General features: G+C 45.9%; 1 protein-coding gene and 1 long non-coding RNA gene across 2 annotated transcripts in view; one reads left to right on the top strand and one right to left on the bottom strand.

The window, feature by feature from the left end:
- Positions 1–2115: 2115 nt before the first annotated feature.
- DIPK1B (divergent protein kinase domain 1B) lies at positions 2116–59241 on the top strand. Its single transcript, XM_075578909.1, has 5 exons — positions 2116–2274; positions 23136–23270; positions 56706–56813; positions 57247–57423; positions 58077–59241. The coding sequence occupies exons 1-5, from the start codon at positions 2212–2214 to the stop codon at positions 58887–58889; spliced, it is 1296 nt and encodes a 431-aa protein (XP_075435024.1). The 5' UTR covers positions 2116–2211; the 3' UTR covers positions 58890–59241.
- An 11835-nt stretch (positions 59242–71076) lies between these two features.
- The window catches only part of LOC142472119 (uncharacterized), a 5019-nt gene continuing 4006 nt past the window's right edge, over positions 71077–72089 (bottom strand). The window contains exon 7 of the long non-coding RNA XR_012789608.1: positions 71077–71803. This is a non-coding gene — a long non-coding RNA (uncharacterized LOC142472119). The remainder of the gene's footprint in view (positions 71804–72089) is intronic.

The raw sequence follows: 72089 nt of genomic DNA on the forward strand, positions 1-72089 counted from the left end.
AAGAGACAGATATTAATATCTCTCTTAATTTTAATATTACACGGTAATATTTAGTCTCATTGGGAGCGTCATGCGTGCTGGAATGTATTAATATGGCTCGCGTGCCCGTAAGTATTACTGAACTGAAGTTATGAAGTTATTTAGATAGGAAAAGCAGTTTTTAAACGTCATTGGGTGGGAGGAGTTTTTCTCTGGGGAAGACTGTCAACCTCCCCACTGATTTATGAGAGGGGCTGGGTTTAGGTTGTCTTCAATGGGAAATAATTGCATATAAACGAGGCTCAGCCTATACTCTGGGTCTTTGTGATTTTCAAGATTGCTGTATGAACTGCCAGTCCAGATTTGACTGTTTCATCATTCCATCTTAAGTAAGTGTCTATATTTTGTCTGTTATTTGTATATCTTGTGTGTTCACCTTTTTCAAGGAATAAACTATATTTTATCATATCTAAGTCTCGTCCCAGTTCAACCCAGGTATTTTTGGTGTAAATTATATCTTGTCATAAGTTACCGTGACAGCGACCCAGGCAAAAAACGCCATCACAAAAAAATCGTAACCTCAGCAAGTGACATACAATGTACATGGTACTTTCCTTTAACCCTTTCAGTGGCCACTGACCCTCCGGCCCTATCCCGCAACACGTGACCACGTGATCGTTTCGCTGTTAATATGGGTTAATATGCTAATTTGCTACATTCTCTAAGATCGCCACGCGCGTAATGCTGAGCCTATTAGCAGGGCTCTGGCACTGGTGTTTTATATATCTCTGAACGGTTGCAAACTTGTAAAACCTAAGACCCCTTTTTGTGACATTATTAGGCCTCTGAGGCTTAGCGGAGCACTTCGCAAGCGAGTGGAAATGAGGGAAAGCACTAGAAATTTTCGGGGCCACAATTTAAATAGTTTTTGCACATCTTCAGTTCCAGAACCAGAACCAGCCCAAGTGGTTACCAATAAATATCCAATTTAGATATAAATGTAGGTACCACGCTTCTGCATATGCAATCACCCCTCACTCCAATATACATGTAGCACTCCTAACCCCCCCCACCCCCCCATCTTCTGGGAGCAGAAAGACCGTCTGGACCAGCCATAGCTATATACACAATGCCTCTAACCCATATCATTTTTTTATAGAGTTTTACAGCTGGAAGATGATTAATAATAATAATAATAAAAACCCTTCCCCCTGCATTTTAAATTCCACTTTAAACCCCATGGCATTGCAGACACCGCTAGCAGCAAAGGGGTTAAGTGCCATTTTTATTGGGCTGCTCTCCAAAATCTCCCTCATCTGGATCACTAAAGAAAAGAAAAAACATAAGGAAGCCCTTGTTATTTTCCACCTTCCCTGAAGGGGTTGCATTTGGTTTAGTCCCAACTCTATCCATCCAGCAGGGAGAATCCTCCCCATTCCTCAGCCTATGTTCTGTGTCCCCCACCCCATGTGTGTGTGTGTGCTGAGAAGGAGGCTGGCAGCAGCAGCAGCTGCTGTATCCGTGAGAATGCGAGGTGCAGAGCATGCTACTCCGGGCTCCCCGGCAGGGGACACAGGGACCCGGGGCTGCTGTTAGCTGTTAGAGGGACAGGGACCCACCGTGCTGCTGCTGCTGGGGGGTGCAGGGCGCCTGGGAATTGACGTTAGTTGCATAATTATCAGCCTGTGCCATCCGAGGAGGAGAGAGGAAGGGGGGTGGGGAGGGGGGAGAGAGAAATGATGGACTCGCTGCCCAGTGCTGTGCAGAGCTGAGCCGGGGCAGAGAGAGGGGGACACAGGCAGCCTGGGGGTGCAGAGAGAGGGGTACACAGGCAGCTTGGGGGTGCAGAGAGAGGGGGACACAGGCAGCCTGGGGGTACAGAGAGGGGTGGGAGTAGGCAGCCTGGGGGTGCAGAGAGGGGTAGGAGTAGGCAGCCTAGGGGTGCAGAGAGGGGTGGGACACAGGCAGCCTGGGGGTGCAGAGAGGGGTGGGAGTAGGCAGCCTGGGGGTGCAGAGAGGGGTGGGACACAGGCAGCCTGGGGGTGCAGAGAGGGGTAGGAGTAGGCAGCCTAGGGGTGCAGAGAGGGGTGGGACACAGGCAGCCTGGGGGTGCAGAGAGGGGTGGGAGTAGGCAGCCTGGGGGTGCAGAGAGGGGTGGGAGTAGGCAGCATCCTGTCTCAATGAGCTGACTTTCTTATCACTGGAGCATCCTGCTGCTGCTGATCCAGGAGGATGAGAAAGCTGCGAAGATTGGTGCACCTTGTGCTCTTCTGTCCTCTTACTAAAGGACTGCAGGTACCCTATCTATCTATCTATCTATCTATCTATCTATCTATCTATCTATCTATCTATCTATCTATCTATCTATCACATTACATCACTATCTCTCTTATCTACAGTATCTATCTATCTATCTATCTATCTATCTATCTATCTATCTATCTATCTATCTATCTATCTACAGTATCTACTTAAAGTATCAATATCTATCTATCACATTACATCACTATCTCTCTTGTCTACAGTATCTATCTATCTATCTATCTATCTATCTATCTATCTATCTATCTATCTATCTATCTATCTATCTATCTATCTACAGTATCTACTTAAAGTATCAATATCTATCTATCTATCACATTACATCACTATCTTTATTGTCTACAGTATCTATCTATCTATCTATCTATCTATCTATCTATCTATCTATCTATCTATCTATCTATCGTATCAATATACATCTATCACAGTGCATCTATCTATCATCACACTACTTTTATCTATCTATATTAGCTATCTCTATATCTATCGATCTCTATATCTATTTCACATATCTATTTATTTACTGTATCTATCTACAGTATCTATAGCTATCTATCACACTACATATATCTTTGTATTTATATCTAAAACTATCTAATCTCTACTGTATGTATGTAATTTAATGTAACCATGTATTTGTCACCATAACTGTGCCCAGGACATACTTGAAAACGAGAGGTTACTCTCAATGTATTACTTCCTGGTAACACATTTGATAAATAAAATAATAAATATGTATATCCATCACACTACATTTATCTACCTCTCTGTATATCTATATCTACCTATCACACTACCTCTATCATATATCTATCTCACACTATATGTATTTATCTACCTTCTATCTATCATCTATGTATCTCACACTATCTATTTATCTGTCATAATAACTGTTTCGTCCATGAGGGACATTTTTTACAAATTATATTCACATGGGCTTTTCTGACACATTCTCATTGACACCTACTGAAAAGACGGGTGTGAATGGCAGTAATGGGAAATACAGAGCTAAATGACCATTCCCCCACTTTCCTGGAAACAACATTAGAATAAGTGGTACCTTGTCCGATTTTAGGAGAGAGAAAGCTGCGGGCAATGCTCCGTGTTCTCCATTTTTCTAAAATGATTTGAATCTGTTAATGCTGTAAGAAATTAATTTGAACCGTGCAGTCATTTGCTTGTACAAAAACAAGGTGCACACGCTCTTGTTTTGCAGTAAATGTGACACCGGGACATTTGTCCCCTAAAGGCTGGGTGCCACTGTGTTTGGGATAATGGTCCCATTTGTGGATTGTCACTGTGTTGAATACTGTAGCTTCTGTGATCTGAAACAATTGCTGAACATTGACGGTGTTCATCAAAATGCGGTTCTCTATATGTTATTAAATGGACATTATTTCAAGACCTGATGTGTTCTTCCTAAAAACCACTTTGATAAAGCACCTTTTTTTTTTTTAACATACAGGAATAGAAGGGAGGGGGTTCCCTCTCTATATAAAACAATTTCATCTTTATTTGAAATATGTGCAGTTCCTGAAATCCTTTCCCTATTTCATAGAACCAGGTCTCTGCAGCACCCAAGGGGTTAAGATAAGTATATGTAGTTACAGCCAACATCAACTCCATTAATAAAAAAGCAAAATGGAGTAAATCCCTGCCAATTATTAATGCACTTTCACTTGATATTCTCCTGAGAACAATTGAGGAGCTTTGTTAGTGAGTAAAGTGCATTGGCTAAGATGATTTAGGATTCTTTCTGTCTCTAGTGCCTCAACTCTATTCTAAATTCTTGCTGTCTTTAGTTTTGAAGTTTCGCGGTAACCTTTTCTCCTGTTTAGAAAGTAGGAGACGGGAGTTCTGTGATCTCCTTTTATTTTGTGCATCAGATAACCACGATTGCAGGGGTGATAAGAAGCTAGTCAACATGCACCCAACAATTTTCTCTTTGCTTCCTCTAGTATATGTATATAGTATATGTTATACTAGTATATACATAGTATATGTTCCGGGCGTTGGTGCACACCCGTATCCGGGCAGAGTACACTCATGCCGAGTCCACTGGGACGGTGTTAGAATTTGCCTCCCAGTGGGCATTAGATGGAGTGCTCTGCTCTGTGTCCCCTAATCTGGATTCATTTAAATTCCCCTCCCTTATTTATTGCACTTTATTTATTTTACAGTGCACAATGATATGGTTTATTTTGTATTTTAGTTTCTCCGGTTTTCTTTTTACTCATTGGATCACCAACGAGTAGTTTTGTTCCTCTGATTGGTTGGCTTGGCCGACCAATCAGTTAAAACCGGTAGAAAATAGGCTGTTCATATCTACTTTTGTTCTCCTGTCTGGTGGCTCAGGCTCTAGAAAGCGGTGTTTTTTTTTGGTTAAGGAACCCTATAATTACATTGTGAATCTCTATGGAACCCTGCATTGAAAGGAACCCCAACCCTCTCTAATAGCGCGTCTGAGATCAGATGCATTGAAAGGAACCCCAACCCTCTCTAATAGTCTCAATAGAAAATTGGTGTCTACGGCGCAAAGTGATGTAAGTGAATCGTGTAAATACTATATCAATAAGTGATAAGGTAATGGATGATACCAGCACTGTTAACAAATGCCACAAAGCACTCCGAACAGGAACGTCTTGGGTTCAACCTCCATGGATAGTAACGTGGGGAAGAAACACAGAAGCAAAAGAATGGTGCTGCATTAACGTTTTACTCCAACACATACCACACATAGGGGAATTCGCAAACTCAAAATATCTCCAGGGAGTGACTTGGGGCGCACTCCAACCCTACTCAGGCCCTCATTCTCTCCCGTCTTGATTACTGAAACCTCCTGCTGTCCGGCCTTCCTGCCTCTCACCTGTCTCCCCTACAATCTATCCTAATCGCTGCTGCCAGAATCACTCTACTCTTTCCTAGATCTGTCTCAGCATCTCCCCTCCTGAAATCCCTCTCCTGGCTTCCGATCAAATCCCGCATCTCACACTCCATTCTTCTCCTCACTTTTAAAGCTTTACACCCTTCTGCCCCTCCTTACATCTCAGCCCTAATTTCTCGTTATGCACCATCCAGACTCTTGCGTTCTTCTCAAGGATGTCTTCTTTCTACCCCCTTTGTATCTAAAGCCCTCTCCCGCCTTAAACCTTTTTCACTGACTGCCCCACACCTCTGGAATGCCCTTCCCCTCAGTACCCGACTTGCACCCTCTCTATCCACCTTTAAGACCCACCTTAAGACACACTTGCTTAAAGAAGCATATGAATAGCACTGTGAACATTCTGAACACATGGCACATAAAGCTTGGCCCCCTGCAGACGCACTTACCAGAATTCCCTCCTACTGTCTCTGTACGTTCTCCCTACCTACCAATTAGACTGTAAGCTCCTCAGGGCAGGGACTCCTCCTCCTTAATGTTACTTTTATGTCTAAAGCACTTATTCCCATGACCTGTTATTTATATTATCTGTTATTTATTTGATTACCACATGTATTACTACTGTGAAGCGCTATGTACATTAATGGCGCTATATAAATAAAGACATACAATACAATACTCCGGTCTTATCAGCTGCCCGTCCTGCGCGTTCACTCGCGTGCAGTTTCCTCCATCTGCTTCTCTCACTAGCAGCCCGCCCGGGACCTCTGACGTCAGCGCGCTGAACTGCCGATGGGTTGATACTGCGGCCTCCAGCATCCAAAAAGTGGGCTTTTTGGATGTTGGAGGCCACTGTATCAACCCATGGGCAGTTCAGAGGTCCCGGCCGGTCTGCTAGTGAGAGGAGCAGGCGGAGGAAACTGCACGCGAGTGAACGCGCAGGACGGGCAGCTGATAAGACCGCAAATTCCCCTATGTGTTTTATGTGTTGGAGTAAAACGTTAATGCAGCATCATTCTTTTGCTTCTGTGTTTCTTCCCCACGTTACTATCCATGGAGGTTGAACCCAAGACGTTCCTGTTCGGAGTGCTTTGTGGCATTTGTTAACAGTGCTGGTATCATCCATTACCTAATCACTTATTGATATAGTATTTACACGATTCACTTACATCAGTTTGCGCCGTAGACACCAGTTTTTTTATTGCTACTTTGGTGCAGTTGGGAAACTGCAGGTGTTTGGCTGCACCTGGTGTGTGCACTTTTCTATATTCACTATTATCACCAGTATAAGTTTGCGCCTTATCTATTATCTATATTTCCTCTCTAATTGTCTGAGGTCAGATGCATTGTAATTGCGTCTATTTGATACAATCAGGTACAAATTACCAGAAAATCACAGGGAACCCCTGTTATTAATATTGATCTAGAGAATGTCCATTAACACGTTACAATCATGGAGCACGGTGCTGGGAAGCTGGATACATTGTGGCCCATGTTTACTAAGCTATTGTATAAAATACCTGACAACCCCGAAAAACACCTTATGGCCCATTCAAGTGAATAAGGTATTATTATTATTATTATTATTCCAGCAGGGAACCTTTTTTGAAAAACGCTGAACGCAGGGGCAGGACGGCCAGGGAGGAGCACGCCCCAGCAGTCTGACCCGGAAGTCTTTCTTACTTCCGGTGTCTCTGCTACTACAGCGTGCTCCTCCCCGGCGTCCTGCTCTGCCTCCGTGCAACTCCTAACTCCTCTGCCGGATGCTCCTCTGCTTAAGGCTGCGGCCTCGCTGGCGCTGACCGTGCTCATGCTTGAGAGCGGTGATGTCACCAGCTCTCCAAGCATGAGCGCCGGGTGTCCTGGCAATTTTGCAAGCGCGCGCGTGGGGGCATTGGGGGCTTTTGAGCGTGCTTCAAACTCACTTTTGTTTTGTCTCCCCTAGCCTGCATGTGCATGAAATCGCACAGGCTTCAGCAGGCGAGCCAGCGGGCGCGATCGGGAGACGGGGGGAGGCTGAGGGAGGCGGGGCAGTGACGTCGCTGGGCCAATCGCCCGCGACGCACTGACGTGAACGTCACAGCGCCGACGTCACGGCGCCGTGACGTTGACGCTGCTTCGCGCTGATTGGATGTTTTCAGCCGACAGTGCGCTGAAAAACAGCTTGGCTGTCGGCTGAAAAATCCAACTCCTCAGCACGCCTGCGGACGCTCGCGTGAGCCCCCTCTAAAGACATCCTCATTGAGGATGCCGGGGCTCAGCGCAGAGCGTCCGCACGGCTCAGCGCGGGTTCCCCTGCTATGGACGTGGCCTAAGAAACACCTGCAGGAGCAAACAGATTCAAAATCAGCTATAGAAAGCATCTCAAACGGGAGATTTACTATGGAATTGACACAGAACAAATGGAATGTCCCTTCTCTTAGCATCAAAGTGTAAGGTGTTGTGCTTTGGCTAATGGCGCTTAAGTAGATGAGAGAAATGAGGAGAATTGCCTGACTCAACATTAGAAGGGGATGTATCATAGTCTGTGTCTCTACTTGGCCATCTTTCTCTGTATCGGTTTAATCACGGGCGGCAACCTCCAGTCCTCAAAGACCACCAACAGGTCAGGTTTTAAGGATTGAGCCGCCTGTGCTGAAACAGGGATATCCTTAAAACCTGACCTGTTGGTGACCCTTGAGGACTGGGGGTGGCCGCCCCTGGGTTAAATCATCCAGGTCCTAGGATGGTGTTAACCTCCGGTACCAGGTGTTTGTTGTCAACAACAAGAGAGTGATGGTGAGCACATCTCGCCCTTGTGCAAACGGACTTCTTGCTTTTTCATCAATCTCATATATTGCCTCCAAATCTCATGGTGGAGGTTTGTATTTCCACACAAGCCGTTAATAGCTGGGGTTTTTTTTGGGTGGATTTGCTCAAAATAGAATGGTTTCACTTTGGATTTGGTTGTGATTCCATTTGAACACGTTACAATCATGGAGCACGGTGCTGGGACACTGGATATATTGTGACCCATATTTACTATGCTATTGTACAGGCGTACCCCGCATTAATGTACTCAATGGGACCGGAGCATGTATGTAAAGCGAAAATGTACTTAAAGTGAAGCACTGCCTTTTCCACTTATCGATGCATGTTTTGTACTGCAATCATCCTATACGTACATAACTGATGTAAATAACGCATTTGTAACAGGCTCTATAGTCTCCCCGCTTGCGCACAGCTTCGGTACAGGTAGGGAGCCGGTATTGCTGTTCAGGACGTGCTGACAGGCGCATGCGTGAGCTGCCGTTTGCCTATTGGGCGATATGTCCTTACTCGCGAGTGTACTTAAAGTGAGTGTCCTTAAACCGGGGTATGATGATTGGGCGGATCGGATTCTACAAATCCGGCCACAGGTTGTATCCACGGGCGGATTTTTATTAATCCGCGCGGATTTAAACCGCCCAAATCCGTGTGCGGATTTTACACCGCAAAATAGATTTTGCGGGCAACATCAGCGAAAATCCGGGATACAGGTTTTGACGGATTCGCCCCTCTCTACTCCCAGCCCCGGAAAACACCTTATGGCCCAATCAAGTGTAGAAGGAATATTCCATCGCCGGAGGAGATCTTGCGAAATAGCAGCACTTGGTAAACATGGTCCTGTATTGTTTTACTATTAGTATTTGCCCTCGGTTTTGATTATTTTTAGTAATCGTTTTGCGTGGGTATGTTCTGTACCACCCCCGCCCCAAAGCATCTGACTAGAATCTGACGATTGTCACAGACTGCAAAGGACAAATGTCACCTCCAACAGTCTGCGTCATGCTTTTTATTCACCTCTGTAGATGAGCTGATGCAGAGGAAGGACTTTTGTGCTCAAATCACATTTTCGAGCGCTTCGTTAACACCCCCTCCTGAATACTTAGCATTCCCATCTTTGCGGTTAACACGAGCTACTTTTTCATTTGGCATCTTCCCCCTTTTGTGGCCAGAGGCGACTGCACTGCAGTGACGGCGGTGAAAGAGTTAATGGTACATTGCGGTTGTGCCGCTGGGTTGAGTCCCTCCGGGTTGTGCTACCTGCAGCTTCTTATGTTGCCGTACATGGCAGGCCTGCAGAGCTGGTTCTGTCTGTGCAGAGCTGCGATGAACAGCACAGTCTCATTATACAGGTAAAGTTCCCGCTGTACTGCTCAGTACTTTTCCTTTGTCTTCTGTTTCAAGAGAAGCAGAGTGGTTTGTTCTGCAGTGCCAGTTCTGTGTAGACCTACAAGATATCCAGTTTCCTATCTCCGTGTCATCTACAGTAAGGGGATCCACCGACATCCAGGTGATAGGTCGTTCTCAGAACAAATCATTCAGCAGTTCTTTAAGCTCCGTGGTCAGAAACGCACTATCGTTAACCACGATTCCCTTTCATTGCCATTGTCTGGATGAATGTGATCATGGTTTAAATGGGGCATGTCCGATTGGTAAAGTCTGAATAAACTGCTACTGATGGTGAGTGGATAGGATTAGCTTACAGTTCGTCAATCAAAGCATTACTGTTATAACTAAAGAGAGAGATCTCCCGTCACTTGGCTGCTGAAAGGGCTTTTAGAGAGAATATACAGTACTTATAGGACAGACTAATAGGGGATGTGTTGTCACGATATTCGGCAAAGGTTCTCTGGCTCTTGTGACATCACTAAACACGGGTTTATTTTTGTTGTTGTAAGAAATGCATTAGAGGTAAATATCACGCCAAGAATGTATAATGTGGTTGAATTTTTGCAAGGAACAAGTCACCTCTTGCTGCTACCTCCGTGTGTTGATCGTTATGCCGGTAGCTCAGACAACTTACTCAATAAGCCTTTTACTTTTGGATACTGGTATCTTATGTGCAGAAATACTGATCAGATAATGGCCCAGGCTTGGTACACCTTACAAATGGCTTTGGTATACCTAGAACATTATCCGACCTTTATCTCTCTGCATAGTGTTTCCATAGGTGCTACTTAAATATCACATCAAGACCCCAATGTGAGTGTTAACATGCTTCGCTACAGGGGAGCACTGTACTGGATTGGGCGGTGGCTTTCTAGCCAACTGAAGCCTAGCCTGCGTTTGTAGGCAAGAGACCCAAAACCCTTCTAACGGTTCCTCAACATGTACAGTAGAACCACTAAAATGAAAATCAAAGGTACATGCTGCAAACCAATATAAACAGGACAAAGGGGTTGATACAATTACCGGTGCTCCATGCGAGAAGATGATAGCCTGCAGCATACCCAGGAACATATGAAAGCAACATTTCGACCTAGTGGTCTTTCGCAATACCTGCCACAATATCACTTAAGAAAGACCACTAGGTCGAAACGTTGCTTGTTTTTGGCTTTTAATAAATCAGAATGAGAAAATCCGTCAGTGCTCTGCGATTTCTTCCTTCAGAACCACTAATCCATCTATCAGAGGAGAATATGAAAATATCTCGTTGTTATATATAAATGGCTTATAGCATAAGGTGTATATAAATAGTTTATAGCATAAACATCTTGAACCCCTGCTGCCCAGAGCCTCACCCCACGTGTAACAGGGCCCTGCATACCTGCAGGGGTTAGGGATGCAGGCTCGCCAATCTACGTTAGAAGAAAATTAATTCCATTTCAGCCAGAATCCAGCAACCGATGTTCATCACGTTTCCTAGGCAAGCTTCACAATCATCATTCAGAGGCAACTCCTAAAGGATTAGAGAAATGAAAAGCCATGTAATAAAGATGATGTCTGAGTGCCATATATTTTATTGATTTGCATAACACTAACAGTGCATTAAGTGCTTTGCAAAGTATTCACATGTAGAGCATGAGACAGATGCCCCAGAGTTAGTTTATACAAGCAAAGGGAAAAGGGTCATCCTTGATTGCAGATGGCTTCTACAGTAGCTGCATTTCATGTCTTCTGTCTGCCCCTTTTGTATCGAAACCCCTGTCCCACCTAAAACCTCTCTCACTCACTGCACCACATGTCTGGAATGCCCTTCCCCTCAATATCTGACTGCACCCTCTCTCTCCATCTTTAAGACCTCTCTTAAAACACAGCTCTTTAACAAATAAGGGTAGCTCCGCTGGCTGACACTATACACCTCACATATAAAACCCTTGCAGACACACTTAGCAGAACACCCTCCTACTCTCTGTATGTTCTCCCCATTTACCACTTAGATTGTAAGCTCTTCGGGGCAGGGACTCCTTTTCCCAATGTTACTTTTATGTCTTAAGCGTTTATTCCCATTATGTGTTCTATTATACGTGTATTACTGCTGTGAAGCCTGGTGTACATAGATGGCACTATATACCTAAAGATATACATACATGCATACATGTGTGTGGGAGAGCATGTATATTAATAATAATTCATTATTAATTAACAATATATATATTGTTTTACCAAAACCATCTCTTCCCCCTGAAAATGAACCTGCTTCATATACTCATCCAGACATTGTCTACCCTAAAAGCACGCACATTGCTTGTATAATAGCACTTCAAAACGAAATAAATAAAAATAAATGGGGTTGCTCTTTGGATTCATGACATTCATACAGTAATAATGTTTCAATGTAAATCAATTTCTCATCCACTACTGCTTCCTGGCCACAAAGGCCCTGAGAAAATAGTGCTTAAATCCCCAGCGGACCGGTCCTTGTCATGTTCACCTTGATGATTTGCTGTAGGGCCCAAATCTGCCTCTCCCTGAACCACAGTAATAAGACAGGTGCTGTACGCCATTCCAGCACTGAAAAGATAAAACGAGCCTCATAGTGCAATAAATGCTGGATAATGAATTTAACTTTAGCTCCCGCTGTGAATTCCCAATTCGCTTCCCCGTCCCATCTCTCCCCCCCGCCTCCTGGGCATGGCTGAACCAGAAAATCTTCAAGTGATAGTAATAAAGGCGGGGTTATGAAGAATGAGAATTTTTAATGGCAATACAAAAAAAAAAAAGTACAGAATACATTCAATTCTTTAGCTGCTAGAGGGGAGTGCTGCTATTTCAACCCCACGATGGAAACACAAGCACACTATGCAGAGATGGAGGTACCTACACTGGTTCGACATTAGAGGTCCCGGATGTGAAAAGCTATTAATCATCTCTTTTTGGAATCAATTTGGAGACCGTCATTAAAATGTTTACACAATCTTACAGGGCTGAGTGCTTTCACTTTATTCAAGTTGCAGCTTATTTTGCTAAGACCATTCAACCATTCATTCTTTTTGGGAAATCTAGCACTGTCTTACCTTCAAAGCTGTTATATCCAGTGTGAAGTATCACACAAGTTACCAGCACAAGATATAGTTCCAGCACCACTGAGAATTAAGCTCTGCCCACCCCCACCTCCTATCCCCAAATGGTGTCATGCATACCCCCTCGTCGTTCCCCTATATGTTTTGGGTAGGTCCCAGTTGTAGGTCCGGGATGGATGTCCTCCCTAAGTTACAACGCACGGTCTAGTACAGAGTTTTCTTCCTGAGTAGCGTGTTAGAAAAAGTTTGAAGAAGACATTCGGGCCCATATTTACTAAACCGTGTTCTGCCATAAGATACATTCTGGCTCTGGCACACACCCATTCACCATTGACTGTAAGGTGGCTCCTACCACTGGAAAGGGTCCTGCGGCAGAAGACTGCTTAATAAATATGTCCCTTTATCTCTGGAGAGGATAGGCCTTCTCTGGGATAACCCAGGACATCTCAAGTATCAAACCAGGATTTCATGATTTCAGGAAGAACGCAATCAGTGATTCAGTTTGGGGCATGGGCATGTCTCGATGCGTGGGTGTGAGTGCTGTTCTAGCTCTAACAAGGTACTCTCTCCCTGCAGGTACAGAACCGCTTAACTTTCTGCCCCTGTTCTCAGTAGAGTGTGAAAATAAATTTTCACAAATGCATGAGGCTTCCAAATGTTAAGCAGAATACAATAGCCGGGAACGTCAAATAATAAGCCACCTTCTTGACCGGGCACTGTGCAGGAGCGATTTTAAAGTAATTAGTGCGCTTATTAAGCGAATGTCACATGACAAAATATTGGCTGAAAAACTCAATTTCGGTTTATAATTAGTTATCACTTGTATAGTGAATCCGCTACATAGCAGGGGCTAAAATAAACTACAAGTCGGTTTAATTTAGTACAGGATTTTGTACTGTTGGAATTAACCCTCGCCTCTCCTTGGCTAAACGCCCTCCTCGCACCCCTGAAATGTCGCAGTAGAAAGCAAGTAAAAGCGGGTTGTACTTTTCCAGTGATTTTTTTTTTTTTGAAGAACAAGGAATGAACAATATTACTGCTGCCCTCTGATCATTAAAACCGTGACCCCAATTGCATCACAACCTCTCCCGCTATCTAAGCCCACACACACTAATGCTGTTGCTTAATAGCGTATCAGGGTGAAATCTACTGACTACAGTATATTCTCCAATAATGTCCAGTAAGTCTTGGGTGCTGCTAGCTGGCTGCATGGGCAATCCCAACAAATGCTGATCAAGTCAAACGAAATAGCTGGGTGACCCCATTTAGTGCTAATAAGTCAATGTAATTGTGATCAACGTTTCGATGCTGCTGTTGCACCTTGATGCGGGTCGCTAGGTGCTAAAACACTGGTGGCCAACTCCAGTCCTCAAGTGCCACCAACGGGTCAGGTTTTCAGGATATCCCTGCTTCACATTTTTTTTGCCTGGGTCGCGACCTTGGGCGTATGTTTGGTTCACCACTATTGGGGACCCTGGTTTAGTGTATGCGCTAACGATGCAGTGCGTATGTAGCAGGCGACGCGCCCTTTGTCCTGCACCTAATGCACCTGTGTTCTGCCAGTTTGTGGTAGAACTGGGGCAGGGGCGGCCAACTCCAGTCCTCAGGGGCGACCAACAGGGAAGGTTTTAAGGATAACTCTGTTTCAACACAGGTGGCCCAATCAGTTCCTGTTTCAGCACAGGTGGCCAATCAGTCTCTGCTTCAGCAAAGGTGGTTCAATCAGTCTCTGCATCTGCACAGCTGGCTCAATCAGGGGCTCAGTCTTTGGCTGAGCCCCTGATTGAGCCAGCTGTGCTGAAGCAGGGATATCCTGAAAAACTGAGCTGTTGGTGGCCCTTGAGGACAGCAGTTGGCCACCTATTGGAAGTACTGTTTTTTAACTCGGCTCTGATGAATGCAATGTGAGAATTGCTTCTGTGTCCTTTCCTATTGAAAGCACTAGGCACTGTGTATTTTGTGATGTTTGTTATTGCGCTGTTTTGATTTTATGATATGTTCATTTTCCTATAAAATCTACATTACAAATGGGTTGCAAACTGCTTCATTTGATTGGAACTGCAGCACATGTTGTTTAATTGAAATCATGCAGTGCGATACTCAAACTAATTTTCCAAAGGGCCGGATTAGAAACAAATAGAAGGACTAGAAGAGTATAGCAACAACAATACACACACACACACACACACACACACACACACACACACACTCATTCACTCATTCACTCATTCACTCATTCACGCATTCACGCATTCACTCACACTCTCTTTCTTAAATGGTTTAAACCAGACTGGAGAAGTTGCTGCTGTCAGAGCACCTAGAACAGGGGTTCTCAACCTTTTTTTGGTGAAGGAACCCTGTGTGAAATGATTCAGAACCCCAACCCTCACTAACAGTGCGTCTGAGATCCGATGCATTGTAAGGAACCCCAACCCTCTTTAATAGCGCGTCTGAGATCAGATGCATTGTAAGGAATCCCAACCCTCTCTAATAGCGTGTCTGAGATTAGATGCATTGTAAGGGACCCCAACCCTCTCTAATAGCGCGTCTGAGATCAGATGCATTGTAAGGAACCCCAACCCTCTCTAATAGCGCGTCTGAGATTAGATGCATTGTAAGGAACCCCAACCCTCTCTAATAGCGCGCCTGAGATCAGATGCATTGTAAGAAACCCCAACTCTCTCTAATAGCGCGTCTGACATCAGATGCATTGTAAGGAACCCCAACCCTCTCTAATAGCGCGTCTGAGATCAGATGCATTGTAAGGAACCCCAACCCTCTCTAATAGCGCGTCTGAGATCAGATGCATTGTAAGGAACCCCAACCCTCTCTAATAGCGCGTCTGAGATCAGATGCATTGTAAGGAATCCCAACCCTCTCTAATAGCGTGTCTGAGATTAGATGCATTGTAAGGAACCCCAACCCTCTCTAATAGCGCGTCTGAGATCAGATGCATTGTAAGGAACCCCAACCCTCTCTAATAGCGCGTCTGAGATCAGATGCATTGTAAGGAACCCCAACCCTCTCTAATAGCGCGCCTGAGATCAGATGCATTGTAAGGAACCCCAACCCTCTCTAATAGCGCGCCTGAGATCAGATGCATTGTAAGGAACCCCAACCCTCTCTAATAGCGCGCCTGACATCAGATGCATTGTAAATTCTTCTGTATTTGCTACAATTTTAAAATTACCTGAAAATCACAGGGAACCTTTTAGGGATGCCCGGGGAACCGTGGTTGCAAAACACTGACCTAGGAGATACTGTACAAAAATAACAGAGATAGGCACACCGAAAATTAGCAAAACATTAATTTTATTGGCCCAACGTTTCATCTTCCCTCTGGAACCTTGACACACTGTAGGTGACACTGTAGGTGACACACTGTGCTCACTTGCATGTAGGGTTGCCAGGTGGCTTCTCCAAAAATACTGGACAGATTGACAGATTATGTCTGCAACATACAGCCAGCGAGGGAAATGTGTAAGTAGAAAACAGAGTAGATGGTAGTGTACTAACATGGCATATTTAGCTTCCAGCTTCAATATCTGGACGCAAGCTATCAGAAAGCATAAGCGCACGACAGACAGTAAGTGTATGTGAACCCAAACGAGGCTTCAGAACAAAATACAGTATGCGACAGAACAGCCTCCCAGCCCTCTGTCACTTCATCTTTCGTGTAACATTGGCCCCAAATATATGTATGCAGTCAACCAGCAGGTGTTTCCGAAGCCATCTGGCCCACCTGATGCTTTGGATGTGCCCCACGATGGGAGGAGTGGCTGTGATGATGAAGGGATATCAAAGCTACAGCTAAAATAACAGTGGCAATGATGTCCTACGGGTTCAGCATTCGTAAGCCGGAGACAAGGGGTGCAGTGGCAGCAGGAGAGGACCCAGCACTCTGGTCCGCAGGGGTTGAGAGCACAGCTGTAGCAGGACTCGTAAAAACCATCATTCAAAAGTGCCCCCCGCTCCAGCCCGAGAACAGCGGTGGAAGAAAGCGGCTCTGGATGAAGAGGATGCTGCGATTTCATGTGGTGCCTGTATGAAAGGGAAAATTGCGAGAGCCCAGCCAATGATACAATATTTAATCAGTCCCCTCCAGTAAATGGCTTTGTTACACCCCCCCCCCCTAACTGATATTGGTTTTTTACATGCTTTATCTTACTTATCTTTCTGTTTTATACAGTGATGGTCACATCTCTTTTTTGTATGGTGTAGAGATAGATGCTGACGGTTTGACTACCAAGTCCAGTTTCTTCCCAAGGGGGTGTAGTCATTAAAGCTGCAGACCAAGCAATATCCTGCAGTACATGTGTGTTTTTGTTTTTTTATAAATCAGTTCTGTTTTATAGGAAAATACTTCTGAAACAGGCTCTGGCACGGCCCTTTTTGAGCTCTGCCATCTCTCTAGCAGTGCACCAATTGTATCTAGTTACTGCCTGGTCACATGATCTTCCCCCCAGAACTTTGCATCTTGGGTCCTCTTCTGCTGCACTGACAGCCATTTAGTGAACCTCTGAGCCGAATCTTCGCCGATCGATCACAGGAGAACAGATCGATCGGCAATTTAGCTAATTACTTATCATTGTGTGGATTGTATTGATGCACCATGCGGCGTCATGTCAGCGCAACGTGGCGCCATGTGGCGGCGCGACGCAGTGTGACGTGTGACATGACGCCGTGTGACGTTATGTTGTTATGGCAATGCGACACCATTTGACGTCGCCACATCATGATGACGCGACGCTGTATGAAGAGATGCCGCTGGACCAGGTAAGAGATACTTAGAGACGCCCTGCGCTTTTCCCACGACAATCGGTTTAATTGTTGTGGGGAAGAGCGCAGAGCATCTGTAAGTGCGAGGCTTGGTGCTGGGCCACTGATGGAACCACCATTAAGCTGGCCCCGCAAAAATCCAATGGCTTCAATATGGATTTTCAGTGGAAAATTGCCCTTTCGTCCGCTTGGGAGTATATAGAATTGACCACTAAGTCTCCATAGAATTACACCACGAATCAAAGATGGCCGCCTTCTTAAGCGAACATAATTATTTCCCTGTCATGTCACGGCCATTTTGTAGACATCCCACTTTGTACATCTGCATTATGTTGGGTGTTTTGTAGGGAGAATGTGCTGGAATCCCAAGCAAAGGATATTCATTTATAACTGAACTTCAATAAATAATTCAGCTTTCAAGCAGAAAAAAAATAAAATGAAGTCAAAACGTAATAGTTCATATTGTGCTGCATTGCTTGTAACTTTTCATTTTTCCCAAACCCTATTTTTTTGGTGAGTTTTTAATCTGTATTTTTTTTTTATTTCCCTGTTACCATGACAACCTCTGTTGTCTTCATGAGTGTGGATGGCAGCAGACATTTTTTTTAAACCTCCTACAAAGGCAATTTTCAGCATGGAACCCAGTTTCCTCTGCAAAAATAACCCTGCCTGAGGATACAGATACACATACTGTATACATGCATGCATCCATACATATATCCATACATATATACATACATAGGGTCACTGGTTTCTCTAGCTTTGCATCTGATTCCCATGCTGTGCTTTTAAAGCTGTGTGAACAGCGAGCATTAGCTTATATGGGCTCCATGTAACAATGGTTTTTCAGACAAAAGGTGGCACTGTGTGCTCATTTGCATGTCATTTCCCAGAATCCCTTGCTGCAGTGGAAGCACTGTATGCTGGGTGATAATGGTGAAAGGCAGGGGTTGCAGACCTGCCTGAGACATGTGAATGTGCTCACAAGTGATCTTTATATTTGCATTGGTGAAGGTTTCTTGTTGCCTTTGTCACCCACCATAACTTAAAACGTGCGCGCGCACTCGCACGCACGCATGCACACACGCACACACGCACACGCCCCAATGCACATCCAATATATATGTATATAAAACGGGGTACCTTGCTTTCAGGACCATCAAATAAACTGTGTTTATTACTACTGTTACCATTATTATAATTATTCCTATAAAAAAAATCTCTCACTGTCGATAAGATAAAATGAAATCAGTGCTGCCCTGAATCATCAAACACGTGCACGCTGCTTGGAGGAAGATGCCACGTGTGTCTCTAATTGCAATCAGTGAGTACAGGGCTTCACTATCACCGTGAAGTCATCGCCCCCTCAGGGAGCGATTGTCTAATGTGATGTGACGGAGGCTCACAGTCTCCCGCTGTGCCCAATCGCATGGCAAATTGGAAGGGAAAGGGTTAAGCCGTGTAATGGAGGAAGAGCACAGAGAGACCTATCTGCTGAAGCATCCTCATAATTAGCAGCACATTTAAAAGCCATTAATTAGCAGAGCATGTGCTTTATGCAGAAAAGCACAGCATATTGTTCCACGCCTTCTGAGTGTGAGTCAGAGCCCTGGGCTCCTGATCAGCATTCAAAGGGACAACGTGACATTCTTATAAGCAGGGAGAAGGTGTGTATGTTTGTGTGTGTGTGTGTGTGTGTGTGTGTATATATATATAATATATATATATATATATATATATTATATATATTAGATATAGACAGTGGTTGACAAATCACCAAAAAATCTACTCGCCACACAAAAAAATCTACTCGCCACCTAGTACCAAACGTGTGCTGCTTGGGCCAATATTTACTCGCCCGGGGGTTAAATCCACTCGCCCGGGGCGAGCAAATGTATAGGTTTGTCGAACACTGGATATAGATATATAGATATGGCATATATAGATATATATATATATATATATATGATGGATAGATATACAGGGCTATTTTCTGGGGTACGTGGGGATACGCTGAATCCGCACCTTTTTTTATACGTTTACTGTGTAAGCCAGGGGCACAAGATTTTTTAGGGGACACACCGGTTTGTGGGAGTAGAGTGGCAGTAGCAGAGACGGGCGGCGGGAGAAGATGCCGGCGGTCCGGCAGAGGAGGACGGCCGGTGGAAGAGCACGCCCCAGTGGTCCGACCTGGAAGTCTTCACTGACTTCCGGTGTCTGCCGCCGCTACCGCGCGCTCCTCCCCGGCTGTCGTCCTCTGCCGCTGTACAACTCCTCTGCCGCCCTGCCGCCCTGCTCCGTCATCTCCACCCGCCTCTGCCACTGCCCTGCTCAACGCCCTAGGTCCTCCCACCGAAGCTAGGTATTAAGGGCGTGAGAGCAGCACGGGGTGAGGAGGGGGGATGAGAGATGAGGAGGAAATGAGGGGATGATGAGGAGAGGGGATGATGATGAGGGGATGAGAGATGATGGGGGGGATGAGAGATGATGGGGGGGGGATGAGAGATGATGAGGGGGGGATGAGAGATGATGAAGGGGGTGGGAGATGGTGGGGGGATGAGAGATGATGAGGGGGGGTGGGGGAGATGATGAAGGGGTGGGTGAGAGAGGAGGAGGAGGGGGTGAGAGATGAGGAGGTGAGAGGAGCAAGGGGGTAAGAGAAAAAAATTGCAGTCTGTATTATCTTATACTACTACACTGATTTATTTTTTAAAAACCCATGACATTTATCATGTTTTGCTGTTTTAAAAATGTTGAAATATGCAAGTATTTTTACGTATTCGTATTGACAAAGAGATGTAGCAACACTTAGGCTTTGTCCATAATACCTCAGACGTCGCTCGCTCCGAACACAAACACAGGGACTCCAATGCGCATGTCCACAGTGCGCGCGCATGCGAGAGGCAGCGCTACAGAAGCTAGAGGAGACAACATTGTTTGTATTTTCCGCGTGGCGGCCTGGTCACGTTCAGCCAGTGTGCGCGAACCGCTCACGTGATGTCACGGGCACGTCCCCCAGCATGCCCTCGCCACGTCCCCCCATCCTTCAACACTGCAGGACACAGATCTCGGCAAGTATAGGCGCGCGTGACATCACACGCTGGGCCGTGCGCCTGTACTATGTCGGAGGCTTTACTGTCCTCAGTGCTGCAGACGAACAAGCAAAAGTCTGGAGTGGTGGGGACATTGTCTGCCCCTATGGAGCTGCGGGGTGTCCATGTTCTTGGAGTCTCTAAGCAGCAAAACTAGGGTGAAATGGGAGCATGCTTTATACATTTAATGCTTCCACAGCCCCTCTCAGCACCCAAGGGGACGCAACCCCTTGTAAAGCAGTATCTTGCAGGCCTCTCTCGAAATTATGGAGTATAAGGTGCTGTTTCAGTTATCAAAATCATCATTATCATGAAACATTATTTGCGGGCCCTTTTAAAATGTCAACCATTGTGATGTTCTAGCAGACGCTTTATCATTTCAGTCCTGACCACTTTAGAAACAATGCCGCCTCGTTTGTTGAGTTTAAGCCCCTAACACAACCAGAAAGTGTGGTGTGTTCTGTGATATATGCTACTTTGCTTCTTGCAGATTGGCCTTAATCTATTAAACACACTGGCAATGATAAAACAAGCCGGAGAAAAGAGGTGCATTACACAGTGTGTCTCGCTAAGTGGTGGGTAATGTATCACAGAGAAGAACATCCAGATGGTGTTTGTCTAGCTAGATAAGAACTATGGAGGTCTGTGAAGTGCCTGAGGCGGTATCACAGGTTAATAGAAGAACCAAACCGGATTTGTGGGCTAATCTTGGGTTGTTTGGAGCCAGTAAACCCCCTAGGGGAACGTAATGATATGTTAATAATGAATCCAGTTCAGAAGGTTCTGTGTGATAACCTTAAAGCTATGAATCACAGTCACCCATGGGGACTGGAACGGAGAAGACGCAGTGTAGCGGTTAAAGGTACAAACTCTTTAATACTGTTTCAGGGACTTGACACAAAATCCAAGCATTAAAGAGAAACAAAAAAAGCTTTATCTTATTTAGTTATTTCCATTCATTGGTAGAAGTCCTCAATTCCAACCATTCAACCTCATCATTTCATGTCTGTGTTAAGGATGAGAAACTTTTTTCAAGTGGACACATATGACAACATTCTGTGCAAATTAATATTTCATCAAATGTATATTATGTAACTCCTCCACAATCTCCTCTTCCTGTAACCCCTTCCTCTGTTGCTCAACTGCTAAAACTCTGACTCAGGCCCTCATTCTCTCCCGTCTCGATAACTGTAACCTGCTGTCCGGCCTTCCTGCCTCTCGCCTGTCTCCCCTACAATCAATCCTAAACACTGGTGCCAGAATCACTCTACTATCTCCGAAATCTGTCTCAGCGCCCCTGCTGAAATCCCTCTCCTGGCTCCCTATCAAATCCCTCACTCCTCACTTTTAAAGCTTTACACTCTTCTCCCACTCCTTACATCTCAGCCCTAATTTCTCGCTATGCACCATCCCGATTCTTGCGTTCCACTCAAGGATGTCTTCTCTCTACCCCTTTTGTATCTGAAGCCCTCTCCCGCCTTAAACCTTTCTAACTGACTGCCCCACACCTCTGGAATGCCCTTCCCCTCAATATCTGACTAGCACCCTCTCTATCCACCTTTAAGACCCACCTTAAGACACACCTGCTTAACGAAGCATATGAGTAGCTCTGTGGCTGATACTATACACCTCATACATAAATCTTGGCCCCTTGCAGACGCACTTACCAGAACGCCCTCCTACTGTCTCTGTCCGTTCTTCCTACCAATTAGATTGTAAGCTCTTCGGAGCAGGGACTCCTTTTCCCAAATGTTACTTTTATGTCTGAAGCACTTCTTCCCATGATCTGTTATTTGTATTATTTGCTATTTATATGATTGTCATGTGTATTACTGCTGTGACGCGCTATGTACATTAATGGCGCTATATAAATAAAGACATACATACATACACACATACATACATACATAACCCTTCAATGTCAAATGTTGCTTGCATTATTTGCCAGGAAATCACCAAAGTAAGATACATGTCCACATATACCTATTGTGTTTTCCCATTGTGGAACCTTTTCACTTGGAGATACAACCTCCTTCAGACCTCAAGCCTCTTGTGTGGACACGGTTTTTTCTATCTCATGCTCATGCCTGTACAAACTTCTGCTAAAGTCCACGGGTCCTTGACCTTTAAATAATAGCACTGCTGCTACCTGCCCTGCGTCTGGTAAAGTCTGCACACGTTTTAAAGAACCCATTGCTACAAATGAAATGTCCCGTATTAGCTGTGACCCGTTCCTGATGCACTTGCTGTAAGTGCAAATAGCGCAGGACACATCCGTATCTCTGAATTGGAATACACAAATAACGCCAGCCAGAATGGGCGACCTTCAAACATTGATTTTAGAGCTCGCATTGACGTCTAACATCTTTTTCACAGCAAGATTCTCCGATTTAGAACTTGGCACAACTAACCCCCAAGTCTTTCTTTCGTGTCTGGCATACAGGTTTCATTATTGATAAAATAACCTATTCCGGGGGTAGCCAACTCCAGCCCACAAGAGCGACCAACAGGTCAGGTTTTCAGGATATCCCTGCTTCAGCACCGGCGGTGCAGGCTTCGACTGAGCTGTCTTCAGCACAGCTGGCTCAATCAGTCCCAGCTTCAGCACAGGTGGCTCAATCAGTGGCTCAGTCGAAGATTGAGCCACCTGTGCTGAAGCAGGGATATCCTGAAAACCTGACCTGTTGGTCTCTCTTGCGGACTGGAGTTGGCCACCCCAGATCCATTCTCTATCAGTGTCCTTGTAGATGGAGTTGTCATACTGCTACTTGGTGCTTTGCCGTTCTTTTTAACACTGATATGTTCTCTTTTCAGAGCCGCCTCCCTGGCATCAAGGTGAAATATCTCTTCCTTGCGTGGCTGGGCATTTTCGTGGGCAGTTGGGTGGTATACATGCACTATTCATCGTACTCCGAAATCTGCAGAGGTCACGTGTGCCGCGTGATTATTGTAAGTACTGTGGGCTTATTGAATTGCAAATGCTTCTGAATGGGGGTTTATTACATTTCCTGCAGGATGCAGGAATTAAATAATAATAAGAAAGCTGATGTGTATCATGTAGGGTTGCAGGCAGCGGCCCCACAAATACTGGACACTTTGGTGAAAGTCGACGCTACAGCGTCCCCACAAATACTGGACACTTTGGTGAAAGTCTTGCTCAACACACACACAGCCCCCCTCTCACCTCACTCTCCACTCCATGCAGTTTCCTCCTCTCTTTGGCCCCAGGCTCCTGACGCCTCCTCCTGATTGACTGCATTACCCAGCAGCAGCCAGCCAAGATGGAGGAAGCTGCCCATCCCCCTAGCAACAGCCCCACTCTCTCCCTGCTCAGAGAAATCCTGCGCCCCCCTCCCCCCAAGCCGGTCAGGTTACTAAGTCCAGAGAGGTAATACCGGACACACACATGTGCAGTCGCCCTCTCATTTGTTACTGGACAGTATCCAAATACAGGACAGTCCGGGTTCAATACTGGAAACTTGGCAACTGTAGTAGCAAGACGCTATGTGGCGGGGTCCACAACAGTAGTGCAAATATCAGCCACTCTGCTGCTGCAGCCATTGTATTTCTCTCTGACACGGCATGCTCTTCCAGGACTATAGGGCAGAGGTTCTCAACTCCAGTCCTCAAGACCGCCCAACAGGTCAGGTTTTAAGAATATGCCTGCTTCAGCACAGGTGGCTCAATGTGCTGAAGCAGTGATATCCTGAAAACCTGACCTGTTGGTGGCCCTTGAGGACTGGAGTTGAGAACCTCTGTATTGTTATACAGCAATTATATGAACCCTGCTACATGGCAGTGACAGGGGAAGACAAATTCTATTGATGGTGCAGCAAAGATACAGAGTAGCAAGCACAGACTCTAAGAACTTTGTGACCATCCCTGGTTAGTCCAGCTGGAGAATGTGTCTTGGTGTTTGTTACAACTGTTGTGATAGGCACGAAGTGCTGACTAGTACTATCGTTGGTTTGCAAAGTGCCAACATATTCCGCAGCGTGGTACAATAGGGTTACAGAGAGGTTTAAATGAGATATATTGCAATGCTTTCTTAAATGTCTATAGCCAGTGGCAGATTTCCCGTTGGCGGCAAACTTTGGGGCCGGCAAAAATGTCCGCCCCATATGCTTTTGCCGTGCTCTCAGGCCTACCGTACCTAATGGGAATGCACTTACATGTGTAAACCTAGTGTGGCTAATAACAAAAAATCCTTAGGCAGTGTATGGGCACAGCTAGCTGCTAATGTGCAGCTATTTAAAGTGGGGGGGGTGGGGGTGGGGGAGAATCTCCTCCTTATCTCTCTTGTTCGGCCATATAAAACAAGCAGATTATACTAAAGGTGAAAGGGGACGATAGACAGCACTCTGATAGTGTTCAATTTATGCAATTGCAGGGTGCACGGAACAAAAGGGGACCCTTATTCCCCTGTATAGTACTAACAAATCTACGTAAGTACCAGCACTCACTGTCTAATAGCTAAATGATGAAAACAGTTGTAATGCAGAATATCTGCCACCCCTCACTTTGTGACATGCCCATTTGTGATACTGGTTTCTGCAAACACATTTGATTTATTTCTGGTTTGTTTTATTATTAAATGTTTATTCTGCATTACAACTGTTTTCATCATTTAGCTATTAGACAGTGAGTGCTGGTACTTACGTAGATTTGTAAACAGATTATACTGTTTCATTCTTAAAAAGAACGCGACATGAAAGAAGTTATGGTCAGTAAAATAAAGTAACAAGACCCTCCTCCATACAGTGTACAGCACATAAAACCCCCGCCTGTGAGCACATTCACACGTCTCAGATAGGTCTGCGACCCTGCCTTCCCCCATTATCCGCTTAGCAAACACTGCCGCCAGGGATTCTGGGTAATGACATGCAAATGAGCACTCAGGGGGAGTCACTGCCTGCATTCCCAGGGTTGGTTCTGCCTCCGTTTGAGTCGCCGCCCGCCTGCTTCCTCCTGGCAGCAGGAGAGAACGCTTCCATGAATAAAAGCAGAACTCTCTTATTGTTTTAATCAGCCGACTTTGGCGCCCGCCATTTTTATCTTTCTTTTAGGAGCTCTCTTCTTGCTCTTTCTTAAGCTGTTTTTATTTTATTATTATTTTTTAATCTGACACTTGGTTGAGACGATCGAAGTCTCGAACGTATTACGTGTCCGGGGCGTTCAAATAAATCTGTCCCCCAAAGCCTATTGCAGTCTAAAGGTTACAGTGGTAACCTCAGAACCCAGAGTTTCATCAAAGCAGGTTTTCTAACACCGGAAACCCCCTTTTTCTTTATTTTTTCAGAGCGGGTCCTGCTCTGGGCGCAAGATACTAAACTCAGACAGGCTTATAGGGAAGATTGCTGCTTTAAGCTGCAGACCAAGCAATATCCTCGTACATGTGTGTTTCTTTTTTTAATAAATCAGCTCTGTACTATGAGAAAATACTTGTAGCATTTTTTTTAAAAACAATTCTGAATTACATTTTAATGTATTATAATGTAACAAGCCTTGTTTGTTTCTATTGCAACCATTTACATAGTCACATCCCCTTCCTCTTCTGAAACAGGCTCTGGCACACCCCTTTTTGAGCCCTGCCCTCACTCTAGCAGTGCACCAATTGTATCTAGTGCCTGCCTGGTCACATGATCATCCCCACAGAACTTCGAATCTTTGGTCCTCTTCTGCTGCACTGACAGCCATTTAGTGAACCCCCGAACCGAATCTTCGCCGATCGATCACAGAAGAATGGATCGATCGGCAATGTAGCTAATTACTTATCATTGTTTGGATTGTATTGATGATGCACATATTAAAGAGGAAAAAATCAAACAAACAAAAAGACCCCCGGCAGCTTGGACAGCAGCTTTAAGACATCTAGTGGGTCAGCGTGTCTTTTTTTTTGACATATGGGGGCGCCTGCAAAGATTTCCATGTGGTGACCTACTCACGATGCCCAAGTCCAAACGAGCAGGCGTTTGTGGAATAAATTGAAGGGTGTATTTTTGTTAGAGTCTTCTAGCAAAGTAATAATTTATGGCACTGTGGAGCAATCATCAAGCCTCGTCTTCATCAAGAGATTCAAATGAAAGTACATCGCACATCAAAAGGGTTCATAAAGAAATAATTATTATTTCTGCCAATCATACAAAAAAAAATATTCTGATCTTTAGCTAGAATCACTGATTGCAGTAGTGTTTGGAGCAGGGGTTGCCAACGCCAGCCATCTAGGGCCACCAACGGGTCAGGTTTTCAGGATATCCCTGCTTCAGCACAGGTGGCTCAATCAGTGGCTCAGTCGAAGCTCAGTCTTTGACTGAGCCACTGATTGAGCCACCTGTGCTGAAGCAGGGACTGATTGTGCCACCTGTGCTGAAGCAGGGATATCCTGAAAACCTTACCTGTTGTTGGCTCTTGAGGACTAGAGTCGTTTAGAGTCATTGGTGTCATAAGCAATATCCAGGTTGCGAGGCGCTGAAGAGGAAGTTAGCGGAAGAAAGCTGAAGTATTGAAAACAGGACTGGGGATATTTAACGCAGCAGAAAATTCTAAAATATATCCAAAGCCAGAGTGCTGAACAGAAGAGAACAGAACAGAAGCACGTTTGCAAATGAAGTGGTTACATAAAAACTCACAGGTCTCACCCCCCCCCCCCCCCAGGAAATAGGATTCATATCATCATCGTATGTGTAGCAAGTCATTTTTTCCCCCTTCAACTATTTACTTCCCTATATCAGTAAATCAGCGGTGCGAGAGGCACACGCAGGAGGTCTTTTCAGGCCCATTTGGTGCCAAAAGTGCTAGTCTTGGGAGTGGTGCAGGGCTTGCAAGATACTGTATATTCATGTTCAGCTCCTGAAGTGGCTGTCGGGATGGATCTGTATTTTTCAGAAATGAAGCGCAGATTCCTATTTGTAGATATTCTTAGTAAGCATGAAGAAGGCAAACATGTATTGCATGTTCAGAACAATAATATGATGACTACTTTGGAGAAGGAGCAGTGAGTAAAGACACTGACTGGCACTGAGTTTGAAGCTGCAGAACCTGGTTCAATTCCTGGTGTTGGGACCTTGGGCAAGTCACTTTATCTCCCTGTGCCTCAGGCCCCAAAAACAGATTGCAAGCTCTACAGGGCAGCACATAGGAATGTTGCAGACACAGTCCCTGCCCAGACAATCTTATAATGGTGCCTGAGGCACAGGGAGATAAAGTGATTTGCCCAAGGTCACAAGGAGCTGGCACCAGGAATTGAACCCGGTTTCACACTGTGTCGTTATTACTGAGCCGCCCCTCCTTCCTCTTTGCCCAATGGAATAACAGAACATCTTCTGATTCTAACCTCTTCCTTCTCACACTATCTGCTTGTAGGACTTGCATCTGGGACTTTTATCCCGGCATTGACGTTTTTCTTCTTCTCCTGACATTCAATGTCATCCCCCTGCCAGGGAAGATTTTAGTCCCAGTCAAATGAGTGGAGCTTAAATCTTTCTGAACAAGAGGAAGACAGCTTCGCGGCAAATGCATCTTTATACTTCTATGTCTTGGTGTGTGTACGGCTCCGTTTGTGGGTCAATTAGCTTTTTCCCATTCTAGATATCGTCCTGCACATTGTGCTATTCAAGGTGTCCTCGGTCAGGTTCCTTTCCGTCTCGGGCAGCTGAATGTTACTGAGAAATCCATTCCTCTCTCCCCCATTGTGCTCAGACAAATGCCATCACCTATTCATTACACAGGCTCATAAATAAAGCATGGACGGTCATGCAGTACCTTCCTGGCTTGCTGTGTAGACAATCCTGGAGCTTTTGCAATCATTACACCGGTAAATCTCTACCTTTCAATGGAAACCGTTGTGGACACTTGGTTATCTGGCTAAATGCAGTAGAAGATGTCACAGGGGAACCATATGGTGTTAGGAACATGGCATGGAAGTTTATGATGAAGTAGATAGCAAATACAAATACCACTTGTGAGCACATTAACATGTCTCCCCATTATCTGTTAGCATGCAGTGCTTCCACTGCAGCCAGGGGTTCTGGGTAATGACATTGAATTTGCAGCCAGGGATTCTGGGTAATGACATGCAAATGGTCACTCCCTATTATGAAGTAGATGAAAGCTTTCTCCGTGAGCAAGTAATGTGGTCTGACAATGTGGTCCAAATGATCATTACATGAGTTCGGTTTTATGTCTATGAAATACAGACTTGTTTTTTAAAGCAGCAATGTCACCGCTCCAAAAACAAATATGCGTGTAAAACATATAATATTAGTATTTTGAGTATGTCCTGTTTTTTTCTTTAAATGTTTTTCTAGTGTTTAAAATAATGATTTTCTTAATCTCTTCTGGTAACCCTTAGGCCTCGGCCATGTTTAGCGCTTGCTGGCGGAAGCGTGCTGACGCGCGCTCCCGCTCAGCACTGAGCCCCTACAGCCGCAATTAGAGCGGCTTTAGTAGGGGCTCACCTGCGCTTCCGCAAGCGCGCGGTAGCGCAGGTCTTAGGGGAATTTAAAATTCCCCCGCTTGCCGGCGCGACAGGCCGGTCACGTGAGCGGTTCGCCCAATGAAGGCGAACCAGCTCCGTGACGTCACTGGCCCGCCCCCGGCCAGTGACGCGCCCGCCCCCTGACGGCCCGCTGACAGCGCTTGCGGTAAGCACCCGCTTTCCCTGCGCCTCAGCGCGCCTCAGCACGCCAGCAGGGAGCCTGGCCGAGGCCTTAGACTGCACTGGGCTCTGGGGTAGCAGCATTTTAATCTCCCGGACACTTAATATTTGAAATGCTTTTATCTCCTGAATGTAGCATCCGCTTTTAAAAATAAAAACAGCTTTGGAAATGGGAGGATCATCTAATATAGTAAGTAAACATGCCAACACATTGGAGATCAGCTGTCTAGTGCAGGGGTGGCTAACTCCAGTCCTCCTGGGCCACCAACAGGTCAGATTTATGGATATCCCTGCTTCAGCACAGGTGGCTCAACCAGTCCCTGCTTCTGCACAGGTGGCTCAACCAGTCTCTGCTTCAGCACAGGTAGCTCAATCTGTGGCTCAGTCTTTGAGTCACTTATTGAGCCACCTGTGCTGATGCAGGGATATTCTTAAAACCTGACCTGTTGGTGACCCTAACAGACTGGAGTTGGCCACTCCTGGTATGGTGCATCTGCTTTAAAGCAATTCCCACACTGAACCTGAGTAATAAAAAAATGTAAAAATTAAAAAAGAAACGGCAACACAATAGTTGTCTGGAACATTATTATCACGTCTCCAGAAAGGACTTGAAGGCGAATAAATAAATGTCTAGGAGTCAGATGTGCCTGCGTGTGTTCCTGGCATACAAGATGAGCCCGAGCCCATCACAACGTATAGCAGAGGGCATTGCGTGGAAGGAGGCACAGAATTCATTTGACGCTAACACAAAGCGCTGCCTGAACTGGGAAAGCAACGTAAGCTGCCAGAACATTTATTGTCTGGTGTATATATGAGGGAAACACTGCACACTCTGTCTAACAGTGTGATCGGCTGTAAGAACTCGGGTGAGACCAGCACCGTAGCTGCAAATATGCTGGTTGCAGGCAAAGGGGGATCCAGCAATGAAACAGAATAGAAATACCTTGAAGTTCTGATGGGTTGATGAATGATGCAGTGTATCTCTTAAACCAGGGGTGGCCAACTCCAGTCCTCAAGGGTCACCAACAGGTCAGGTTTTTAGGATAAACCCGGATCAGCACAGGTGGCTCAGTCTTCGACTGAAGGAAGGATATCCTTAAAACCTGACCTGTTGGTGGCCCTTGGGGACTGGAGTTGGCCACCCCTGGTAAGTCCATCACAAGGACTTAAATATAACGTCCAGCTTTGGAGGGAATTTTAATGTATCATTTTTAGTGTTATAAAAAACATGGGGAATTCATAAAAAAACAGAATCAGATTTTCGGTAATGTAAACCCTGACTCATAATTTACAACTGATTGAATTGAGATTTATTACTGTCAGACACAGAATGTGCAACTGCACCTTAAACAGGTTTAAGACATTTTCCATTTTCCTTTCTTGAAATGCGTTTACACGTTTTTTTTCTGAGTACAGTCATAACATTCGACTTCACAGAATAAATCAAAGCGGAGCAGTCATTTATGGTGAACTCAAAATTTACAGCTTTATGCAAGAAATATTGGAAAAAATGCATGCACTTTTAGGAAAGGTCTCTAGCGATACTGTACTTTTAAGGCACAGTTGAAAATTATGATTTGGAACAAGCCAGTATAACCAGCCTCACACTGAAAAGACCCAAAAGGTTGACACTACTGTCTGTGAGTAGGTTTACTAGCTCTGCACTTCTTTAACCAAAGCTGTGCTGAAAAGCTGTGTAATGCGGCAGGCATAAGCTTATAGGGCTCTATGTTAAAGTGGACATAAAGTAAAAGGTGACAATGTGTGCTCATTTGCATGTCATTACCCAGAACCCCTAGCTGCAGTGGAAGCATTGTATACTAAGAGATAATGGTGAGAAGCAGGGTTGCAGACCTGTCAGAGACATGTAAATATAATCACAAGTGATATTTTGATTTGGAACAATACAATCTGATATTTTAGTGCAAAGAAAATGCTTTACAGTACATTGCATTTCCGCTTTGGCAGTTAAAAGGTTAAAAATCCAACCCTAATGTAAAAAAATGTACTGGTTGGATCTGCTTCAGTAATCCAAAGCCATGTGGCAACCTTGCCCCTTAGGTGCACAGAACAACCATTAAGTGTTGAGGTAATGTGGGATAAGTCAGAGATTCCATATGTGACTGGCAGCACGGAGGGGACGTTCTGCAGATTAATGAGCTGTGTAGGCGGAAGAATGTTCTGCTTCCCTAACCCTCTCCTGGCAGAGAGCTGGGCATATGACAAGGTGGGCTGTGGTCTGCCACATTCGGGATTACCCCTGTCAGACTGGGAGACAGAAGGGAAATCTGCCTCTTCCTTTGCAATGCAAAGCCCCCCTCACAGATTTAGTGATCTATTTATTCAGAATAATGCACAGACAGAATGGTGCATCCTCACTGGGGCAGTTCTGATTTTTCTCTTGACAAATCTAATGACTGTTTTTACCAGTTAACCCCCAAATCGTTATCCAGTAATTAGTATTGTTGATCTTCACTACAGGATCTTTACTGTCCGCGGGTTTATTAACCTGGCAGACCTATTGTCTCAGTTTGTCTTAACATATACTTACTTATGTCTTAACTGTGCGGTGGCTGTGTGTGACTGTGTGTGTGTGTATGTGTGTGTGTGTGTGTATGTGTGTGACTGTGTGTGTATGTGTGTGACTGTGTGTGTGTGTGTGTGTGTGTGTGTGTGTGTGTGTGTGTGTGTGACTGTGTGTGTGTGACTGTGTGTATGTGACTGTGTGTGTGTGTGTTACGTCCATGCGTAGAGGCCCGCGTCCATGCGCAGAGGCCCGCGTCCATGCGCAGAGGCCCGCGTCCATGCGCAGAGGCCCGCGTTCATGCGTAGAGGCCGATGTCCATGCGCAGAGGCCCGCGCGTTGTGGGGCCTGCAAGCTTCTCTTCTGCACATGCGCTGGCTACAACCTCCGTGCGGCTTGTAATGCCCATACGTGTGACGGGCGCATGCGTGCGTGATGGGCCCATGCGCGTATGCGATGGGCGCGCCCATTAGTAGCGTCACGTCACTTTGTTACGGTTTTTCGTTACAAGGCAATACTTTTTTCCCATGAAAATATTGCAAAGACGTTTCACTTCTATATTAAGGGTGGGCTTGCAGTGTACATAGTTATTCAACATCATTATAAAGTGCTGCCTGTCTAGTTTTAATGCAGTGGGAAAGTTAAAGCAGCAAAATGTGAAAACTTACACGCTTAAAAAACAAACAATTAATTTCTGTAGTATTCGATAATAGTGACTGTTTTTTAATTTCTTTCTTTTATTCAACTCCGTGCCATTTTTTTATGAGTTTTAAAGCATCCTTTGATTTCTATAGCAGGGTTTAGCCCAGCAGTGCAAGATCTTTGCAACACTTTCTTGTTTGGGATAATTTGTTGCCAATGTTCCCAGCAGTTTGAGCTGCAAACTGTAACGATTGATAATGTTATATAGTTACATAGTTACATAGTAGATGAGGTTGAAAAAAGACACAAGTCCATCAAGTTCAACCTATGCTAAATTTAGACGACAGATACTTTATCCTATATTTATACTTACAGTATATTGATCCAGAGGAAGGCAAACAAAAAACCCCAGTGTCATATCATCCAATCATATCTCATAAGGAGGAAAATAAATTCCTTCCTGACTCCAAATACTGGCAATCAGATTACTCCCTGAATCAACATCCTTCCCATGTTTACTTATTTGTTTTATCACTGTATACATTTCCTTTCTAAAAAGATGTCCAACCGTTTTTTGAAGATATCTATTGTATCTGCCATCACTGTCTCCATGGGTAATGAATTCCACATTGTAACTGTCCTTACTGTAAAGAACCCTTTCCTTTGTTGCAGGTGAAATTTCCTTTCCCTCAACCTTAAGGGATGACCCTGTGTCCTTTGTACTGCCCTTGAGATGACTAGTTCTTTTGAAAGCTCCTTGTATTGTTCCCGAATATATTTTTATATAGTTATCATATCCCCTCTTATACGCCTCTTTTCTAATGTAAAGAAATCTAATTTAGCTAGCTTCTCCTCATAAATCAGATTATCCATCCCATTTATTAATTTGGTGGCTCTTCTCTGCACTTTTTCTAGTCTAATGTCTTTTCTATGGAGTGGTGCCCAAAACTGTATTCCATATTCAAGATGTGGTGTTACTAATGCTTTATAAAGGGGGATAATTATGTTTACTTCCCTTCCGTCCATTGCCCGTTTAATGCAAGATAAGATCTTGTTTGCCTTTGCAGCTACTGCATGACTTTGGGCACTATTGCTAAGCCTGCTATTTACAAGCACTCCTAAATCCTTCTCCATCAAGGATTCTTCTAATGTATCCCCACTTAATTTGTTCAGTAAATCGCCTGTTTATTCTTGTTTTCCAAATGCATAACCTTACATTTATCTGTATTAAACCACATCTGCCATTTACCTGCCCAAGTTTCCTGTCTCTCCAAGTCCTTCTGGATAGAAATTACATCCTGCTCTAATTCTACTACCTTACACAATTTAATATCATCAGCAAACATGGAGACTTTTCTCTTGATGCCAACCTCAAGATCATTAATAAATAAGTTAAAAAGCAGGGGTCCCCGTACCAATCCCTGAGGTTCTCCACTCACGACTTTAACCCAAACTGAAAAACTTCCATTTATGACAACCCTCTGTCTATCCTTCAACCAGTTTTCAATCCAGGTGCAAATACTGTTACTGAGTCCAATTTGTTTTATTTTGTACACCAACCTCTTGTGTGGAACTGTATCAAAATCCTTTGCAAAATCTAAGTAGCCCACATCAACTGCATTACCCTGGTCTAAATTCCTACTTACCTCCTCAAAGAAACAAATAAGGTTAGTTTGGCATGATCTATCCTTCATAAATCCATGCTGACTATAACTAGTAATGTTGTTTGACATTAGGGATTCCTGAATATTATCCTGTACTAAACCTTCAAGTAACTTCCCCACTGTTGATGTCAGGCTTACAGGTCTGTAATACCCCGGGTTGCGATCTAACTTCCTTTTTAAATATAGGCACCATATCTGCTTTATGCCAATCTTCTGGTACTGAGCCTGTGGAAAGTGAGTCCTTGAATATTAAATGTAATGGTTTGGCTATTACTGTACTTAGCTCCTTAAGAACTCTTGGATGTATGCCATCAGGGCCAGGTGCCTTATTTACTTTACTTTTATCAAGCCGCCTATCCACTTCTTCCTCAGGTAACCAGTTGTTTGTTACCTTAGTAATATTAGGATACATTGTAGCTGCTGAGTTACACTGACTGACGGATTGATAGAAACTGAAAGGCGGCCATTATGTTAGGCACACAATAAGGATTTTGACAGATTTATAACAGGAGCACCAAACGATTGCCAGCTTGGCTAAGAATGTAGAATAATACATTGTCACATGCTTTACATATACAACTATATACCCTTCCTACCCCCCCCCCCCCCAAAAAAAATGCTTGTGTTCTTAGGGGAGAAAGCTTCTAATGGATCTGGTCTGATGGCGGACGGAAAGGGGGTGATTCCTCCCCTTCCAATCTGTATTTAGTGATATGTTACCACTTTGGAGAAGCTGCCACATGATAGGAGTGTCGGAGGGGCCGTGGTACCCCTCTTTTCTTATATATCTATCTTTTAAAATAGCACCCATTTTTTTAGTATCAAAACATGGGGATTTTCCCGTCTCCCCTCAGCTGCATAATGGGTTGGGTAGTTTTTTTTTTTTTTGCACTATCTCCACTTGAAGCGTGCGAGCTTTCTGTTTCCATGGAGACCAGGGCATCCAATATTCAAGGCCTGAGCAGGGAGGTGACCGTGTCTCATTATGGCCTTCCCCAGGTCACGACACAGCCAGGTCAGGTCTCAGCTAGGCCGAGTCCTCCTCTAAATATGTCATCCCTGCTATATTTCTTCCCCCGTGCTCCTGTCAGCCGTATCTTCACACCACACTGTGGCTTCACAAAGCTGCCAATTGGGGCTGGCTGCATTTCACAAACTTTTCACGTCAGGGGGAGGCTGCTTGGTTTGTTAAGACCCCCCCCCCCCTCCAACAAGTGAGGTTTGAGGATATCCCTGCTTCAGCACAGGTGACTTAATCAGTCCCAGCCTCAGCACAGGTGGCTCAATCAGTGGCTCAGTCTTCGACTGAGCCACTGATTGAGCCACCTGTGCTGAAGCAGGGATATCCTGAAATCCTGACCTGTTGGGGGGGGGGGCTTGGGGACTGGAGTTGAGCACCCCTGCCTTAAGGTGCAACATTCATAGGAAAAAAGGGATCCTCAAGCCATTTATTAACCCATTCCCTGTCAGAACACCTGCGGATGAATCCCTGTGCAAATCAGTCTTCTACTTACACATTCGTTGACGCACGATTGGCCCATAGTGATGTGTTGCCGGCTGCTGGCCCTTCTAGTGCTGAAGGAGTTAAACACATATAATTGCTGCATATTTATAGTATTACTCTGATTTTCATTATTTAAACAAAAAAACTTTTTTTAAAGGCATTTCATCGCTGGCCGCTTTGGCAACACCGGGCTACCCAATAAATATATACCATCTAATATACAGTAATTAATGTATGACACTACAAATAAAAAAAGTAATTAACCAAGGGACAGTTCTTATTTTTTATTTCAGGCTGTGTGTTTATTATTGATGAACGTTGATGCTTTTGCATAATTCACATTTTCTCTGTGTCTCCGGCTTCTTTTCACGGTACATTTGCCATCAAGCTGAAATATGGCGGAAATGCGACATTCATATTAATTCAAACGTAGTAATTAGATGCTCCTGAATACATTATAAATGTACATACTGTAGCTTGAGATGTCCATGTGTTTTCTCTCTGAGTTTATCTGAAAGCGGCCCAGTGATATATCCCAGGTACATATATAGGCGTGCAGTGATATATCCCAGGTACATATATAGGCGTGCAGTGATATATCCCAGGTACATATATAGGCGTGCAGTGATATATCCCAGGTACATATATAGGCGTGCAGTGATATATCCCAGGTACATATATAGGCGTGCAGTGATATATCCCAGGTACATATATAGGCGTGCAGTGATATATCCCAGGTACATATATAGGCGTGCAGTGATATATCCCAGGTACATATATAGGCGTGCAGTGATATATCCCAGGTACATATATATGTGTGCAGTGATATATCCCAGGTACATATATAGGCGTGCAGTGATATATCCCAGGTACATATATAGGCGTGCCGTGATATATCCCAGGTACATATATAGGCGTGCAGTGAAATATCCCAGGTACATAATAGGCGTGCAGTGATATATCCCAGGTACATATATAGGCGTGCAGTGATATATCCCAGGTACATATATAGGCGTGCAGTGATATATCCCAGGTACATATATAGGCGTGCAGTGATATATCCCAGGTACATATATAGGCGTGCAGTGATATATCCCAGGTACATATATAGGCGTGCAGTGATATATCCCAGGTACATATATAGGCGTGCAGTGATATATCCCAGGTACATATATAGGCGTGCAGTGATATATCCCAGGTACATATATAGGTGTGCAGTGATATATCCCAGCTACATATATAGGTGTGCAGTGATATATCCCAGCTACATATATAGGCGTGCAGTGATATATCCTAGGTACATATATAGGTGTGCAGTGATATATCCCAGCTACATATATATATATAGGTGTGCAGTGAAAGGAATGGGATATTTGGTCCCGCCTGTCCCGCCGCAACCAACACCCCGCCAGCATATAGTCACAGGGGAACCCGCTGCTGCAGCCGCTCCATCACTGGACGCTTCTGCGAGAAGGTAAGTTTTAGGGTAGGGGGACAACTTTAGGGGTTTTAGTGGTTAGAGTAAGCGGTTTTAGGGTAGGGGGTTAGGGGGTTAACATTTTTAGGGTAAGGGGCTGCGTTAGTATTAGGGGGTTTTAGGTTAAGGACTAAGGTTAGCGACGAAGCAGCCGGTGGTTGAGCTTCATGCGGCGAGGTGGGCAGCGGCGAACCGGCCACGACCAAATTTCCTAGCCCGTGCAGTGAAAGCCTCAAACATGTTTTTTCCTTCTGTAGCTGGAGACATAACTTTTCTCTTCCTGTACTGATTCTTCTGGGGGCGCCAGTAATAATGTGAGCGTTTGATGTGAGTGGCATTCAGTCTTAAAAAAAAAAGAACACAGCGCCTGGCGGAGATGAGACATGTTTTCTTGGCTCTCTGGCCTGTTTCTGGGCCTTACATACCTACACAACACGAGAGCGCCAGCGCATGTGTTCTATCTGTCAGCAGAGACAATGAATACAGAACTGCCATAGCAACTGGAGATGTATAGCTGGGAACAGGGGCAGATGCATGCATTAAACAAAGCGTTTCTCTCTCTCTCTCTGGGTGCATCTGGGATAGGAGGAAGGCGCTTTCTTTTAGGATTTGCAGGGCTAGCTAACAGGGCCGTTTTCAAGCTCACAAGTGTTTTGCTTTGTATCTTGTATCTTATGTCTGTTTTGGTGGTGCATAAAAAAAATGTCCACTCAGATAGCCAAATGTACAGTTGGAGCTTAAAGACACTGACTGGCACTGAGTTTGGGAAACCAGGCTCAATTCCCGGTGTCGGCTCCTTGTGACCTTGGGCAAGTCACTTTATCGAATATGAAAACAAAATGCGGGGGGAAAAAATCATTCGTCGATTTCAGTTCATTTTGTAGTTTGTAAAGAGCCGTCAACCTGTTTTTTTTTTTTTTTTTTAATTATTATTTATTTTTTAAATTCGGATATTTTAAAATGCAAAAATGATAGAATATGAAAAATTAGCCAAAAATAAAAAAATATTAGAAAATTGGAGAATAAACATTGTTTGGAGGAAAACAAAAAACAAAAGATCAGTATAGTCGGAAAGAAAAGGGAGGCGGGGAGGGGTGACATTTTTGGAAAATGAGAACAAAAAATTGGAAAATATTTGTGATTTTTAACCTTTCAGAATATTTGGGTGGGGGGTGCACAAATTGAATTTGGACATATTCTCCCTTCTCTACTGACAAGCGCTAGACCAGGAGAGGCCAACTCCAGTCCTCAAGGGCCACCAACAGGTGAGGTTTTAAGGATATGCCTGCTTCAGTCGTTGACTGAGCCACTGATTGAGTCACCTGTGCTGAAGCAGGGATATCCGTGATACGTGGCCTGTTGGTGGCCCTTGAGGACTGGAGTTGGCCACTTCTGCACTAGACCATTGCGATGTGGTGTAGCTCTCCCCTTGGAGGAGGCTTTGTCTTGCCGTGCCGGTGCCGAACGAGGTCAGTCCATACTGAAGAATGATTTCTCAACTCTACGCAGGCATATGGCAAAACCGCCAATGTAGCAGGGATTGCGGATACACACCAGTGAAATATGCCAAACTCTTCCCGGCTTGTTCATTTTCCCCTCCATTCCTCCGCTGGCCACTTTTGGCAGTGACGGAGTTAACATTTTTATCATGCCCCCTGGTTTTAGGTTGGCTCTTAATGGATATTGTAAGGACATCCATTCTCCTGCCAGATGAACAGATCCCTTTAGTATTCTGCATCTGAATCTGCCTGGCGCACTTAACCCTTTGGCTGCCCGAGGGGACGGAACGGCGTGGCTCTGCGGCGCCGTTGCTGGCCCGGCTGGCAACGAAAGAGTTAAGGCTATAGTTGAATTAAATAAACCGATTTCTGGTTACTGAACCGGGACAGATTCCATAAAACAATGAAGCCCTCTAAAATTAAAACCTGTCAAACGATTAATTGGTGTGCGCATTAGAGACTCGCAGTTTTTGTACGGATTTAATCTCACAAGTGACATACGCTGGGTCACCTTGCTAATCTCTTTCTCTTCCCAGAATCCCCTTACTAAAATATGATTCTAACATGTAACACGTGTACTGTGGTGGTCATACTTTGCCACACGTCGCAGGTTATGTGGCCTGCACAGCAAAATGCTTTGGGAAGGAGCTCTGTTCTGTAGGGAATGTCATGATATTTGTAGTAGGAGATCTTGCTTTGAATTCCAGCTTGGAATTGGGGCTGCTAATTACGTTATCTCCCTGTGCTTCAGACACCAAAGCATTAGCTCTCCTATTTAGGGGCTTTCGTTTGAAAACTATTGCAATTTTAAATACTACAGCATTATATAGATGGAAGAATCATCATTGTTACGAGTCCTATTACAATAAGTCCGGATGATCACTGTTATCTGAGTTGTCGGTCTGCCGTTGTAATGAGCAATGTGTGTAACCAAGCCACAGTACTTAAATTCTGCACTGCAGTCAGGACCAAATGTTGGATCTAATTGTGTGTACGTTCAATGGGAAGTGGATCACACCTCTGTGAATCACAGAAAGCAAAGTCTACACATCTCCAGTGCCCGTCTTGCAGCCCAGAGCTGCTTTGTAGTCTGTCCACATAAGAATCTTTAATCAAACCCCGGTGTTACTAGCCTGAGGTTATACAAAACCGAGGACCATCTCCAACATACCAAGGCCAGCGCCCTCATTATAAAGATGCTCTACCCGGAGTTTCTGTGGGAGACAATTTGTGTGTTATCTGCCAGCATCTGTACATACATTCATACATATATATACATATATTTATTAAAAAAAAAAAAAAATAGAGAGAGAGACTTCAGGATCCTTTGCACTTATAATCATAGAGACAAGATGCAAGAAGCTGCCTGACTAATCAGAAGTATCCTTTCCACCTCTAATATATATAGATGTAGAGGTATCTGTACCGTGTTAGCCGAGCTTTAATAATCGTCTATTCATTTTTTATATATACAGGGCCCGACAAACTGGGCCACAACACACTCACGCGCCTCCCCTCCCCCTCCCCAAAAGTCACTAGTTTGGGCAATTATCCGAAGAGACAGGAAACAAAATCTGTGACATCATCAGCGTGAAGAAATGGAAATGGCAGCGGGCCGAAAATATCCCAAGAAGAAGCTACAATCGTCGAAATCAGAACATTTGTTGAAGTAACGTGGAGAAGAGAGGCTGCAAGCGCAGCACCTGGGAGATCCTTGGGCATGCCCATCCAGGGGTAGATCAACAAGGGCTGACGATGAACAAGCCCTGAGTTGGCTCCAAAACATTGGACTGTTTTTTACTATGTATATATATATATATATACACACACCTGTGTTAAGAAGGTGCCGGCGGTAGAATCTGGCAGGGAACCCAGCGCCCACCAATGGGGTTAGATGCAAAATAAGAAGTAGTATCACTGCTGAATTAGAGAAGACCTATAATTTCTTCTTCATTTCTTTCAATGCCATGACTGAAAGAATGCGCAACGTTTCGGGGGCACTCTGCTTGACGCTACACACCTGATGAAGGGGCGCTGACCCAGGACGTTGTGCGTTCAATGAGGCACTGCATTAAAAGACCATTATAAAGAAATGATAGGTCTTGTGTGCGGCGCCAGTGTGCGGCGTGATAAACAACTTAAAAAAAAAAATATATATATATAGGTGCACGGTACAAGCAAAAAAAGTGCACAAGCCCCACCTCCAATAATGTCAAATATATTCACAAAGGCGTGTCTTGCACACCACAACCAAGCTGCATCCCCTCCTCCTTCTGTTGGGTGCCATCTAGATGTAAGGCAGTTTCCCTCTGCTGTTCACCGCCGGTCCTCCGGCTAGGCGCTCCAAACGGACGGCTCCCAATGACGTGAAGGAACAGATTAGTGACACGCCACCCTACATGAAGCGGTCTTCACTTCTTCAGGGGGTGGCCAGTACCAATTCTTCAAGTGTTGCTGTGAAAAGCGTTGGTGACCAGATGTTTCCTTGTCGCACCGCTTTGCTGATCCTTATCTTGCTTGTATCTTCATGTAGTCTTAATTGCCGATGTGGCATTCTCTTCTTCAACATTCTGACTCATTAATGCATTTAACTGTGGCGGTGTAGGCAGAATCAAATGCTTTTCCGTAATCTACCGATCCCAAGCTGAGTGATAGATAGGATTCATTTACCACTTGGATGTGGTCCATTGTGTTGTATCCACTGCAAAATCCGCTTGTGCTCTAGTAATTGGAAGTGGACTGATTTGTAGATGTTCTCTCCTTCCATATGGATTATTATAACTATGGTATTGATCTTCTAGAATTTCCCTGTTCTTCATGCGACAGAGCTCTGCAAGGATTTTATACACACACATAATATAATATATATAAAACAAAAGACACAACATATGTATCTGGATGTAGCATTGGGCATTTTTTTTTGTCTACAGTGTATAAACAGTTTTAATAATGTAATGATAACAGTGACATTATTATCTTTTATTTATATAGCGCCAACATATTCCACAGCGCCGTACAATGTGAGGGTAAGAGCAAGTACAAAACAAAACATGCATGCAACGGAAAACATAATACAGGAGGGAAAGAGTGATGGCACAAGGCACGATGGGGATATAAAGCTATTCAGCATGGTTTTATCTGGGGCTTTTCCTGGAAGGTGTGGAGAGGCGTTTGTGTTTGTTTTTGGGTGGGTAGGCAGGGGAGAGGGGAGATGAGAAGATTAGACATTGTGGCGGTGGAGTTGGGGGCAGGTGGTAGGAGAAAAGGTTGGGAGAATCGTTGTTTAAAGTTTGCAGAGTCCGATTAATACTATCTAGTGCAAAAAGTCAGTGGAGGTGAATGGCAGCAGCTGGCACCCATTGGCTACTGCCAAAAGCTACCGCCGTAGGCAGGTCCAAGGTGTATAAGGAGAGAGGGTGGAATACTTCAGCTCAAACATGTACAAGATAATAAAACTGCTGTCTAGATGAGGGGAGGCCAACTCCAGTCCTCAAGGGCAGGTTTGCAGGATATCCCTGCTTCAGCACAGGTGGCTCAATCAGTGACTCAGTCGAAGTCGAAGATTGAGCCAACTGTGCTGAAGCAGAGATATCTTTAACACCTGACCTGTTGGTGGCCCTTGAGGACTGGAGTTGGGAACCTCTGGTCTAGAACACAGGTGTGCAATCTTCTTGAGCTGTGCCCCCCTGCCCGGCAGCCGCAGCGTTCGCGCCCCCCCCCCCTTTCCAAGGACTCTGCGTCAAATGACGTCGCAGGTCATGTGATGTCACGTCACACCGCCGCGTCTTTTGACGCGCATTGCCATGGCGACGCGTCACATCACATAACCCCGACGCTGCATTGCCATGGCGACGCGTCGCCGAAGACCCGGCAGAGACCAGGTATGGGAGTGACAGAGGCCTCACGCCTCCCCCAGCATTTCATTTAAATGCCACGGAGAAGAGCGCGGGGCGTCTGTAACCGCTGCGCCCCCCCTAGAAATTCTCATGCGCCCCCCCAGTTTGCACACCCCTGCTCTAGAAGACTTAACAGTTTGTGTCTCTGTTGAGCTTTTCACTTTTTCACGCTGGTCGGCTAGCCCTGCACAGGGGGGGGGGGATTCAGATCACAGTGGGGGGGGGGGGATTCAGATCACAGTGGGGGGCTCTTCTCTCAGCTCTGCCATATGAGGCAGGACCCTCATGTAATAGAAGAGAGAGGCTGGAAATAGGATACTCCAAATATCCAGCTGGATTTAATGATTTCCCCACCGAAGGGCCATTGATTCCTGTGTATATGACTCCTATCACTGCACCATTGCTTATATAATCTTGATTGAACCTGCTGCACCAAAGTGGTGAGAGGGTGACCGGGTTAAGTAGACGGTTGGGACTTACTGAACGGAGGAAACTTCATTACAGACCCGAACGAGATACGGAGAACTGCGGTGTCCCAGCCTCTGCTTGGAAAGGCTGATTTTGCATGTGTTCTCTCAGCGTTGAAAGTAATTGCATTAGCAGAAAGCTTGATTTACCTTGATTAGTACTGCAATTTTTCTACAAGTGTACTAATTCGTTTTAGCTCAAATGGCTTGATGCGTCAGCCAAAGTGCTAATGCAGTAAGAACCAAAGAGGATAAAAAAAGAAGCGGGGGGGGGGGGGGGGGGGAGGCATGACATTTAGGGAAGAATAAATCCACCGCTAGAAGACAAGTGAAGGGCACGTTACCGCTTGTAAGATTGTGCCGGCTGCATCTCCGCAGCATGGCCGTCTTGGCTCTGACACAAATATAATGTGATAAATTTGTCACTGCAGATAATATACAGATTCATTCAAACTTCTAGAATTATTTAGTATGTATTTCGGGCAGCTCCACAAGCAGGTATTAGAATATTCAATGGCTGTAACAGATAGGGGGTAGGCCCTGTGTCAAGTAACAAAAAAAAAAGGCTGACGTAAATGTAGGACGTGAAGAGGGTGGATGGTGCTCCAGTGCTAGGCCTACGTATGGATATAATGTCCCTTATACAATGCGAACGGAAAATAATTTGTGGTGTCCATAAATAATCACTCAGAGAAACCAATGCTGGGGGCACAGAATCCCTGAAAGCAAGGGGTAGGATACAAATTACCCTCCTCCTCCTCTCCTCATTGGGTTAGCCCCTGTATAGAAGCAATAATAAGGCAATGGGTACTCACACAGCTTCACCACGAAGATCGTCCAGCGTGCAGCCACATCTATGTCCAGAGAATTCCAAAAAAGAAAGGGATCGGCGCGCAGCACTAGAGAGATAAGTCTTAAGTAATAAAAAAATGTTTATTTAGCTACATTCAAAAACGGAGGGTGTAACCACTCCTACGCGTTTTGTGCAACGCACTTCATCAAGGAACTTTATCCTTGCACGAAACGCGTAGGAGCGGTTACCCCCTCCGTTTTTGAATGTAGCTAAATAAACACTTTTTATTACTTAAGACCTGTCTCTCTAGTGCTGTGCGCTGATCCCTTTCTTTCTTTTTTGATGTAAATGTAGAACTTTTCTAATCCTGATATTAATATGTGAGGGTCAAAAATATCCACAGAGGGGGGGAGAGGAAAATGACCCAGGGTCATTAGCTATATTTCTAGCGCATATAGTGGCCCCTCATGGTAGAGGTTGTGCACTTAATACGGGACTTTTCCTCTCCATCCCGCCTGCGGATATTTTTGGGATTTCCCTTTTATCCCTTAGGTGCACCCTCTAAGGCCACTGTTATTTTTCATTGCTGAGCGGTGGTCTCCTTTAAGCTTATATAGAGATTTGGTCAAGGTGTGTACATTCATTTCAACTCCTGGACCAGTGGACCTATTTGGGGTCACGTAACGCCATGTAACTGCATTATGCTTGTCAAATGCCATTGGATGAAACTCAATGGAGTCGTAGTCGTGTGTTCATTGGAAGAGTACAAGTCTGTTAAAGGGACAGAAGTGGGAACCGTATGGTCAGGTTGCCCTGTCCAAATTTAAAACACTCTCCGAACTCTTTGTTTTACGTGTCCAACGCGAAGGAGAAGATGACAGGTATATATATATTCATAGACATTTCATCTATATTTTGTGAGTGCTTGATGTTTATTGCTGTGATTAACATATGACTCTTGAATTCATATATTGGCTTAAACCATGGGTCCCCAGCTCCAGTCTTCAAGACCCCCTCCCCCCCCCCCCAACGGGTCAGGTTTTAAAGATATCCCAGCTTCAGCACAGGTGGCTCAGTCAGAGACTGAGCCTCTGATTGAGCCACCTGTGCTGAAGCAGGGACTGCTTGAGCCACCTATGCTCAAACAGGGATAATCCGTGACATGTTGGGGGTTATTGAGAATCCCTGTCTTAAACAATATACTAGCGTTGGTTAACTTAAACATGGCCAATCACACTTCTCCCACTGGCTTTTGGAACAATTTGCTTTGCCTGAAGTATTTTTAAATGTAAGTTTAAAGCCCAAACGCCCAAGACAAGTAATGCTAACATCCCCATAGCAACCACCAATTAAAGATCTCGAGGAAAGAAAAGTAGCCGACTTTAAAAGCATAACGGCATTCTTCTGAAAGATATTCCCTATTATAATAACCTACTCGGTGCCAGAAAGGCCGGCCACACATTAATATGCAAGGCGTTCCAGGGCATTCAGCACTCGGGGGGTTAAGAATAATGTAATAAAGCAGGACATGTAGCTTTCTAATGCAGCAGTCCAAGCTGACGATTTTTTTTATATACATTTTTTTTCCCTTTAATACGTGCATCAATACTATCTACACAATGAGAAGTAATTAGCTAAGTTGCCGATCGATCCGTTCTCCTGTGATCGATCAGCGAAGATTCAGCTCGGGGGTTCACTAAATGGCTGTTGGTGCAGCAGAAGAGGACCAAAGATGCAATGTTCTGTGGGGAAGATCATGTGACCAGGCAGTCACTAGATACAATTGGTGCACTGCTAGAGAGAGGGCAGGGCTCAAAAAGAGGTGTGCCAGAGCCTGTCTCAGAAGAGGAAGGGGATGTGACTTTGTAAATGGTTGCTATAGAAAAAAAAACATTCTTGTTACATTATAGTACTTTAAAAATGTAATTCAGAGTTGTTCAAAAAATAAAAAATGCTACAAGTATTTTCTCATAGTACAGAACTGATTTATTTTTTTTAAAAAACGAGAAAAAAAACGTGTTGCATATTGCTCTGACCGCAGCTTTAAATCTAATTTTAGATATGAAGAGGCCTTTTTTATGCATGTGCTACAGACAGGGATTACAGCCGGATGCCAAACAGAAAATAGGGCGATGTAGTGACGTGCAGTGTATTAGGCTTGTTCTATTGTGCTCACGATTCCTCCGCCCTGTGCGCGCGCGTCATTCGTAATTGGCTGTGTTTGGCATCCGTTTGTATAGATGGGGCGCGCGCGCGCACGGCCGTGAGCGGTGGCGCGGCAGACAGGAGAAAGTATAATGAAATTATATTTTCACACTGCTGCCGAACCGCAGGCCAATCAGAGCGTGCCCTAACGCTGTGACGTCATAGTCACGCCCCCTAGCCGCCCGCGTCACCGCCTGCAATATTTAAACAAAACGCGTGCGCCACGTGCACGCCCACGCGTGCACTAGCGCGCAATATAGAACAGCCATAAGCTTGTAGACCAAGTAATAGCCCCTTCAAAACAACGCACGCAGTTAGGGAACGCAGCTAGCAGAGGCTAAACTTCAGCTGTTTGCATCGGGGCGTCTCCCACATAATTGCACTAATCTTGTCTCATATGCCATCAGTAATTGTACTAGACGGAATGTATCCCCGACCGCACCATGCGTCTGTGCCTGGGGGCGAAGGTGGCTTACAGGAGCCGGCGCACACAGCACCAGATTGAACCAAGGTCTGTGATATGTTTGACAGGTTATGCTGAAAACGATGTTGATTGGTGTATAATGGCAGTGTGTGTATATATTACACGCTGAAGTTTACGTTGGATTTTGCTGCCCTTTTCTGGGTCTTGTTTGGCTGCTATATATCAGTGCGCCATCCTAGTTAGCAGCCAGACTTGGCGTCTGCGTCCAGAAATCTGATTTGACTTTATCAGGGGCAGGGGGGGGGAAACAGGATTAATAATCAGTCCCCCACATGCAGAAGCTCGTCTGTAATAGGAGAGGAAGGATGTTCTGTACATGAAACATGTCTGATTTATTTACAGAATGTGGCCAGAGATACGGTTTTAACCTGTTGAACATAACGCCGTATTAGATCCCCCTGATTCCCATTCACAGAAATGATCCCTTCACCAAACTCTTTACACCCAGATGTACGTATGTATATCTGCATCTATATAGCGCCATCTATGTACAGCGCCGGCTTTCAAGATCCGCCGCCCCGAGGCACTTACATGGGGCGGCCGCCCTCCTTCTCCTTCCGGATTCGCCGCGTCAAGTGACGCCGTGGACGTTTCCAACGTGACGTCGCATGGCGCGGCAACGCGATGTCACTCTGTAATTTGATGGCGTGACGTCACATCACCATGGCAACGAGACGCCGTGCGGGCGCGACGTCTTTGGCGTCATTTGACGCGGCGATTCGGAAGGAGGAGAGCGGCCGCCGCATGTACGTGTCTTCCCATCAGGCTCAAAAGGCCAGGGAGCGTGGCTTCTGTATATGGAAGCGGACATTTTTGCCACCCCCAAATTTTGTCGCCGTAAGCCCGGGCTTAGTGGGAAATCTGCCACTGTCCATGTACACAGCGCTGCACAGCAGTAATACACGGGACATAATAATAGAACACGTAGTGGGAATAAACGCTTCAGACATAAAAGTAACATTAGGAAAAGGAGTCCCTGCCCCGAAGAGCTTACAATCTAATTGATCTCTTATTGCAGTGCTTCCCAACTTCAGTCCTCAAGAACCCCAAAAGGTCAGGTTTCAGCACAGGACGTTCAGCCATCTGATTGAGCCACCTGTGCTGAAGCCGGGTTATCCTTAACACCTGACCTGTTGGTGGCCCTTGAGGACATAAATTGACCACTCCTGGTGTATCATAAGAAAGGAATGGAAATGCATCGAAAAATATTGCAGGGTACCATCCATGGCACGACCAGTTCTGGTGTCTGATGCTGGACTTAGCCCAAACTGGTAACGTTCATGGATGTGAATGAGGGGGATTTGAATGTCCTCTTAATGAATGTGCTTTCTAAGTGCAAGTCTCAATTGAAGTATATCGGGCCATTGTTAATTATGTCACTTGTGGCTGAAGGCAGCAGTTCTAGGTTACATTATCCAAGTCCAATGCAGTGGTAAGCATCTCCTGGACTGTATATATATATATATATATATATAGGTTACTATACATTAAGACCACCTAAGACTTTTTGTATCTTCATGCATATTATGTAGATCAGTGGTTTTCACACTTCTCCTTGGGAAACCTCATCTAGGCATGTTTAGGGAGGAGAACCCAGCGTACGTCTGTATGCACTCTACATGCATTCTCATGTTTGTTAATTGCCTGGTTATTTCTAAAACCTGGTGTGTTCGGTTTCCCTGGCAGAGGTTTAAAAACCACTGACGATCATTTTAAGGACCTTTTACAACTAATATAGGATCTGTTTTAAAAACGTTCCCACTTCACGGTCTTACTGTCAAACGATGACATCATCCTTTTAAACGGCATCCATTGTTATTCCCATCTGCGATCAAGCACAGTAACTCATGTTTCATCCAGCGCTACATTTTACAAATGCGCTGTGGAAGTAAGAATCCCGGCAAGCAACTGCGGGAACCAGCAAAACATCTATTAGCCCAGTTCAAAGTAAAGGTAATTCCTTTGCTTCTAGAAGCTTGGAACACCTTGTTTTGCCAGCCCCTGAGCCACTGAAATAGTTTATATACAGATTGTGCCCAAATATCTCTGCTTAAGTAGTTGGCATTGGTTTGGATTATCTGGCGTGGTCTTGTCAAGGGAACGTAGATTGGGATCTTTTGCCTGACCAGGCTGCCAGTTCTGTGCTGGTCGCTATGGATGCTAGAGCTGAATTGGGCGCCAGGGGGGGAAAAAAGGACTGCTCCTTAGCAGCCAGGAAACTTGCAAATGCCGCCCCCATGACAACAGCACGTAGTTGCCAGGGTCCATCGGCAGCCATGAATGAGCAAGATTAATGACCAAATAATAACATTCTAATGAACCAAGCCTAATTCCAATGAAGGCATTCCATTGATTACCATGGAGATGAGGGGTCTAGGAGGGGAGGGACAGGCCTGTTTGTACAATGAGAGGGGCTCTGTGAGACAGATCTCCGTTCAGAAGAGATTCTTCCGTTCACCATTTGCCATGTGTGTGCTGAATGCATAAGTAAGAATACAACTTAAAATATGTCTATTTATCTATCTGTTTGTCTTTTGATAAAGGGGCCTGTGACACATCATGTTCTCTGGCTCAAGAGGGGTTGAATTTTGACAGGAAAAGTCTCTGAATGTCCTATGAATATGCTGCAGTATACAGTACTGCTGTGTATACTGTAATTGCACGCCCCCGAATCCCAGGTAGAAATAAAAGGAGACTAAACACATCATAAACCCTGTCCAGGTATGCCATGTTGTTTTTTTTTTTTATAGTGCCACCTCCACTCCCTCTAATATACCAGTATTATGCATCATATTGTCCTGTTTCCATAGTAATGGGCTTTTCGTGGTTTTGGGATGAGTTTAGGGGAACGTTGAGTGAGGTGGGGTGGAAGAAATGCTTCAATACTCTTGAGGTCTAAGAGGAAGTAGGTTTAGATGGTTAGAAGTGTGTTGCCATACTTAGTATTTGTTTATAGAGCAGGATGCCAATTTTCAGGGGTGAAAGGAAATCGTATGTTTCCTTTGTCGTATTGAATTCGACGTCAGAGTGGGACTCCGACCTCCTCTCTCTGTCTTTCACATGTTGGCTTACAGTTGTTATTTTTTGGAAATCAGTCCTCTTGCAGAAATGTAATTTGGACACTTCTAACAAATAACGGCATTGACCCTGAAGCCGGGAGGGACCTCGTTGTTTGGCAGACCAATGGGTTAACATGTGTAACCTCACCTGCCTTGACCTTGCCTGTGTTCAGTGTTGGCCTGTTTGCCTTGTTCTTGATGCTGGTGGGATTGCAGCTGTCAGGTTCCTGCTCTTTCTACTTTAGATTCCAGTAGCGCAATATTGGATCTGTTTCCTTTTTGATGTGTGTATTCATCTTGGATTAAGACTACCTGCCCAGCCTTCTAACAGGAGCTGGGGATAAGTATACTTTGGAACTGCTGCCAAGTTCTCCTGGATCATTTTGGGCCGTGCTCTTATCATAGCAGAACACCTGATGCAGTGGTGAAGCCTAAGTGTAGCACCCATTGGCTGACAACCAGATGTATGTGTTGGACTTCTGCTGCCTTTACATATATTCATTTGATCGTAAGCAATGCTTAGAGTTTTAGCACCGTAAAGTATAACAATGTTACATACTGGGGTCTAATAGTAAAACACGGGTAAGGTTAGCACTGATAGAGAGGTGTAGAGCTTTGTGTTGGGTCTAGAGCAGGGGTGGGGAAATCCAGTCCTCAAGAGCCACCAACGGACCAGGTATTGGGGATATCCCAGCTTCAGCACAGGTTGCTCAATCAGTGGCTCAGTCAAACACAGCCACTGTGCTGAAGCAGGGATATCCTTAAAACCTGACCTGTTGGGGGTTCTTGAGGACTGGCGTTGAATACCGCTGCTCTAGAGATTTGTGTTGGGTCTAGAGCTTTGTTGAGAAGAAGAGGTTTTGTCAAGAGTGGGACGTTTGGGACACAAGGGGAGAGGGAGTGGCTCAGTGAGTAAGGCCGAGTCCATGGTCCCTGCTGGCGTGCTGAGGCGTGCTGAGGCGCGCAGGGAAAGAGGGTGCTTTCCCTGGCCTTGCGGTTGCTTACCGCAAGCGCTCTCGGCAGCCGTCAGGGGGCGGTCCGGGGGCGGGCCAGTGACGTCACGGAGCTGGTTCGCCCTCATTGGGCGAACCGCTCACGTGACCGGCCTGTCTAGCCGGCAAGCGGGGTAATTTTAAATTCCCCCAAGATGAGCCCCTACTAAAGCTGCTCTAATTGCGGCTGTAGGGGCTCAGTGCTGAGCGGGAGTGCGCGTCAGCGCGCTTCCGCCAGCACGCAGGGAACATGTCCGGGGCCTTAAAGACACTGACTGGCACTGAGTATGAAGCAGGGGAACCTGGTTCACTTCCCGGTGTCGGCTCCTTGTGACCTTGGGCAAGTCACTTTATCTCCCTGTGCCTCAGGCACCAAAAACATAGATTGTAAGCTCCACGGGGCAGGGACCTGTGTCTGCAAAATGTCTCTGTAAAGCGCTACGTATAACTAGCAGCGCTATACAAAAACATGCTATTATTATTATTATTATTATATTAACACCCACTTACTTCTAGTAATCCCCAAATGATTGTTTTATATCACAAGTAAATGTAGTTTTAAGGACGGGTTCTTTAACCGCTTTGGTCAGAAGAGGCCGGCACCTCCCTTTCCTGCTGGAAACCAAACAACGCAAGAAGTCTCCACTTGTTGTTCACCTCGTTCTTGCTCTGCTCTGTTTCTCAGGGGCAGTCAAAGCTTCCTTTGTCCTACTCATGTCCATCGCGGGTATTATTTCAGGTTCGACGGGGGATCATGTTCTAGATCGGGTGCAATGATCTTCCATCGCCGGGTTAGTGTGGGGAAGGGGAAATTACAGGCGATCAGTGGGCACTGGCATTGATGGGTTATGTCAGTAACTGGAAGTGCTATTTCCTACGGTATTGAAATAGAAGTGGTGACCATGTACACAGCACTGTACATGACATCTAATGTTGGTGCTTGAGGCACAGGAAGATAAAGTGACTTGTCCAAGGTCAGAAGGAGCCGGCATTGCGATGGGAACCGGGTTTACCAGCTTCAAGGGCAGTGACATCAGCACTGAGCTACGTCATCTTCAGAAATTAGTGAACAAACAAACACAAAAGTTGCTTTGTACTGAAGTCTTTGGTGAGGTGTAGTCATCATGAAACAAAGGTCCCATCTGTGGTCCAGAATGTTGTTTTATGATGGGTTTCTTTATGTGATTTAGGTTAATATACCTTTTTGCTCTTTGATCATATATAATGAGACGCTGTACGCTTTATTTGATTCCTCTACATTAAAATAAAGCCTTTTAACAATGACAATGCCCATTTACATCGGGGCTCTTCAACTGGCCCCCTGTGGGACAAATGCAGCCTACCGAGGCTTTTGATGTGGCCCTTAGACTCTGCTAATGTCATACTAGTTACTTGGGCAGCTAAGTGCCCTATTGCACATTAAAACCCCCTTGTAAATTAAATTCATGGAAATATACAGTGCAGAAGTATTATACATGCTGTCAAGATGTTGAAATATAATCATTTTCAAGTCTTTAAATGTATCTAGGGAAGACTGTACATATTACGTGCACGCCTCCCTTTGTGGAGTATGCTGCTGGTTAAAGGATTGGCCTTACACATATGGAAAACAAAGAACAGGTTCTGCGCTCCTACAAATTGGGCTAAAATATACCAGTGACATGTTTACATTTAGGACCGAAGCCGGTGTGACAAAGGAGTCATTTGGTTGCATCTTGTGATCAAAACAAGACATGTGCTGAAGCAGGGATATCCTGAAAACCTGACCGGTTGGTAGCTCTTGAGGACTGGAGTTGGCCGCCCCGTCTCTCCATGATTTCCAATCATGTCCAACAGCCTCCATGCACCTTTCCTATCAATCCCACATCCAACAATATATTACAACGGGCAAATAAATTTGTGCTACACTATCAGCTACTAGAACCCGGCACCCGTGTCTGCACTGCGTGCGAGATGGAGCGCCGACTCTGACAAATGGGAACCGTATGCAAAGCAGCGTCTGCCTGCTATTACTTTGTCTTCTAATGACAATCTATCAGAGTATCTAGCGCCAATGTCATTGCGCAGAGAACAGCCCCGGGAGCCTGGGCGGTTCATTGTGGAGGAGACACTCTCCTGCACGCAGAATAATAACATCGCATTAGGAGATGACACTGATACAGAAGTTTTGCCGTTTGAAGCCGTGCAGGCCAAGAATGCAATGCAATTAAACGCGCGCCGGCTGAAAAGTGCTCTGTCTCTGGAAGACGCTGGCGGATATTTTGTGGTGAGCTGCCCGCCACTCTGTTTTAATTAAGGTACTTCTCCTGCTGTCAGATTGAGGTTACTGTTAAAGATGGACGATAACAGAGTATTGACCCATTCTCTGCTGGGACTAACTTGTTTATTGAAGTCTGTTTGCACGTTGCTGCTATGCGCCGGCCGTGCGATGTGCAGCGAGGAAGGGGGGGGGTAAGGTGTTTCCATTATTTAAAGGAGAACCACCACTTTTAAGAAGGATACTATAACTTGAGACGGGCGAAATTTTGGGGGGCGAATTTGGATCAGCAGCGCATCGGTCAGTACCTGTGATCCACGGATTTCAACGGGTCAAACTCAAAAAGGGCGATTCGCGTTTGTGCGGCCTTTTAAAATGATTATTATTACCAATGCGCTCCGCGAAATCCACAATCCGTTCTTAAGAATTCGCCAACGGATCGCTGAATCCGCGGATTGGATTCTACAAATGCGTCCACGGGTTGTATACAATGGCGTTTTTTTTTTTTTTTAATGAAGCCGCCCAAATCCGCGTGCGAATTTTACACTGTAAAATGGATTTGGGGGCTAACATCAGCGCAAATCCGGGAAACGGATTCGCCCCCATCGCTAACTGTAACCCCATCTTTGCTGTTTCTTCCCAGCAATTCTGTATAAACCAGCACTTGTTTGTGGCTAGCAAGGTCAGGCCTCTCAATACTCTGGAATATATCATGTAAGAATTGCATATAAAGCAAATGTACGCCATATAATTAGATATTAAGAAATAAGAATTTGTATATTGCATATCTGTACTTGATTTTTTTAAAGTGAAATTTATTTTCTGGCACCTACAGAGTTTTGATGGGGAAAATGTAATTGGTTGTAATGAAAACGCATCACGGAAGTGACGTCATGACGTTGGGACTCACCTCTGCGCATGCGGGCCGCGGGCTCGGCGCATGCATTCCACGGCCGCGGGCTTCTGCGCATGCGCATCGCCAGCCTCTAGGCATTCGCATCATGGCCCGCGGGGCCACTACGCATGCGCGACAAGTAAGAGAAGTCGGACCAAGGGGGAGAAGAGGAGCCGGGGAACACCGGGCAGGGTGAAAAATGAGACCCGGCAACAAGGAAGGAAGAAGGGAGGGACCGAGCCCGGGGGGCTGTGAGAGAGCCGCGTCCCCCGAGATCCCAGTGCTGAAACAGACATATACACAGAGTCACACACACACACAGTCACACACACAATTCCCAGTTAGTATAAATATAGAAGTGCAAATAGCTAAAACAGGGGTGTGTGTGCCACGCACGCGCGTTCTAAGTCAAACTTCGTTGCGTTTTGCCACTGAAATTGTGTTTTGACGCTTAATTAAAAACATCACCATCACAAATACAATTTCTGTGACAAAAGACAAAGAAGTTTCACTTAAAATGCGCATGCTCGGCACACACACACACACTTTTTTTTATATATAAATATACACTGGTGCTGTGGTGTTAATTAGGTTTATGTTACTGTATTAGTAGAGTTAGGAATTGATTTCATATCCGGTTATTTGACCTTGGTTGTCCTATGCACAAATGTCCACTTACAGTTACATTCACTAACCGGTGTTATCACCTTTGCTGTGTGCGTGGGGTGGTCTTGCAGCTCATGGCAAGTTCTGTACCCCTGCACTGGTATAGAGGCCTCCGACTCACTGTACCTAGATAGCCCAAACAGGAAACCTCCTCTTAAAACACGTTTTGAGAATAAAGGAAGACTAAGGAAGATAGATATTCAGGAACATCCTATTAAAGGTGCAAGTAAAAACTAAAGTCGTTGCAGCACAACCCTAAGGCTGGTGAGAGGATCTTAACAAATACAGCTGTTCACGGCGGATTGACAGAGGGTATACCTATGTAATCTGCTTCTTCTTTGTGCTTTGAATACTCCCTTTCCTACTCATGCCTGCCAACGCTTGCTTTCCAGCGCAGTGCGCATGCGTGCTAGATATTGGCGCATTCTGCGTTGCTGCTACACAAGTCGGCTCTGTAGGGGCTTCTTGCCTCGGATCGACACACACGCAAGGATCAGGATTAGAAGGATATTTCAGCGCTCGGCTCATTAATCCTCCTAAAGCAACCATGACCCCAAAAAGCTTGTCAATCACCGGCAGGCAGTGAAATGTAGTGTTTGATGCTGTTATTGGGAAAATGTGATGTACTCCCATGTCTATCCTTAAACAAAAATCGTGAGCCACTGGGCTTTCTACTGCACGTCATTAGTGAAGCAATAAGGCACTCAAGGGGAAATATACTTGCGAGCTGGTAACGTGCATGCTGTATGCTTTGATCCTACATGCTGGAGGGAGTGCGTCATGCTCTGTGCGCTGCCTGTATCTCCCAGTAGTCACTGCTGCTGTAGATGGGATTCTGGGTATCCTGGTCGGACCTGTCACTGGCAGTTCTTGAAAATTTAAAAAATGCTTTGCATTTGCAATTTTCAGTTTGGTTCCTACCATGCACCTAAAACAGTCCTGTGTGTATGTACACAGACCAGAGACAACACAAGAGATATCATAATGTATTGAATGACATCCCTTTATCTGATCTCTGACCCCATCACGTCATATGTAAGGTTTCATATTAAAAGACCCATACTAAGGAGATCAGAGTGCTGGAGAAAGAGGAGGGGTGGGTGGTGGTTTCTTAAATCTGCTAGCACTAAGCTGAGAAAGAAGCTGGGATTTTATAGGCAGAGAGCCAATTTAAATTGATTAGTCTACAGCAGATCAGACAGAAAACCTGGACTGAATTCGTTGCTCCCGCACACACAACAAATACAGGCTTTAGCCTTCCAAAGATTTTATTTTCTGTGATATGTCATCGCACTGTTTGGAGTTGGAGAGGGGGGGGGGGGGGGGGATTTAAACACAAGTTGAGCACAGTCAGGGTTTAATGGTTGCATTTCAGTATGAGACTGCAGAGGTCATTGTCTTTCATTATTGCGGAGTGTAGTGATTGTAACAAATCATGTAGCAACTTTTAATGCAGTGTTTTTCTACAGGTTCCTAAGAGCCCTTGGGTTACCCGGGCCCCCCTAAAGGGTTCCCTGCCATTTTCAGGTCATTTGAAAATTGTACCAAATACAGAAGAATGTACGATGCATTTGATATCAGACACGCTATTAGAGAGGGTTGGGGTTCCTTACAATGCATCTGATCTCAAACGCGCTATTAGAAAGGGTTGGGGTTCCTTACAATGCATCTGTTCTCAGACGCGCTATTAGAAAGGGTTGGGGTTCCTTACAATGCATCTGATCTCAGACGCACTATTAGAAAGGGTTGGGGTTCCTTACAATGCATCTGATCTCAGACGCGCTATTAGAAAGGGTTGGGGTTCCTTACAATGCATTTGATCTCAGACGCGCTATTAGAGAGGGTTGGGGTTCCTTACAATGCATCTGATCTCAGACGCACTATTAGAGAGAGTTGGGGTTCCTTACTATGCATCTAATCTCAGATGTGCTATTAGATAGGGTTGGGGTTCCTTACAATGCATCTGATCTCAGACACGCTTTTAGGGAAGGTTGGGGTTCCTTACTATGCATCTGATCTCAGACGCGCTATTAGAGATGGTTGGGGTTCCTTACAATGCATCTAATCTCAGATGCGCTATTAGAAAGGGTTGGGGTTCCTTACAATGCACCTGATCTCAGACGCGCTATTAGAGAGGGTTGGGGGTTGGGGTTCCTTACAATGCATCTGATATCTGACACGCTATGAGAGAAGGTTGGGGTTCCTTACTATGCATCTGATCTCAGACGCACTATTAGAGAGGGTTGGGGTTTCTGTACAATGCATCTTATATCAGACACACTATTAGAGAGGGTTGGGGTTCCTTACAATGCATCGGATCTCAGACGCGCTACTAGAGAGGGTTGGGATCCCGCAGAATTTCACAATATGAGCTTGAGCTGCAAACTGTAACAATAGATAATGTTACTGTAGTAACACAAGAATACATTGTAGCTGCTGAGTTACACTGAATGAAGGATCAATTGAAACCGAAAGGCAGCCATTTAGTGAACCCTGGGAAGCAGGATCTTTGCTGATCGATCACAGGAGAACTAATTGATCGGCAGCCTAGGTAATTAGTTTTCAATAAAGGTAATCAAAGGCTTCATATATTAAAACCAAAAAAAAATGTTTTTGTTTTTTTAAAGCTGTTTGGATTGCTTCTTTAACCAAAAAAAAAGGTCGGAAACCACTGCTCTAATGTCTGCTGTGCTTTCCCTCCCAGTGTGACCAGTACAAGAAAGGCATCATCTCCGGCTCCGCTTGTAAGGATTTATGTGATGAACACACCTTGGTTTTTCAGCAATGCTTGTCGTCTTCACCCACCCACCAGGTATTGCATTGTGTTTACTGCGACCTTCTGTCCATCAGATATGTCCGGTGTTTTTTTGTTGTTTTTGTTTTTACAAACAGGACAGGCAGAAAATCTGCTGTAAAAGTAAATGGGAAATCATGATAAAGCGCAATGACGCGAAACGCATAGGTGCGTTTTCCACCTGTTAGTTATCTGCTGCTCTGGTTGTGCTCCGTTGTTCACTCAAAAGCTTCTAAATGGACATTTTTAAACGACCTATACTGCTTGTTTAACCACAAATGAAGTAATCAGCAGAAATCCTATTGTAAGACTGTCACGTATATTTTTGGATGCATCTTTAAGCACATTGTACGTTACAGTGACAAGTTCATCCACATTCTTCACTTGTGTTGCGTAGGACACAAATATTTACAGGTAGACTGGAAGCAAATGTCCTTTCCTTCTCCTCTAGGTCTACAGCGGAATCTGGAAAGACCGAGAAGTAATCATCAAATGTGGAGTAGAGGAGAATTTGAAAGTAGAAAGCAACCCTGACTCGGCTCCCCGGAAGGAGCTGGTCCTGTTTGATAAACCAACCAGGGGCACCTCCATGGATGAATTCAAGGAAATGCTGCTCAATTTCTTAAAAGTGAGTTCTTCGTCAGGTGTTTGGAACAAACTTTATATGCAAGGTTATTTAATGACGCCTGACCTGGGCCATTAGTCTGATGGGAAATAATCCTATTGTGATGGGAAGAGCATTTCGTTTTAACCATCGTAGAGGCCCATTTTTGGAGGCAGGTGTCATTGGCTCTAACAGCAGCAAGGGGTGAAAAAAAGCAGATGTCTAAAGACCTTCACATATATTAACTCAGATTCACATTGGTAGCACAGTGTATCCCGATCTGGCGTTGACATTTTTACTGAAATGAATTCTCAACATGTCAACTCTTTAATGCAGCTGTCCTGCTTTTCAAGGTAAATGCAGCCAGACGTATAATACTGATTAACAACATACGTCATATAGGTTTAATGAGTTTAAGTCAAAGAGGCATATATCCCATTGATGGATTTATTGGTTTCTTGCATGGGTAAATATTTGAAAAGTAAAGGCACATTTTTTTTCAACCCTATTAAATTTCACTCTCCCGATACTCTGGTTTTGTTACTTACTGGGTCCTGAATTCTTGACGTGAAGAAACATTTAGAAGGGTTCTTTCCCAAATAGTACTATGCCATTCGTGTTTACTGGCAATGTAACATCCACAGCTAATCTGAATACATTTGATGTTTTCCATGCAGGCTAATTTGGGAGACCAGACTTCTCTCACCGTCTTGGTAAGTCGGATTCTGACCATGGCCGATGTGAATGATGATGGCAAAGTGTCACTGGCAGAAGCTAAGTCCATCTGGGCTTTGCTCCAGCTGAATGAGTTTCTTCTGATGTTGTCTCTGCATGAAAAGGAGCATGCATCACAACTGCTTGGCCACTGTGGGGACCTCTATGTTACTGAGAAGATCCCCCACGATTCCCTGTACAGCACTAAAGTTCCTGGCTTCCTTCAGCCTTTTCTGCCATCTCCGGTACACAGACTCATTCACCAGTGGTTTGCTCCAGCTTGGCCAAGGAGAGCCAAAATCTCCATTGGGTTGTTGGAATTTGTGGAGGAAATTTTCCATGGAACGTATGGAAGTTTCTTCATCTGTGAAACCAACTTCAAGAACATCGGCTACAACGAAAAGTATGACTTCAAAGTCGTGGACCTACGTAAGGTGGCCACTGAAATGACAATCAAAGGCTTTCTAAAAGGTCGTCACTGCGAGCAAAACGCCGACTGCACCTTTGGAAGGGACTGCACTGCGGCTTGTGATAAACTGATGAAACAGTGTAAAAATGAAGTGATCCAGCCAAACTTGGCCAAAGCATGTAAGCTGCTGCAGGACTACCTGCTGTATGGCGCTCCCTCGGATCTAAAAGAGGAGCTTGAGAAACAGCTGCGGACTTGCATGACTCTCAGTGGCTTGGCCAGTCAGATGGAAGTCCACCACTCGCTTGTGTTAAACAATCTGAAGACCCTGCTCTGGAAAAAGATATCAAATACCAAATATTCCTAATAGGGATACCAAGGCAAACCCGAAGGGATAGTTTTTTGGAGATTGAAATCCAGTGGCCACCTCCTCTCCTCGTACAAGTGACAGCTGATGGCACTACAGGGAGATGATAATGGTGCATAGTGCATACCTTCCCCTCGTGAAATTGCAGTGCTGGCCCCTACGTCACTGGATCAATCAGAATAGGACGATTAAGGGCCTGGTCCACCAATATTCTTGTTGCTTTTATCGTTCTTTTGAAGACGTTTGTAAAAAGACACTGAGATAATCTTTCTCCATCCAGCCTGCAAATGCCGTATTTGTCATTGCTGATTCCAATGAACACTTTAAATGTAAATAAATAGCTTTTATGTGAGGTTTACCTTCATTTCTAATTGGTTAAAGTCGCGTTGGTAGGACTCTTGTCCCCCACAGGGAGGTGGGTTAAAAAAAAAGGCATCTGCCCTTCATGCTTAGCTAAAGGTCAAATTCCTTTGTGCACAAGTGTCCACTTGGAAAATGCTTTTTCAGCCTTATCTTTCAAGGCATTCATTCTGCCAGTAACAGCCAGTGAATGTGATGCATATCATAGCACTTCACAGTATTTCTATGGCAACATCAGATGCTGGCTAAGGTAATTGTGCTTCTTACTTGGAAAGGGCAACTAACTCTTAGCTGTATGCCATGACTGATTAACCTGTACAGTGGAAGACAGCTCTGTCCCACGATGCAGGACTGGTACAGCCAGGGTTAAATGGAATGTGTACAAAAGGACAATCAGAAAAATGTGGCATCTAATACAAAAATATTATGGGGAGGCAGACAGCCTTTTAATCTGCATTAGAAACCACGTTTTCAAATACAACCCGCCCCCCAGTATTTGTAGGGTGAAAATGTCATTGTCACAGTGGTTATAGAAACAGCAGTTATTGGGGCAGGCTTATCCATCATTTTATGAGGTGTCCCTTTCCCAGAGAAGTTTGAGATATTTTAAGACTAATAAAAGCTGGCGTGTTTAAATGGTTTCAAGTATAGTGGAGAGGGCATTGTACCCTTTGCAAGTACTATAAATTGGTCCAGGCTCACTGGAACATTAGTCCCCAGAAATAGGACCAAACGTTATTTGCCTGAAAGTCAGTACTGCACACAAATGCAACACGCCTATCCATGTTTACCAGGCACAGAACCCGCGTGAATCACACCCATCTGTCATGTTGCAGTTCATCTTTAGCATGTGAATTGTGTTCATCAGATCCCAGCAACCATGGAGTCATTGCATCAGGTTACATGGAGGTGGGAATGCTGCAAAGTGTTCCTGGCAGAAAAAAGATGGGAAACTATTGTATTTTATCTTAACTGGATTGTGCCCAAAACAATGTGTATTTTTGCACCGTTGGTTGTAAAGTAGAAGTCATCGTACATGTATTCAATTGGAGAACTGCAACCACCCCATCCCATCAAAAATAAAACATACATTTACTGCAGACTATGGGCCTCATGCAGAGAGCAGCGAATTTTAAAAATGGCGAATTTCATAAAAAGGAGCTTTTTTGGAGAGTTTTAATCTCCATATGCAGAAAAGTGCGAATTCTGCTATGTTTAACATGGATGCGTCTGGCGAGTTTAAATTGGCGAGATGCGCGCTTCGGAAACATGTAAAAACAAATTCGCGCCTTTTTTTTTCCCTTTGCAATGGCCGCGAGCGCCAGTTTTTTTTGGCGAGGCAAAACGGAGACAATCGCGCCATTTTATTGGCGCGAACAGCCGCTGGATGCCGTTCGCGCCTCTCTGCATACGGATATATTTTAAACTGGCGAGATTGCGGTTCTCGCCAGCCGCGAGGCGAGTTTTACAAATAGAAATGAAAAATTGGCGCGATTTTCGGAAATCTCCATTTTCTGCTGTTTTCTGCGCGATTATCTCCAAAAAATGGCGAATTTCGAAAATTCGCTGCTCTCTGCATAGGCCCCTATATATTTAAATAGATTTGGTCTTTTAACAGGAAATTAAATCAACCAATTTACACAACTATCTGAATTACTATTGTGCCCTCTTGTGGCAAATTGTGGGTACTACCTTAAAACCACTTTCAATAGTTGTAACTGGGTATATACAGCCAAAGGTAGTGATGAATCAGAAGCAAAACATTCAATAGCTTACATGTTTTTTTTCTCCCTTTAAATACAGTTCTGTAGTATTAGATACTTCCTGCATTAAAAAAAATGCCAACTAATGCCATTAATGAGTATGCTGTGGTTGCTATATCAGGTTTTATAGCACACACCTCCCCAGCAGTGCAAGATATTTGGCAAAAAGTTATCCCAAACCAGAAAGTGTTGCTATCAGGAGACTGAGCTGCAAGCTGTAACAATAGGCAATGTTACATTATAATAGAGATATTCCACTGTCTGATGGATTGATTCAGTCTCCGCTATTACATAAACCCAGAGAGCAGGATATTCACTGATTGATCACAGGAGAACTGATCCATTGGCTGCTTAGGTAATTAGCTTTAATTAAAAAGGTAATCAAATGCTGCATACATTGATACTGTAGATCCAGAACCAAATTTCACAGGATCCATAACAGGAACATTCAAGAAACTAACCATTAAAGCATAATGCACTTTATTTACAGTGCATGACAGGCAATCTCAACATTGCTTGAAAAAAAAAAATGAACACTTTCCATGTATTTAATCGTGGGCACTGCAAGTCAGTCCAGACAGCTGCAGAAGACAAGAGGTGTATATTAGCACAGGTACAGCCAGTCAGTGTATAAGAATTGTAACAACGATACACATTGCAGCAAAACGGAATGGAACTCTGATAGGACAAAAATATGTTAGGTGGCAGAACGCAATGTAAGGGGGGAACCTGAGCCACTTCAGTAAGATGCATTACACCAGCGTTTCCCAAACTTTTTTTTCTGTGACCCTGTTATTTTTGAACTTCTCCTTCGTGACCCACTAAAATTTTTATCGCCTATAGGTAAAATAAAACAGTTATGAATGTCCATACAGATTTCATATAGTCTCCCAATCCCCTCTATTCTCTCCCCCCCCCATTCTCTCTCTGACCTGCACAAAAGCACACAGTCACTGACCTACAGACACTCACACAGACAGACCAACACAGACACTGACCACGCACAGACACCCACACAGACACAGCCACTGCTGGCCTGCACAGACACACACACACACAGACACACACAGACACACACACACAGACACACACACACTCACTCACACACAGCCACACAGAGACACTGCTACACACACACACACACACTGATACACATGCACACACACACACACACACACACAGACACTGCTACTGATACACACACACACATACACTGATACACACATACTAATACACACACACAGACACTGATACACACACACACACACACACAGACACTGATACACGCACACACACAGGCACTGATACACACACACACAGGCACTGATACACACACACACACACAGGCACTGATACACACAGACACACACACACACACACACACAGCCACTGATCCACACACACACACACACACAGTGAATTACAGGCAGCGACGGTTGTGAGTGACTGGAGGGGGGGGGCGGGGGAGAGAGGAAAGGACGGCGATCCAAGCAGGCGGCTCCACCGCCTCCCCCTGCCCGCCAGCGACTGCACAGCCACCATTGCCCCTCCCCCGCGCCCATCTCCCGCACCAACTGACTGGGTGGGAGGCTGGGAGACGGTGACTTAGACTTAGACGGTGACTTAGTGTGGGTGGGAGACGGTGACAGTGACTGTGTGGGTGGGAGACGGTGACAGTGACTGTGTGGGTGGGAGACGGTGACAGTGACTGGGTGGGTGGGAGACGGTGACAGTGACTGGGTGTGTGGGAGACAGTGACTGGGTGGGTGACAGTGGGTGGGAGAGAGTGACTGGGTGACAGTGATTGGGTGGGTGAAAGTGATTGGGTGGGTGAAAGTGACTGAGTGGGTGACAGTGACTGGGTGGGTAGGTGGGTGGGAGAGGGTGAAAGTGACTGGGTGGGTAGGTGGGTGGATGACAGTGACTGGGTGGGTAGGTGGGAGACAGTGACTGGGTGGGTGACAGTGACTGGGAGGGTGGGAGAGGGTGACTGGGTGACAGTGACTGGGTGGGTAGGTGGGTGGGAGAGGGTGACTGGGTGACAGTGACTGGGTGGGTGACAGTGATTGGGTGGGTGAAAGTGACTGGGTGTGTGACAGTGACTGGGTGTGTGACAGTGACTGGGTGTGTGACAGTGACTGGGTGGGTGACAGTGACTGGGTGGGTGACAGTGACTGGGAGGGTGACAGTGACTGGGAGGGTGGGAGAGGGTGACTGGGTGACAGTGACTGGGTGGGAGAGGGTGACTGGGTGACAGTGACTGGGTGGGTAGGTGGATGACAGTGACTGGGTGGGTAGGTGGATGACAGTGACTGGGTGGGTAGGTGGGTGACAGTGACTGGGTGGGTGACAGTGACTGGGAGGGTGGGAGAGGGTGACTGGGTGACAGTGACTGGGTGGGTAGGTGGGTGGGAGAGGGTGACTGGGTGACAGTGACTGGGTGACAGTAACTGGGTGGGTGACAGTGACTGGGTGGGTGACAGTGACTGGGTGGGTGACAGTCACTAGGTGGGTGGGTGGGTGGGTGACTGGGTGGGTGGGAGACAGTTACTGGGTGGGAGAAAGTGACTGGGTGACAGTGACTGGATGATTGGGTGACAGTGACTGGATGGGAGAGAGTGACTGGGTGGGTGGGTGACAGTGACTGGGTGGGAGACAGTTACTGGGTGGGGTGACTTACCTTGCCGCCGGATGCTTTCCCCTGCTGCCCCCGATATCCCCGCGGCAGCTGCCCGGGACGGGAGGTGGGCTCGGGAGGAACGCGGGAAGCTGGCCGCGGGGGGAAGAGGGCCGCAGTAGGAGCTGGTACTTCCTCCTCTGTCCCACGTTGGGGGGGAGCCCCTGCTTGCCCTGCGCGCGGGTCCGCAGGGGAATCGCGCCAATTTTTTTAACTTGAGCAGGGGGGGGGGGGGGGGCACCGCGCGGCCAGACTCGCTGCGACCCGGCAATTTTGGTTCCGTGGCCCGGTGCCAGGTCGCGACCCACCATTTGGGAAACGCTGCATTACACCATCACAGAACGTACATAAATATACATCAACTCGCTGAAACAAACGCACATGCAAAGAGGGTTCAAAAAGGCATTTCCAGCTGTTACAGATTAGAGTGGCCAAGGTTTTTAAAAGCAATCCTTTTTTGCGTGTTCCCCACAGAATAACCAGTTGTCACAATGCAGTTTCTCAGATCCTGTCCGTACAAACCATTACCAGACTGTGAAAGGTTTTTACTGATATGCACTTGCTTGTAACAGCCCAGTGGCCTAATTAGCATGCTTTTAGGAAAGTATTTCCATTAGGCACCGTCTTCTCCCAATTAACTGCTTCATTTTGCTGCCAGCAGCCACTGCTTGGCTAATCGCACCTTTGGCCCCAATAACGCCAGTTTAATGAGGGAATTTTCTCGTGTGTAGAAGTGCCACGTTGTGTCAGCCTATTAATCTTTGGAGCACACAAATTTCAGGATGTCAAACAAACACATCCTTTCCATTGCTCCCAGATTGCCGCACAGCCAGGGACGTAGCTGTAACCCGTCGGCGGCCCGGCCCCTGCCTGCGCATTAATTCCCCGCAGCGGGTCAGAGGGCGGGGCCCAGAAATGCAGAAGGGAGGACAGAGGGGAAATCCCTTCCTCTGCAGAGCCTCTGTAGGCGGGGCCTAGGTCAGGGGGCGGGGTCTCAAACAGTGTAGCGTGAGGCTGGAGTTGCAGCCTGAGACAGGCTGGGAAAGGTAAGAGGGAGGGGCGGGGCCTCGGTCAGTGGGAGGGGCTGGAACTGCAGCCTGAGAGACAGGCTGGGAAAGGTGAGAGGGAGGGGCGGGGCCTAGGTCAGGGGGCGGGGCCTCAAGTAGTGCAGCCTGAGAGACAGGCTGGGAAAGGTGAGAGGGAGGGGCGGGGCCTCGGTTAGTGGGCGGGGCTGGGATTGCAGCCTGAGAGACACGCTGGGAAAGGTGAGAGAGGGACGGGGCCTCGGTCAGTGGGCGGAGCTGGGACTGCAGCCTGAGAGACAGGCTGGGAAAGGTGAGAGGGAGGGGCGGGGCCTCGGTCAGTGGGCGGGGCTGGGACTGCAGCCTGAGAGACAGGCTGGGAAAGGTGAGAGAGGGGCGGGGCCTCGGTCAGTGGGCGGGGCTGGGGCTGCAGCCTGAGACAGGCTGGGAAAGGTGAGAGGGAGGGGCGGGGCCTCGGTCAGTGGGCGGGGCTGGGACTGCAGCCTGAGAGACAGGCTGGGAAAGGTGAGAGAGGGGCGGGGCCTCGGTCAGTGGGTGGGGCTGGGGCTGCAGCCTGAGAGACAGGCTGGGAAAGGTGAGAGGGAGGGGCGGGGCCTCGGTCAGTGGGCGGGGCTGGGACTGCAGCCTGAGACAGGCTGGGAAAGGTGAGAGGGAGGGGCGGGGCCTCGGTCAGTGGGCGGGCCTGCGACTGCAGCCTGAGAGACAGGCTGGGAAAGGTGAGAGAGGGGCGGGGCCTCGGTCAGTAGGCGGGGCTGGGGCTGCAGCCTGAGACAGGCTGGGAAAGGTGAGAGGGAGGGGCGGGGCCTCGGTCAGTGGGCGGGCCTGCGACTGCAGCCTGAGAGACAGGCTGGGAAAGGTGAGAGAGGGGCGGGGCCTCGGTCAGTAGGCGGGGCTGGGGCTACAGCCTGAGACAGGCTGGGAAAGGTGAGAGGGAGGGGCGGGGCCTCGGTCAGTGGGCGGGGCTGGGGCTGCAGCCTGAGACAGGCTGGGAAAGGTGAGAGGGAGGGGCGGGGCCTCAGTCAGTGGGCGGGGCTGGGACTGCAGCCTGAGAGACAGGCTGGGAAAGGTGAGAGGGGCGGGGCCTCGGTCAGTGGGTGGGGCTGGGGCTGCAGCCTGAGAGACAGGCTGGGAAAGGTGAGAGGGAGGGGCGGGGCCTCGGTCAGTGGGCGGGGCTGGGACTGCAGCCTGAGACAGGCTGGGAAAGGTGAGAGGGAGGGGCGGGGCCTCGGTCAGTGGGCGGGGCTGGGACTGCAGCCTGAGAGACAGGCTGGGAAAGGTGGGACAGAAAAAAGACGAAGAGAGCGCGCGTGCGAGAGCGTCTCTGGCGCGCAAGAAAGAGGGAGACAGAGAGAGACAGAGGGGGAGAAAGAGACAGAGAGAGAGGACATAGAGAGAGAGGGGCCTGCATTTTTTTTTTGCCCGGGGGCCTGCACGTCTAGCTACGCCACAGCGCACAGCCCCTGGTGAAGAGCAGCGATTGTGACAGAGGATATCTGGACTCCCCCCCCCAGGTACATCTTTTAAAATAAGTTACAGGATCATAGCAGCCAAGTATGTCCTAACCCATATGTATACCCAAGACCAGGGAGGGGCAACTTCAGTCCTCAAGGGCCACCAACAAGCCAGGTTAAGGATATCCCCACTTCAGCACAGGTGGCTCAGTCAAAATGAGTAAGCCACCTGTGCTGAAGCAGGGATATCCTTAATATATGTATTTATTTGCTATGCTATCATTTATATTTGCTATGGCCCCAGTTCTTTTCAAATACGCACTTCTTTCTACCAGCCTCATGTCTCACTCTATTCATATATCTCCATCTCTCCTTCCTTCACCACTTCTCAGTTCACATGAACTCCTTTCTTACCTGCGCCCTCTGACACTACACGGCTATACACCCTGCACTAAAACACACCCCTACAAATCATTCTCTTTCTATCCATGCTTCTCCTCCTTGCTTCTGGGGATATCTCTCCCAATCCTGGTCCCTGCCTTATTTGTACATGCTCTTATCCTCGTCTTCCACATACAACTTCTACTCCTGGTATCAACCCCTCCAACCTCATACCCATCCCCTGCCACCATCCCTCCTCTCTCCCTTTCTCCTGTGCCCTTTGGAATGCTCGCTCCCTTTCTAACAAGTTCCTCTCTGTGCATGACTTCTTTCTCTCTCACTCTGCTCCTATTTGCTATAACTGAGACGTGGCTCACTCAGTCTGACACACTCTGCGCCCTGATGGCAAGGGTGGAGGCTTGGGGCTCCTTTCCTCTCTCTGCCGTTACCGAACCCTTCAATTCCTCACTCTCTTGCTTTTCCCTCCTTTGAGGCTCGCACTGTCCAGATCTTCTCTTCTCTCCCTGTCCACATGGTGGTCATCTATCGCCCACCTACCTCTACTCATCCCCCTTCTGCCTTTCTCTATCACTTTGAATCCTGGCTTTCTTTCTTTCTCTCCTTGACTCCCCTGTTCTTCTCCTTGGGGACTTCAACTGCCATATTGATGACCCCTCACTCCCTTGGGCTTCCTGCTTTCTCTCTAACCTGTTCTTTTGGCCTTCAACAGTGGACTGCCACCAGCACCCACAAGGAGTGCCACTACCTAGACCTGGTTTTCACTAAAAACTTGACTTCTCCATTTCCCCCTTTCCTCTCTGATCTCCTCTTATCTCTCCATCGTACTTTCAGTGTCTCCTGCTAACACCTCCTCCTCCATCGATCTCTCTGTGGGGGTACCCCAGGGCTCTGTCCTGGGACCTCGCCTCTTTTCTCTGTACACACTTTCTCTAGGTGACTTAATCACGTCTCTTGGGTTTAAATATCACCTATATGCTGACGACACCCAAATTTACTTTTCAGCCCCAGACCTTACACCTGCTGTACAGACCTAAGTTTCTGAATGTCTCTCGGCTATATCTTCCTGGATGGCCACTTAACATGGCAAAAACAGAGCTCTTCACACTTCCTACCAAACCTGGCCCTACTACCTCCTTCCACATTACTGTTGGAAGTACCATCATTCACCCAGTAACCCAAGCACGCTGCCTAGGGGGTCACACTCGACTCCTCTCTCACATTAAAAAAAAACGTATCTAAAACCTGTTGCTTTTTCCTCCGCAATATTACAAAGATACGCCCTTTCCTCTGCTGCTCCAGTGCCAAAACTCTATCTCAGGCCCTCATTCTCTCCCATCTCGATTACTGTAACCTCCTGTTGTCCGGCCTTCCTGCCTCACCTGTCTCCCCTACAATCTATCCTAAATGTTGCTGCCAGACTCTCCTAAATCTGTTATACAAGAAAACTGGGGCGCTCCTCACAATTATACACACTGATACCCAAAATCTAGTTGGCGTTCAAAGTGGATGTAGATAGGCGGCAATGATGCACATAAATAATAAAATCATGCAATACTAGCCGCTGGTCTTTGCTGCTGCTCAGCCGGTAACGGATCTCCCACGATCCTCACACAGTATGAAGACACAATAAGGCGAGCGCAAGCCAGAAAAAACAAAAACAGAAACAGCAAAATGTAAGTCACACAATAGCCTAAAATGCTAAAAATTGAATGGGTGATGGGAGGGGAAATAGGATGGAAGGAAGTAATACAAAATCACTCACACGGCCATGTCACAAAGGTGGCTTTAGCCTACGGCTTGCTTCATTGATCACTGGTCCTGACGGAGATCTCAGGAGAGAAGGAGGGGAGAACAGCAATAGGTGTATGACACTGTCAAGTGACAATAAATGGTGGGGTGGATAAAACAGATATATATATATATATAAAAATAAAAAAACACTCGCATATGGCCATGTTTTTTTTTTTCTGGCTTGCACTCGCCTTATTGTGTCTCCTAAATCTGTCTCAGCGTCTTTCTCGCACTCGATTCTTCTCCTCACTTTTAAAGCTTTCCACTCTTCTGCGCCTCCTTACATCTCAGCCCTAATTTCTCGCTATGCACCATCCCGACCGTTCTGCTCAAGGATGTCTTCTCTCTACTCCCTTTGTATCTAAAGCCCTCTCCCACCTTCTCACTGACTGCCCCACACCTCTGGAATGCCCTTCCCTGCAATACCCGACTAGCACCCTCTCTATCCACCTTTAAGACCCACCTGCCTAAAGAAGCATACGAGTAGCACCGTGGCCAATACTATACACTATGCAACACGATACATAAAGCTTGGCACCCTTCAGAAGCACTTACCAGAACATCCTGTCTGTATGTTCTTCCTAACTACCAATTAGATTGTAAGCTCTTCAGAGCAGTGACTCTTCTGTAATGTTACTTTTATGTCTGAAGCACTTATTCCCATGTCATTTGTACAATTGTCACGTGTATTACTACTATGAAGCGCCATGTACATTAATGGCGCTATATATATATATATATATATCTCTACTATATATTTGTGAAAGCACTGTATGTTTGTCTGCATGGCCTGTGTTCCTAGGGGAAATCTCATTGGTCCCTTGGGCCGCCCGCCCCCGCACCTCTCATTGGCCTGAGGCGGAGTGACGGGCCAAAACACAGGCGCCACACACACACACACAAGGCGCCTCACCCGGTGCTCTCCCTCACCCCCTCCCCCCCCCCACACACAGAGCACACGGCTCTCCCCTCACACAGGCCGCTCCTCCGGCTGTCTCCGCCTCTCCCCGCGAGAGGCCCAGCACCTCCTCACCGGAGCGTCTCAGCCTCTCCGCGGAGGAGCCGGCCGGTATCCGGGGGAAGAGGAGCGCGGCCGTGTGCAAGGTGAGTACACGCAGGGGAATGGCTTATTTAACGCGTCCCTGACTCCCCCTGCCCTCCCTCCCCTTTGCCCCCCCTCCCAATGCCCCCTGCCCTTTGACCCCTCCCCTTTGCTCTTGCCCCTCCCTGCCCCCTGCCCTTTTCCACCCTGCCCTCCCTCCCCCTGCCCTTTTCCCCCCTCCCTGCCCTCTTGCCCCCCCTTTTTCCCCTCCCTGCCCTTTGCCCCCCCGCCCTTCCACGCCCCTCCCCCCGCCTGCCCTTCCACTCCATGCCCCCTGCCCTTCCACGCCGGGTATACCAGCTAGTATATATATATATATATATATAAAAAGACATACAATACTGACCCTGGCCACCCCTGCTCTAGACATAACTTTTTCCAGGATAGAACTCCAATTTGGGATAATATCAGCTTTCACAAAGAGCTGTATGGAATTTATCCCAATGAGCCCCACACCCCCACATGTAGTCCCGAACCACCATCACAGAATACACGTTTGTGAGATCCTGGCAGACAAGTCTTTATTACGCAGATAACAGAAAATGTACTCTGGTTTACACCGTTGAATGCTTGGCCAGCATCGGTCAACCGTATTTGGTGGTGGGGAGGATATCTTCCAACTATTTTACAGAATAATACAGCGCCCTTAACTTGATCTTGCTGCACCTGAATTCATATGTACTTTAAGTCATTTAAACATCCTTCCGCTTCCTTCTCTCTACAAAAAGGAGGCTTGAGTGGTATTGAGTAAGGTGTAGACACTGCAAGATTCAGAGAAAGGTCTTCAGACGACCGTGCAACCAAGTTATCCTTCAGGAGACACTACTTTAGACCGTGTGAGCAGCAGGGTCTGCTGCCAACTACTCCACTGTCATTAGGATCGTTCAGTGGAGAGCTTATATTTATCTAGCCACGCTTGATCCAGGTAAACCCATAGAAATCTGCACCACCGCAGCCATGTACTGGTGATCCGGCAGACGTTTGTAGTGTTAAACATCCGCACCCAAAAAAGTTGCAAATCTCTCAGGATCTGGGGGCTGAGTTTTTTTGGGGAGGGGGGGTGGCCTTTCTCCCCCCCAGTTCATGTTGACAACAATATTCACATGGTCCCAGGTTAATTGTTACCACTGGCAGAAAGAACTTCAATAACATGGATTTGATGCAACCAACTAGGCCATGTTCATGCAGGTTAATTGAATAAACCTAATTGCCTCACTGGGAACCCACAAGGAGTGATCAGGGCATTGAGTTTGCATTCCCTTCTGCCACCTACTGACTCAAATGCGACATTGCATGCACACCACCTGTTCACAGTTCTTTCAGATGAGCACTCGCCCTGTACATTGGGGTGCACTCGCCCCGTACATTGGGGTGCACTCGCCCCGTACATTGCGGTGGGTAAACTACAAAGCAGCCACAGGTGTGGCAAATTAGTAGTGAAAATAGCCACACCATGTAAGAATTGAGGTATTATGTTGCAACTGCAAAATTTAAAAAAAACACTGTGTTCGTGTTTTGAATAAACTTGTTCAAACTATTCAGTTACAAAGTGTCAGACGTAAACCACTAAAAATGGTTGAAATTGAAAATGTAAGACAATTATTTTTTTTCCCCACCTCCAACTTCAAATTTTTATTGCATTTTTCCATACCAAATAAAACATTGCATATTCAGAAATTTCAAATGTGGAATAAAAATATTCTTACCAAAATTGTAACATGTTTCTGTCAAAAAATAAATAAATAAAAAAAGGGGGTGGGGGAGGAATAACAGGTGTGAGATCTCTGCTTTTGTTATTTTACTTATTACTCCTTTGTGAACTGTAATTGTAAGACAATTTAATGCAAAATTTGACAATCCTTATTTCTGACAAGTTGGAGAAACTTTGGCTGAAGATCTGAACTCAATGCACATCTTAGCCCAGCCTCCCCCAGCACCCTTCCTCCCCATCTCCCCAAATCTCTTTCAATGCACCACACACAGGCAAGAAGCACGCTCTAGCATCAGACCCCAGAAGTTCCGGGTCACACTACTATAGCCCGTCACACCAGGGGGGTGAGGGGAGGGGGGGTAGCACGTGCTCCTTCCCTGTGTCGGCAGAGCAGGCTCAGGACGGGGGAGCGCGTCAATGCTGGCGCTCCTTCCCTACCACCCTCAGAAGCGGGAGAAGCACGGGGGTGCCAACATCACGGCCTGCATAGGGGGGCCACCTGCACTAGAATCTTCAATTCGCCACACGTGTTGAATGGCAACAGGGTCCTGCCCACCTCAGCGCCTTACATGGCGTGAAAAAATGGTTCTCTTCAGCCACCACGACATCACACCCTAGATAAGAAGGAAGAGCATTAATATCTAGACAGAGACCTTTAATTAGGTAAACGTTGACACCGCACAAGCACAGGGCTGTGACCAGCATGCATTAATTACTTTCATAAATATCACTAGACTCACAAGGAGGAGAATGCAAAACAGAGCGCCTATAAATGGCAAACGTTCAATTTGTTTCGACTAAATCTTTATGTGCAATGAGGTTGTGTAAAATTCTCATGCAAATATCTTGCAGTTTCCCCTTTCAATAAATAGCTCCGACAGCTACAATGTATGTTTACAA

This window comes from Ascaphus truei, chromosome 21 (assembly GCF_040206685.1).
Source record: "Ascaphus truei isolate aAscTru1 chromosome 21, aAscTru1.hap1, whole genome shotgun sequence".
Classification (NCBI taxonomy): domain Eukaryota; kingdom Metazoa; phylum Chordata; class Amphibia; order Anura; family Ascaphidae; genus Ascaphus; species Ascaphus truei.

Bases quoted from the DNA above. Each gene is read 5' to 3' on its own strand.
- DIPK1B (XM_075578909.1), top strand. From the start codon at position 2,212: ATGAGAAAGCTGCGAAGATTGGTGCACCTTGTGCTCTTCTGTCCTCTT. The intron at 23,271-56,705 runs GTAAGTACTGTG...TTTCCCTCCCAG, and splicing joins ACGTGTGCCGCGTGATTATT to TGTGACCAGTACAAGAAAGG. The intron at 57,424-58,076 runs GTGAGTTCTTCG...TTTTCCATGCAG, and splicing joins TGCTGCTCAATTTCTTAAAA to GCTAATTTGGGAGACCAGAC.